This window comes from Ornithorhynchus anatinus, chromosome 18 (assembly GCF_004115215.2).
Source record: "Ornithorhynchus anatinus isolate Pmale09 chromosome 18, mOrnAna1.pri.v4, whole genome shotgun sequence".
NCBI lineage: Eukaryota > Metazoa > Chordata > Mammalia > Monotremata > Ornithorhynchidae > Ornithorhynchus > Ornithorhynchus anatinus.
In genome coordinates this window covers 28125413-28191650 of record NC_041745.1, presented here as the reverse complement: position 1 = coordinate 28191650, position 66238 = coordinate 28125413, and the positions used below count along the sequence as shown (strand labels likewise).

Here is a 66238-nt window from a genome sequence, read left to right as displayed (position 1 = left end):
TTAGGTTCTCTGACTCCCGGATCGATGCTCTTTCCACTAGACCATGCTGCTGAGAGGATGAGGAGGGGGAGATGTAAAATGTCTTGTGTTAAAGAAGACTTCTTATTCTTAAGGTATCTTGTGGCAAGTTAACACCAATCGCATTCGCTGGCAGTGTCTGGCTGGTGCAGTTAGCCCCCAGCCTGTAGAGTTGGCTCCCCCAGTGCCTTGGAAATGATATGAAAATCCAGAGGGGAATTTTTTAAAGTGGATTTAAGTTTATTCATATTTTGTTTCCAATTTTAGACTCTAGTGGGGACACTGTGCTGACCCAGAGTCAGGCTCCCTGTCTGTGCATCCAGGAGAGATGGTCATTATCCACTGCCGATCCAGTCAGAGGGTGAGATACAGTGATGGCGAAGCATACCTAAACTGGTTCCAACAGAAACCTGGGCAGAATGCCAAGCGTATCGTGTACCAAGTTTCCCACCTGGACTCCGGGGTTCCAACCCAGTTCAGCGGCAGCGGGTCTGAGGCAGAGTTCACACTCACCATCAATGGAGCGCAAGTGGAAGACAGTGCAAATTATTACTGTTTTCAGGGTTCTTGGTCGCCTCCCACAGTGCTCCAGCACCATACAAAAACCAGCTGGCCCAGCTGCTCTCCCTTCCCTTGCAGCTGCCTGGCCGCTACTCTGTCACTCACACCCAGTTTGGCTTTAGTTTCTTGAGGTTGAATTGTGCATCCCTGACTAGTGCTGCAGACTGGTGTGGGGATATGGATGGCCATGATGAATGACATAAAGGCTCATTTCATATCCCACCTTGGCCCACAAGAGTCACATGAGGGCTCAAGGATGTGGGAGGAGTAATGAAGGGAACACCTTCTCAAATCCCTTGTCTCCACCATCTCCCATGTATTCCCTCTCTGAGCCCAATAGCACCCTATAGCTATTGCCTCACCTCCTACCATTTATATATAAACTCCTTAAGTGAATTGTCTACACCTGCTGCTCCCATTTCCTCTCCTCCAATTCTGTCCTTAACCCCTTGCAATCTGGCTTTTGCTCCCTTCACACCACAGAAACTACCCTCTTTATGGTCCTCCTCCTTCTAGTCATACCCAATGACCTCTACTCCATCCTAAGTCTCTTTGACCTTTCTTCTGTGACCCTTTGGAGCACCCTTCTGGAAATATTATTGATTCATTTGTATTTATTGAGCATTTACTGTGTACAGAGTACACAGTACAATTCAGCAATAAAGAGACAATTATCTAAACTTGACTTCACTAACTCTGTCCTCTAATGATTCTCCTCTCTCTCTGCTCCTTCCAGTCTCTTTCATACTAAGCTCATTTTAATAACAACTTCATAACAAATTCATTTGTTAATGAATTGTACATCGCCTTGATTCTATTTATTTGCCATTGTTTTTACGAGATGTTCTTCCCCTTGACGCTGTTTAGTGCCATTGTTCTTGTCTGTCCGTCTCCCCCGATTAGACTGTAAGCCCGTCAAACGGCAGGGACTGTCTCTATCTGTTGCCGACTTGTCCATCCCAAGCACTTAGTACAGTGCTCTGCACATAGTAAGCGCTCAATAAATACTATTGAATGAACAACTGTGGTATTTACATGCTTACTCTGTGCCAGACACCACAGTAAGCACTGGGGTGGATATAAGCAAACAGGGTTGGACACAGTCCCTGCCCCATGTGGGGCTCACAGTCTCAATTCCCATTTTACAGATGAGGTAAGTGAGGCACAGAGAAGTGAAGTGTTAAACATGAGGTCACATGGCAGAAACAGTCAGTCAATCAGTCAGTCGTATTTATTGAGCATTTATTGTGTACAGAGCCCTGTGTGCAGAGTGCTTGGGACACATTCCCTGCCCACATGAACTGACAGTCAAGAGTGGACTGTAGACAGATAGACATTAATATAAATAAATAAAATTGCAAGATATGTTCATGAGTGTTTTGGGGCTGGGAACAGCAGCACACCACCAGAGAGCCTCCTCCATGTCCGCTCTATAATCTGGTGGGGTGGGAGGTTCAAGGGGCTGGGAGTTATGGTGGGAGACTCCCTCTCCCAGCCTTGCCTGGGAGGAGCCAGGATGCAGCATTCATCTATCTGCATCAGATTGTATCATATGATTGGCAGCTGTTTCAAACAAACCAGATCCCTTCTGCAGAAACCAATCAGCATTTGCAGCTTTTTAACAGGTCATAAATCAACCCCTTCAACTAGGTAGAGGGTGATTAAATAGGGACACCCCCAGGTACCCCAGTAATTTAATCAAATGCACCTTATGTAATTTGCACCCCATTTTTTGCCTCTGTGGAGCTAATTAGCCCAAAGTCCACCTTTCACCTTATCCATATCTAAAGGTGCACATGCCCCCAGTTCAAGCCTAAGATACCTCCTTGGGCCTCCCAATTATTTACTTATATTTAGGGAAACCTCTTTATTTACTTGAGAAGTTCACTCCAATTTCTCCTGAAGCTCGCCAATGACCATCCAATCCAGTACAGAGAACCAATCTTCCTCTCGTCAGCTCCCTTGGGACTCTTGAGTTTAGGTTTTCTCATTTCCAAGGGGATTTCTTGTCTTTTGGTCCAGTATGCAGCATTGCGCTCTCTGCCTGTTGCTTGTCATGTCATCCATCCGGGTGTAGTGGATAGAACACAGGCCTGGGAGTCAGAAGGTCATGAGTTCTAATCCTAGCTTCACCACTTGTCTGCTGTGTGACCTTGGGCAAGTCACTTAGCTTCTCACCTGTAAAACGGGGATTAAGTTTGAGCCCCTTATGGGACATGGACTGTGTCCAATCTTATTATCTTGTATCTACCCCAGCCGCTTAGTACAGTGCCTGGCACATAGAAAACGCTTAACAAATACCATCGTCATTTTTATTATCACAGACTTTCACTTCTATCCTTCTCTCTCTGTGTGCAGATGCTCCATTTAATAACAGATAATAATCCAAAATATTCAGCTAAGAACACCTTTCTCATTCTGAAGTTTTGTCAGCGACTTCCCATCTGGCCAGTTTATATGATGTGACCATTTTACATATTCACACCCGACTGTGTTCCTCAAGAGACCCCGAGAACCTATAAATATACCCACAGTTTTTACCCAGTTTACTGAGCAGCTAATCTCACCACTGCTGACAAGATGGCCTCGATGATTCTTCTCTGGGTCCTGGCTCTCTGCTTGCAGGGTAAGACACAGGACAAACACAGATATTAGCCATTAGAACAGATCGTGGAGTGCTTTGGTGGCTGATTCAAAACCTGTGTCTGCTAACGCAAATCATGGAAGAAATGTTACTCATCTGATCTGAAATCAAAATGTTTCGGTAAAACTACAGATCCCCATCATTCACCTGTTCCCTAAACTCTGTATTTGCTTTCCAGTCTCCACAGGACAGAAAGTGCTGACCCAGTCTCCAGACTCCCACTCTGTGTCTTTGGGAGAGGGAGTCACCGTCAACTGCAAAGCCACTGAGAGTATTGGTACATGTTTTAACTGGTACCAGCAGAAAGAAACCTGGACGAGCTCCCAAGCTCCTTATCTATTATGCTTCCAGTCTGCAGACCGGCGTCCTAGCCCGGTTTGGCAACAGTGGTTCTGGGACAGATTTCACTCTCAGGATCAGCAGTGTGGAAGCTGATGATGCTATAGACTATTACTGTCCGCAGTGTAATAGTGGCCTCTCACAGTGATACAAAAACCTCCCTCTGCTCCAAAGCGTGTACTGGAGAGGCAAAAATAATGCAACTGCATTTCTTGCTGGTGATAATAATAATCAGTCAATGGTATTAATTGAGTACTTACTATGTGCACTGTACAAAAGCACTGAAAAAATAGTCCATGGATGGAAATTAGACATAGACCCTGCCCCTCAAGGAGCTCACAATCCAAGAATAAGTTTGGGAGGGGTGGTGACAGGTAAGGAAAGGTGAAACAACAATGAATGACAAAGCAACATAAAAATTCACACAGTCATGTCCCACATGGGGCTCCCAATTTTAATCCTCATTTTGCAGATGAGGTCACTCAGGTACAGGGAAGTGAAGTGATGTGCCCAAGGTCACACAGCATACAAGCGGTGGAGCTGGAATTAGAAACTAGGTCCTTCTGACTCCTGGGCCCATCTTTTATCCATTAGGCCATACTGTTTAACAGTGTTTCTCTCTGGAGGGCAGGAAGGGGCTGGTCCTAATCCTTCATCCATCGCTGTGTAGAACTGTGACTGTGAACCCCACGATGCACAGGGGACCATGTTTAATTCCCACCTGTATATATACTCCCAGAGTTTATTCAGTGCTCTGCACCCAATATGTCCCTAATAAATTCTATTACTGTTGTTACTGCTACTAGAATACCAGGTATCCAATTTTGCAACAACCAAACATTTATTGAGCATCTACTGTGCAGAACACTACTAAGCACTTGGGAGAGTACAATATAACAATATAACAGAGACATTCCCTGCCCACAGTGAGTTTACAATCTAGAGGAGGAGACAGACATTCATATAAATAAATTATGGATACATTCTTCATGTCGCTATCTTTATTTCACTATGTGTGGGTACTAGATTAAAAGTTGAAGGCTCCCTGAAATAATCAGCAGACCCTGCTAGAGGCCCAAAAGGCACACTGATGGGCCTTGCTGCTCTGTGGGGATTCCAGCTCTGAGCCCCACTTGTTGTGGGCAGAGAATATGTCTGTTTATTCTTGTATTGTACTCTTCCAAGCACTCTGCACACAATAAGTGCTCAATAAATATGACTGACTGACTGATCGGACCATCAGTGGTGGGAGTTGAGTGGGCCAACAATGCTGCAACATCACCAGGGTCATTGTGGTCCTTTCCTGAGGCTCTGGATCATCTCCCAGACCTGCTGGACCAATCAATCAACCAATGGTATTTATTGAGCACTTACTATAAGCATAGCACTATATTAAGTAAGTGCTTGGAGAAGCAGCGTGGCTCAGTGGAAAGAGCATGGGCTTTGGAGTCAGGGCTCATGAGTTCGAATCCCAGCTCTGCCACTTGTCGGCTGTGTGACTGTGGGCAAGTCACTTAACTTCTCCATGCCTCAGTTCCCTCATCTGTAAAATGGGGATTAAGACTGTGAGCCCCACGTGGGACAACCTGATTCCCCTATGTCTACCCCAGCGCTTAGAACAGTGCTCGGCACATAGTAAGCGCTTAACAAATACCAACATTATTATTATTATTATTACAAAAGAACTAGCAGATGTGTTCCAAGCAGATAGACCACGGGCCTGGGAATCAGAGGGTCATAGGTTCTAATCCCGGTTCCACCACTTGTCTGCTGTGTGACCTTGGGCAAGTTACTTCACTTCTCTGTGCCTCAGTTACCTCATCTGCAAAATGGGGATTGAGACTGGGAGTCTCATATGGGACAGGGACTGCATCCAACACGATTTGTTTCTATCCACCCCAGTGCTTAGTACAGTGCCCGGCACACAGTAAGCATTTAACAAATACCATAATAATTATTATAAGGGCTTACAATCTGGATGGAGGGACAGAGAGTTGGGTCCTTCACGCAGACCTCCGGGGAAGCTGCTTTTGTCAATAGAGGGCAGCATGCACCCATATATCTGCCCCTCTGCCCTTTCCCAGAGACTGCACATTTCCTCCCACCTGCTGTTTTGAATAACATTACCCTAGGGACCTGCCCCATCTGCTCAGGGAAACAGAACTATTTCATTCTGTCATACTCTGGGCCTGAGTTCTGCACTTGTTCCAGCCGAAAAATCCAAGGGAGTTCACAAGTTCATCTGGACACCTCCTACCTCTCTGGATTCCGAATCTGAAAGAGCCCAGGAAGTGATATACAATCAATTAATAATACTTATCGAGTACTACTTCATGCAGAACACGGCTCTAAACACTTTGGAGAGTACAATAGAATCAATAGACACGATCCTGCCCTCAAGGAGCTTACCTTTGATTTACAAGACTCAGTCATATACACACCCAGTCAGAGGCTTGTAAGTGCTAGAAGCAGTTTCAGTGCAAGTAGAGACCTGGAAAATTTCACTGGCAAATATTTACTACCAACGTTATTCTATTTTTCCCACCTCCTTCTGCCCTTCCCCCCAAACCAAGAGAAGGTTCTCTTATTTATGAGGATCCCTCGCTCTCTGGTCCTTCAAAACTGGTGGCTGATGTGCCTCTCCACTACTCCCACCACCAGACCAGCTCTGGTCTCCAACTCTAGCCTTTCCCAGAGCAATTTGAAGCCCTAAATCTTTTCCCCAAGATGCTCCAGTAAGGGAACTCACATCCCTTTAGCTTAAATCTACAAAATATTAGCTTAAATCCACAAAAGATCACCATCTGCACTTTCTCCCCTCTCACCGGATTGGTAATAATAATGTTGGTATTTGTTAAGCGCTTACTATGTGCAGAGCACTGTTCTAAGCACTGGGTATATACAGGGTAATCAGGTTGTCCCACGTGGGGCTCACAGTCTTCATCCCAATTTCACAGATGAGGTAACTGAGGCCCAGAGAAGTGAAATGACTTGCCCACAGTCACACAGTTGACAAGTGGCAGAGTCTGGATTCGAACTCGTGACCTCCGACTCCCAAGATGACCTCCGACTCCCAAGCCTGGGCTCTTTCCACTGAGCCACGCTGCTTCCCAACATTGGTCTATGTCCCCTTTGGTTTTATGTTATTAGTTGTCTGTTTCCCAATCTGCTCACTCTGCTCTGACCACGGGCTTCAGGCTGCAGATGCTCAAATACCTTCCCTCCCTTCTTCCTGCTGCTCGCTGACAAAATGGAAGATGACTCCCTGGCAATCAATCAGTCATTGGTTGGTGAACACTTTTTGTGTGCACAGTACACTAAGTACTGTACACTTAGTACACTAAGCACTTGGGAGAGTACCATAGTGTGAGCAGAGACAGCCACTTAGATGGAATACGCACATAATAATGTTGGTTTTTGTTAAGCTCTTACAAGGTGCCGAGCACTGTTCTAAGCGCTGGGGGAGATACAGGGTAATCAGGTTGTCCCACGTGGGGCTCACACACTTTTAATCCCCATTTTACAGATGAGGGAACTGAGGCACAGAGAAGTGAAGTGACTCGCCCACAGTCACACAGCTGACAAGTGTCAGAGCCGGGAGTCGAACTCATGACCTCTGACTCCGAAGCTCAGGCTCTTTCCACTGAGCCACGCTGCTTCACTTATATACACAATCACTTATACAGGTATCCAGGAGTATCTTAAGGATTTAGCTTTGTGGATGTGAACATGGCCTGGGATCAATTTTCTGTTTGTGATGGGGCATTCTGAATGACTTTATAAGCTTAATACATATATACAGGCATATATTTGTATATATACATATACTTATATAGATACATATATTTACTCATGGATAGGGGATGTGTCTTCCAACTTCTGTATTGTTCTGTATTGTATTCTCCCAGTTGCTTAAGACAGTGCTCTGCACACAGTAAACTCTCAATAAATATCAGTTATTGACTAATCAATTGATAAGCTGCTCAGGTCAGGTAAAAATAGTTTGGATCCCCCTTGTTGATGTGCTGATAGTAGTCAGGCTGCCTACATGCTGTCACAGGCTCTGGTCAGCTGTTTTTTCCTGCTCTATATCACCAAACTAGCTAGAAAATTATTTGAACTTGATCAATATTGGGTTATCAATGATTGGTGCTTAAGAACCTGTTTGAAGGGAAATATGATCAGTGATATTAATGGAAAAACAACTACATAGTAGAAAAACATTGCATCTTTTCATTTTTTTGCCCCAAACCTGCATTATTTTATGTACAGATTCCAGGAGGAATTGTGGTGACTCAGACTCTGGAAAGCCTGCTGTCAAGCCAGTGAGAGCATTGACCAGTGGTTAGGCCGGAACCAGTGAGAAGCAGAGGCGCCGAGGGGAAAGAGTATGAGCCTGGGAGTCAGGGGACCTGGGTTCTAATCCCGGCTTTACCTATTGTCTGCTGTGCGACCTTGGAAAAGTCACTTTACTTCTCTGTGCCTCAGTTACTTCATATGTAAAATGGGGATTAAATGGGGACTGTGAGCCCTATGTGGGACATGAACTGCGTCCAAACTTGTGTCTAGCCAGTGCTTAGTACAGTGCCTGACTCACAGCAAATGCTTAACAAGTACCATTAAAAAAACACAAAAAACACAAAAACCAGGGCAAATCACAAGGTTCTTGATATTTGACTTCATCATCCCAATCTCCAGGGTCCCAACCAGCTTCAGTGGCTGCTGGTCCCAGTGTCTGCTTTCTCTGTCACCATTAGCAACATGGAAGCTGTTGAAATATGTTGACCAAGTTCTGCTTTCACCCAGAAGTTCTCAAGCAGAAATTCAATCTTCCAACCAAAACCTGCCAGCAGAGTGGTTGCCCATCCACCTCCACATCAAAGAGAAAGTCCTCACCATTGGCTTTAAAGCACTCAGTCGTCTTGACCCCTCCTACCTCACCTTGCTCCTCTCCTACTACAGCTCAGCCCACTTCACTCCTCTAATGTCAACCTTCTTGTACCTCGATCTAGTCTATCTCACCGCTATCTGCACATATCTAGCCTCTGGCCTGGAACACCCTCCCTCCTCATATCCAAAAGACAATTACTCTCCCCTCCTTCAAAGTCTTAATAAAAGCATATCTCCTCCAAGAAGCCTTGCCTCACTAAGCCCTCCTTTTATCTTCTCTCTCTTCTGTGTCTCCCTAACTTGCTCCACTTATTCATTCCCGCTCTCAGCCCCTCAGCACTAATGTATTTATTTATATTAATGTCTGTCTCCTCCTCTGGTCAATAAGCTTGTTGTAGGCAGGGAATGTGTTTAGTGTTATATTGTACTCTCCCAAGCACTGAGTACAGTGCGCTGCATGGTAAATGCTCAATATGATTGACTGTTTCTTGTTTTGCAGGTGGGACACAGTTCCTATCCCACATGAGTTTCACAGTCCAAGTAGGAGGGAAGACAGGTATTCAATCCCCATTTTACAGATGAGGCAACGTGGGCACTGAGACGTTAAGTGACTTGGCCAAGGCCACACAACAGGCCACTGCCAGCCCTGGGATTAGAACCCATTTCCCTCTGACTCCCAGGTCTGTGCTTTCTCTACTAGATCATGCTTCTTCTTTATTTCAGGAGTTTGGATAAGACTAGGAGTAGGGAGATGGGATAATGCCTTGGGGGTTGGGACAAGGTATCCTTCCTAGTTCCCCAGGTGGGGGAGAGTAATAAATACCTTTACCCTAGGAGGGAGGTGAGAATGGGGGAGGAAGAGGGCAGTGGTGGGTAGTGAAGGGGAGAGTATGAGTCAGTCAGAGCTCAGTGAGGCTGGACGCCATGGGTGCAGAGGCCCAATGAGGCATAGATGGGAGGTCTGTCCAGGATTGGAACCAGTGGGTTGGGTTACTGCTCCGTGCTCTGCCACAGGGCAGTGCATTTTGTTGATTTAATAATAATAGTTATGGTACTTGTTAAAGGCTTACTATGTGCCAAACACTGTTCTAAGTGCTGGGGTAGATACAAGCTAATCAGGTTGGACAGTCCCTGTCTCACATGGGGCTCACACTCTTAATCCCCTTTATAGCTGAGGTAACTGAGGGTCAGAGAAGTGAAGTGATTTGCCCAAGGTCACACAGCAGACATGTGGTGGAGCTGGGATTAGAACCCAGGACCTTCTACTCCCAGGCCCATGCTCTATCTACTAAATCATACTAGTTTTCACATGATGATATTGTACATCATCATCAGGTTATGTGGGTAGTGGGGGAATGACCTAGATTTTTTTCCTCAGGGGTCAAAACCAAGGTGGGACTGGCCTTGTCCAGGCCTGATCAGTCCTCCCCAAGGATCAGACACCGAAGTAGAGTTCTGGGCCCAGCTGAGCAGGACTCAGATTGAACGGAGTCAAGAAAATCAGGCTTCCCTTGGGGCTACTGGAAGTTCATTTCTCTCTCTCCTTCCAGCCATTGGCCCACCAGTTCATGAGGGGAAAACCTTAGTTCTAGGAATATGGTGGATAAGCAGCCCTGACCCCAAGGAATTATGGAGAGTGTCAACATCCACCGACCAGGTCCTGAACAGTTGCACTGAAGCTGCTTTTAAACCCACTACAAACCGATAAATGCTGCTTTGCATGTGTGTCCCAGGGGCCCAGAGCCGAGTCTCCACTCTCAGAGTCGCTATAAATGTTTGTTCAGTTTGCTCAGCCCCTTTACTCAGGGGCTTCTGATCTGCATCGGACAGATCTGTCTGACAATGTTGTCACCAGCTCAGCTCTTCTGCTTCCTCCTGCTCGGGGTCTCAGGTAGGAAATTATTTTACACAATGAAATATTTAAAATCTGGAGTGTGAATTAATGTCAATATGGTCATAAACATTGTCATTCTTTGTACGTAATGAAGGAATTTGATAGAACATGAATTTCCCCTTATCCGTTGAATGGATCATTAATTCGAACATTTGCATTTCATCATGAGAGTCCCCATTCATCTCTGATTTCCACCTGCAGGCTCCGCAGGGATTAAAGTGGTGACTCAATCTCCAGACTCCCTGTCCGCATCTCCTGGGGAGAAGGTAACCATCCACTGCAAAGCCAGCGAGAGTCTCACCTCTGCGGGAAAAGAGTTTTTACATTGGTATCAACAGAAATGGGGACAGGCCCCTAAACTGCTGATTCAGTTTGCTTCCACCCGGATCTCCGGGGTTCCGGAGCGGTTCAGCGGCAGTGGGTCTGGAATGGATTTCACTCTGACCATCAGTGGGGTGGAAGCTGACGACGCTGCAGACTATTATTGTCAGCAAGCTTATAGTACCCCTCTCCCACAGTGCCCCAGCCCCGAACAAAAACCTCCTCGGTGATACTTGGTCCCAGCTGCCTTCCTGCCTATGCAGTTGCTCTGAAGCAGCTCAGATGCAGCATCTCTGTGGAGGGCAAGTGTTGTTGGAAAGGGACCGGACTGGCAACTTTTGAGATTGAAACTTGGATTACACTTAGATTTACACCCTTTACTCACCCCTCCCTCTGCCCCATAGCATATCCATAATTTATTTATTTATATTAATGTCTGTGTCTCTCCCTAGACTGTAAGCTCTCTGGGTCTACCGACTGTTATATTGTACACTTCCAAGCACTAAGTATAGAACACTGCACACACATTAAGTGCTCAATAAATATAACTGATTAATTGATTGACTGGAACCCCCAATTCCTCCCTGGCCCCTGGCAGCCCAGATGGAGACTGAGAAGCCAGCCCTCCCAGCCCTGTCTCGTGGGGACCAGCTATGGTAGAAAGGAGCGAGCTCATTATCCAGGTGCCAAACAAGTCCCTCTCCTTCCTGTCTAGTTGCCTACCATGCAGTCTCCAGCCCCCATGGAAATGATGTCTGTTACAATCACCCTTCTTTGTCAATGTCCTGGAGTTTCTGTAATAGAACACCCCAAAAACCACAACGCACTCCCTCATCACTCTCTGTCCCAGCAGCCCAACATCATTACCCGAAGAATGATCCAGAGGTCTGAAGCGTTGTCTTTTACTGGAAAGATGCCACCATCTCCCATCTCTGTCAATCAACTGATAAATGGTATGTATTGAGCATTTACTAAATGCAGAGCACTGTATTAAGCACTTGAAGGAGTATAATATAGCAGAGTTGGCAGACACATTCCCTTCCCACCATGTGCAGGCACTGCACTAAGCACTGGAGTGGATATAAGTTAATTAGGTTGGAAACAGTCCATGTCCCACATGCAGCTCACAGTCTTATTCCCCATTTTACAAATGAGGGAACTGAGGCACAGACTAGCTAAGTGATTTGTCCAAGGTCCAACAGGCAAATGGTGGAGCAAGTCAATTAGAATCCAGATCCTCCTGACTCCCAGGCCCATGATCTACCCACTGTGCCAAACTGCTTCCCTGCCCTTCTCATTTTCTTCTCCCCTCTCTATCCCTTATCTATATCCACATGGAAGTTTCTGCTGATTCTCCCGCCTCCCACATCCTCTCCCCTCCCCACAGCAAACCTCCTTCTTCACCCCATCTCACCTGCTCTCAACTTGACCACATGCGTGATCTAAATAAACGACTGAAAAAGAGTAACCAGAGAAGAAGAAGAAGAACTCGAAGAGTACCAGCAAAAGCAAGATCTGATCTTTTTCCAAGAAGAAGGACAGGTCATGTGTGTTGCTGATGGCTGAGAGATTCAGGAGGATTACAATCCTTACCTTAGTTTTTCCAGACTGAGAATTCTGGGCCTTGGAGTTAGAGGATCTGGGTTTTAATCCTGGTTCTGTTAATTGCTTTCTGTGTGACTTTGGGCAAGTCACTTGACTTCTCTGTGCCTGAGTTTCCTCAACTGTAAGATGGACATTCAATACTGTTCTCCCGCCTACTTAGTCTGTGAACCCCATGTGGGACAGGGGCAATATCTGACTTAATTGACCTGTACCTACCTCAGCGCTTAGAATAGTGTTGGACACACAGTAAGCACTTTGACAAATATCATAAAAAATTCTGTCTTTGAAACTCCCACGTTCATGTGCTAAGATAGGGAGTGAAAGGGCACCGAAGGGAACAGGCAGGGACCAGGCCCAGGCACCAATTTCAGGGGAGTCAGAGCCAACCTGGATTTCACATATCCTTCACCCAAAGAATCCTAACCCTGTCACAGCTACAGGGGGAGGAAGAGAAGTTAGGACAGACAATGGTCACCCACCATCAAGCCGAGGGAGGTTTCTGTTCAGAGCCAGAGCACTGTGTGAGGGATATAGTCTTGCTGACAATAATAGTCTACAGCATCGTCAGCTTCCGCACCACTCATGGTGAGAGCAAAATCCGTCCCAGAACCGCTGCCCCTGAACCAAGCTGGAACCCCAGAGGCCATGTAGTAAACGACGTACATAAGAATTTAGGAATCTGTTGGTATCAGATGAAACTTTCAAAGTCCATGACTTCAATCACATAGATTGAATCCCCTGTGGTCACACTCTGCACTGTTTGGTCTGCAGCCTTTGACAGGGCGGTAGCAACATGGTCTCCAGGGCTCATTTCCTCTGCCTCTTGCTGCTCTGGACCCATTGTAAGACAGGATATAGGGAAAGTGGGTTAGGATTATTGAACTTCTGACTAGATTAAGTATTTTGTAAATATCTATATTAAATTCTAAATATCTCTTAGAACTCTGTATGATCTGGGCAGTCTAAAACCAGTTTGTGCAGCGTGGCTTAGTGGAAAGAGCCTGGGCTTTGGAGTCAGAGCTCATGAGTTCGAATCCCAGCTCTGCCACTTGTCAGCTGTGTGACTGTGGGCAAGTCACTTCACTTCTCTGTGCCTCAGTTACCTCATCTGTAAAATGGGGATTAAGACTGTGAGCCCAGTGTGGGACAACCTGATTCCCCTGTGTCTACCCCAGCGCTTAGAACAGTGCTCTGCACATAGTAAGCGCTTAACAAATACCAACATTATTATTATTATAATAATAAGTCTAATTATATAGATTTTACAGTTAGATTTTACAGTTACAGTAATTTTACAGTTACACAACTTGTATTCTCAATGTACTTGGATTTTTGCTGAAAATTGCCCTGAGTTTTGTGAGAAACTCTTTTTCTGATTTTTATCTAAATTTGGTATTAAACCAATTTTTACAGGCTATTTAACTTAGAAAATTAGATACATTAGATACATTAGTTCAGCGGTACTACACCAATCTATTTCTCTTCATTCCTATGAGATCTGACAGGCTAGAAAAATGACCAGGATACAGAATCAGACCCATTCAGACACTTCTTCATGCACCAATATCTGAATACGTGTTTGCATCACATTCCTACTGGGTTAAATTCTCAAGATGTGGTGTCAACAGCACAGAACTGTTTTAAAGTTCAAACTGTTACAAGGGAAATAAAGCAAAAACTTGGATGAATTACCTTTCCCAAATGTGGGCATTAGGATTTTATAAGTTGTTTCTAATACTACTACTACTAATAATAATTTTGGTATTTTTTAAGCACTAACCATGTAACAGGCAGTGTTAAGCGCTGGGGTGAATACGAGCAAATCGGGTTGGACACAGTCCCTGTCCCATGTGGGGCTCACAGTCTCAGTCTCCATTTTGGCATGCAGTCTCAATCTCCATTTTAAAGGTGAGGTAACAGAGGCCCAGAGAAGTGACTTGCCCAAGGACACACAGCAGATCAGTGGCAGGTTCTTCTCACTCCCAGTTCCAGGTTCCATCCACTAGGCACACTGTTTCCTTCACATTCCTTCTAATGCCTTCACACTCCCTTCACAATGCAGGAGAAAGATAAGGACAGGATGTTGGGGTTGGATGGCTGAGTGAGTGAGTCCCATCTTCTGGACTACAAGGACTTGACTCTCCTTACCCAGGTGGGATTAGTTGGCCCACCTAGACCCCATTTCCTCCCTTTCCAGTACCTTCTCTGGGGTCCCCTCAGAGGAAATGCAGCAGCAGCTGCAGAGTAGGTCAGTATTCGTTAATGCAGGTTTGACTCTCGCTCCAGTGGGAGACATTTACTTATGTGTTCTCCACTGGAGTCGCTTCCTGGACCACAACAATGGTCCGTGGGGTGGACAGGAGGAGGGCAGCCTGTCCTGACCCCTGGGACACATGGTGTGCTTGGGAAATACAACAGGAACTTAAGACACATCTACAAGGAGTTTGCACGGTAAAGGTGGTAGACAGACATAAAAATGTCAACTCACATACATATGAACAAGTCCTAAGGATGGGTATCTATAAATAAGGAGAAATGGTGGCTGAAGGGTTGATCAGTGATCAGGACAATTGGGGATGGGTTAGGATACCATAAGACAGAGTAGGGGACCACGGGCATTATATCCAGCCCGGTCTGTCTGCATAAACACCAGGTGGTCAACTTTTAAATAGCTCTGGCAGTAGGTGATCGGGTGGGTGATTGGGTTCTGCAGAGTTGAGGGTCCTTTATCCCCGCTCCTTAGGCTGCGGGCTTGAACAGGAAAATGTCAGCCTGTCACCTAGTTTCTCTATCGCTCCCCAGAGACCCAACCCAGCTGGGTTCCAAGGGAACTGTCTTCTCAAGTTCATTATTCCTGTGATCTCCCCTCAGGATTCACAGATGGAGCTGATTGCTGTCTCCTCTTCCTTTGATCATTTTACCTAGGCCAATGCTAAAATGCCTAGGGGACAGTTTTCCAGAGACTTAACCCCTTCTTTTCCCAAATCCTCCCCTGCAATTGGCTGAGGTTCAGCTGAAGTTATTAGTAAATAATAATAATGATGATTTTTGTTAAGCACTTACTATATGCCAGGCACTGTACTAAACACTGGGGTGGATATAAGCAAATCAAGTGGAAACAGTCTCTGTCCCAAGTGGGGCTCACAGTCTCAATCCCCATTTTACAGATAAGGTAACAGAGGCACAGAGAAGTGATGTGATGGACAACGTATGTAGCTAAGTCTTCTCTCCAGGAGAAGATTCTGGATGTGATTAACTGTTCTAGAAACATCTGGCTGCCTTTCCCCTCTCTTTAGATCTGAGGCTGGTCTAACCTTACCTCATAGAAACTGCACTAAGCACAGTCACTTTAGTGTCCTTCTGTCTCCCCTTCTTGACTGTAAGTTCATTATGGGCAGGGAACATGTCTCTGTAGTATTATAGTCTCCCAAGGGCTTCGTACAGTGCTCTGCACATAGTAAGTGCTCAATAAATACCATTGATTGATTTTTTTTGTTATGGGAGGTAGCATGGCCTCAGCACAAAATGGAGATTAGGTTCAAAAGCGGGGAGACTTTAGGTCTCAGTTCCTGCACAATCTTAACAGGGATACAGAGTGTGAGGTGGAAGGCCAAGTTGAAAAGAAAGGGCCAATTTAAAAACCAGGAATTCAGAAGTCACCTCTCTATTGTGTTTGCCAATTATCTACTGCAGGACATCACTTAACTTCTCTATGCCTCAGTTTCCTCATTTGTAAAATGGGGATTAAGAATGAGAGACCCAAGTGGGACAGGGTCTGTGTCCAACCCAATTATTTTGTATCACCCCTGGCATTTAGTACAGTGCCTGGCACACAGTAAGCACTTAAATATTACAGTCATTACTATTATCTCTGTTTCCTCCTCATTATTCAGGGTATCAAGGCCACGGAGGCAGTCATTTGGGTCTGGAAGGAAGGCCATCATCCTGCCTCCAGACCCTGTAGGAAAAAACCCACCTCAGGGACCTGGCCAGTTTACAGGGATTCCTGGGGGGAGATTATGTAACTTCCTGCAAAGTCTGTGTGAGTCTGTCCTGGAGTGATTGGATCCCATTTCCATTCAGGGAAGGTGGCAATATATCATTCAGTGAACCTTCACAGACTAGATTGTTGCCATTCCCAATTATCTGCTCTGCCTATCTCTTAAACTGGCAGACCTATATGGAACTTTGTCTGATCTGATTATCTTGCTTCTACCCCAGTGCCTTTTTCAGTGTTCGACATAGAAAAACTTGAAAAGCACCATAATTTTATTGATTATATCACTTTCCAAATCTCAAAGATAATGCTCTGCCCACAGTAAGTAGTGAATAGACTGGGTTGGTTGTAAGGAAAAGGGAAAGAGAGAAGGGAGTAAAATTATGATGTCTACCTGGCTTTGTGAAAATCACAGGATTTTTGTGTCTTTCTAGAAATCTAGTTATTAAATGATAATATTCTCTTTCACCAACAAAGGGAGCCAGACTTCACCCAATGCTGAATTTGCAGTCTTTTTTGATTGAGGACAAAGTGGTAGGAGCTATACATGTTCCGGGCCAGTGGAAACCAACCAGGAGGTCTACAGCTTTAAGCTCTGATGTTTTGCACTCACACCCCAGCTGCTTTGCATTTTCACTCTCCAAACCCTGGACTCTGCTACTCAGAGCTGGTATAAAGGCGGCTGTTGCTGGGGATGGGACTGCTCAGCTTCGATCAGGTCAGGCATATCGAGATGGTGACCCCGTCCCAGCTCCTCGGGCTTCTGCTCCTCTGGATCCCGGGTAGGTAACGTCTTTAGGGAAAAATGGGGAAGTGAATTCTCATTCACAGCCTACTGGAAACTGAAGCTTTTCCTGTGATATTCACAAACCTGTTGTTTGTTTGCAGTTCCCTTTCACTCATTATCTCAGCTTATGTGGGGTTGGATATACAACACTGTTACTATTTTACTCGTTTAACCTTACTTACAAAATCAAGTCTATATTTGCTTGCTTTCATTTCAGAGTCGAGAGGGCAGATTGTACTGACCCAAACTCCGGAATCTTTGGCCAAGGCTCCAGGAGAGTCAGCCACCATCAAATGTAAAGCCAGTTCCAGTGTTAGTAGTTATCTGCACTGGTACCAGCAGAAACCTGGACAAGCCCCTAAGCTGATCATTAAGCAGGTCACCACCCTGATGCCTGGGATCCCGGCCCGGTTCAGTGGCAGTGGTTCTGGGACAGATTTCACTCTCAGCATCAATAGTGTGGAAGCTGGTGATGCTGCAGACTATTACTGTCAGCAGAGTAACAGCTGGCCTCACACAGTACTCCATCCCCATACAAAAACCTCCCCAGGCAGTTCAGTCACTTCAGCTCAAATGAACAGCTGTTTCCTGCTAAGTCTCAGTTGCAGAACAGGGTCAGCTTGGTTCAAGGCTTTCTCTGTGATCGGTATTCCTGTGTCCCTTGTTCCCTGCCCCTCAGACCTCCCACCATTTCCCCTCTTTGCCTAAATGTGCCTCATGTAATAGTCACCCATTTCCTTGTCATGGCAGTGACTCAGCTGGGTGTCAATCATTCTAATGGAAAAGGGTCTTCCCCAGCCAGCAGTGTCCACAGCCTTTATTCTATGTTCCACAATCAATGGTATTTTGAGTGCTTGCTATATGCAAAGCACTGTACTAAGCACTTGGGAGAGTACACTACAACAGAATTAGAAGACACTTTCCTCCATTTATCTCCAATCGCCTCTTTCTGGTAAATGAAATGCTCTCATCTCTGCCCTGATCCTCACTGACCTTTTGGTAGCTTTGCTGCCATTGACGAAGATCTCCCTGCAAGTGCTTTCTGGCCTTTATTTCACTTATGATCCTTTCCTTAATATTTAGAAATAGTTATTTTAAGTGTACTTACTATTTTAGTGGAGGTAACATAATAAAAAAAATAAAAAACTCCTCATCCAGTGTCTTTATCCATCCTTTGCCTCTTTTGTGAGCTCTTCTTAATTCACCATTTTGCTGTGCTATCTCATGATGCTCTGTTTGGGCTCCTCCATTCACCTTGGTCTCCACTCACTCTCTCAAAGACTTCACCTGGCCACATGCTTTCAGCTGCTAAAGATGACTCCCAAATCTCCAGCCCCATCACCTGACCTGCTATAGCATCTTATATCTTCTCCTGCCTTTGGGGAAGCTGTTTGATGAGGTCTCTACTGAACCACAAAGGAGGGGTAATTAACTCATTGGCAGCTGTATCATTCATTTCTAAGTTCTTTGCATAGTTTAATAAACTTCTTTAGTTGACTGTGCAGGGATCTCTTTTCTACCTTGAAAATTTAAGTTTGTGCAGAGCAACTTGCAAGAACCATTCATTTTTGATCACGTAATCTTAGTTCAGGGAGGACAGATCAATGAGGGAATTTCTTACCTATAGCATTCAGAAGGAAGGCTTGAGCGGCCAGATATATGAGTAAAAATATCCAGTGCTGCAGATGGTAAGCCTAGAGTGCTTGTATCATGGGGATGGTGTTCCTCTCCACCCAAACGGCTATCTTACTGCTACAGGCTCTTGTAATATCCCGGCTAGATTACTGTGTCAGCCTACTCTCTGATCTCCCTTCCTCCTCTCTCTCCCAGCTCCAGTCTATTCTTCACTCTGCTGCCCAGCTCATCTTCCTGCAGAAACGCTCTGGGCATGTCACTCCCCTTCTTAAGAATCTCCAGTGGTTGCCTATCAACCTCCGCACAAAACAAAAACTTCTCACTCTAGGCTTCAAGGCTCTCCATCACCTTGCCCCTTCCTAACTCTCCTCCCTTCTCTCTACTGCCCACTCCGCTCCTCTGCCGCCCATCTCCTCACCGTCCCGTTCTCGCCTATCCCACCGCCAACCCCTGGGCCACGTCCTCCCGCAGTCCTGGAACGCTTTCCCTCCTCACCTCCGCCAAACTAATTCTCTTCCCCTCTTCAAAACCCTACTTAAAACTCACCTCCTCCAAGAGGCCTTCCCAGACTGAGCTCCCCTTCTCCCTCTACTCCCTCTACCCCACCTTCACCTCTCAGCAGCTAAACCCTCTTCTCCCCCCTTTCCCTCTGCTCCTCCCCCTCTTCCGTCCCATCCCCTCAGCACTGTACTCATCCGCTCAACTGTATATCTTCATTACCCTATTTATTTTGTTAATGAGATGTACATCACCTTGATTCTGTTTATTTGCTATTGTTTTAATGATATGTTCTTCCCCTTGATTCTATTTATTGCCATTGTTCTTGTCTGTCTGTCCCCCCCCCCCCCCCCCCCCCCCCCCCGATTAGACTGTAAGCCCATCAGAGGGCAGGGACTGTTTCTATCTGTTGCCAATTTGTACATTCCAAGTGCTTAGTACAGTGCTCTGCACATAGTAAGTGCTCAATAAATACTATTGAATGAATGAATGTTGGGAGAATCCCTGATTACAGCCAACCATTAATATGTGCAATTGGGAGGTAATTTCTGCACTAACATCTGTTGCCAAATTGTATTTTCCAAGTGCTTAGTACAGTGTTCTGCACACAGTAAGCACTCAAATATGATTGAATTAATATACCCCAGGGTCTGTAAACCTTCTAGTGGACCTTACATCCAATCACCTCAAGTAAGTCATCTCTCCCCCTGCCCACTTGTCTCCTTGACCAGTTTCCTGGTAGCTTTCCCCTAATCCAAGCGGTTTTCTCCCCATTTCTGTAACCCAAATTTAGCCCTTCTTTCCCCCACACCTCCCACATCCTCCAGAGTTGCTTTCTACTTTGCAGCAGTCACACAGACACACAGTGCCTCAGCTCAAGCGGAGCTTGCCTCCACAGCTGATGCTGCGATTAAGGAGGGAGGAGAGGTGGGCCCTAGTTCAGGGTATGCGGGAGGGAAGGCAAATGTTACTTGGGCCCTGTCTGGAACCCTGGGTCTTGGCCCCACCACCTTACCTCAGATAGGGAGGTGCCCCCTCCACCCTCCTCTTGGACAGGTCTCTGATGACTTCAACTTTCTCCTGGTGATCACACTCCTGGGTTCCAACGTCTTTTCAACTGCCCCAATTAGGGCTCCACATATGCTGCTTTAGCTGCTCCCGGTTCAGCCCCCGGAAGCTCCAGTGCTTCTCTCCCTCTCCCAACCCCTTCTACCCCCTCTAGACTGTAAGCTCTTTGTGTCTGCTTGTTGTTATATTCTACTCTCTCAAGTGCTTAGTACAGTGCTCTGCACATAGTAAGTGCTAAATGAATAGGATTGACTAAGAGCACATAGTAAGAGCTAAACAAGTACCAAAAGTACTTTTTCTCTGGAGCAACAATGCCAGAATTTCCACAATGAGAGGTTAAGCCACTCGGCTACAGACAGCAATGTCAATTGCTTCTGGAATTCAGTTTCAGAAGACCAAGTGAGAAAGAAAGATGGATGGCATGCTCCAGCTGAGATCCTGGTCATATTCTCCTGCCTGTCTCCCAAACCCCAAACTATATCCACGCTCCCTTATTACTCCATCAATTGCTCCTGTACTTATTGGCAGAACTACGAACCATTAGCCCCTTGCCCTAATTATTCAATTATGATTTACCTCTCCACCACCAGAGGGAAACACAGTTATGTAGGAAACTGATATTGCAGCCTTTTCTGATTGGAGACAAGCTGTCAGCAGCAGTCCAAAAGCTCAATCAAGCGTATTTACTGAGTGTTTACTGTGTGCAGAGCACTGTACTAAGTGGTAGGGAGAGTAAAATATAACAGAGTTGGTATACATGTTCCGTGCTAACAACTAGAAGCAGCATGGCCTCGTGACAAGAGTAGAGGCCTGGAGTCAGAAGACCTGGGTTCTAACCCAGTTCTACCAGTACCTTCCTGTTTGACCTTGGGCGCATCACTTAACTTCTCTATACCTCAATTTCCTCACCTGTAAAATGGGGATTCAATACCTGTCCTCTCTCCTACTTAGACTGTGAGCCCCATATGGGACAGGGACTGCATCTAACTTGATAAACATGTATCTATCCTAGTGCTTAGAATACCGCTTGGCACATAGTAAGCACTTTTATTTATTTTGTGGTATTTGTTAAGCTCTATGTGCCAGGCACTGTCAGTCAGTCAGTCAGTCCCCTCCCAGAATATTCCAAACAAACCTGGAGGAACCAACTTGTATCCTGGCTATCAGAGGAGGAAATAGGTAAGCCTTTCTTCCCTTCCTCCTCCCTATTGTTGAAACATAACCAGCACTATCACCACATCTGCTCTGAACCTTCCTGATGCTTTCCCTAAGGTGGGACAAAATGCAGAAAATGGTGAATGGACTGTCAGAACATATTACTCAATGCCCTCCCTGCTCAATCCATGGCTGCATCTGAATGGGCCACTATCCAGGCTTTCTATTGGCCATTCCCCACCATGACATTACAGTTCCTTAGCAGTTATGGCCAGAGGCCTCAGATACACTTCTAGCAAACTCCCCACTCCCTCTCTAGTGTCCTTGGCCCAGGCAGGAAGCTCCAAGTCTTTGGAAAGGGACAACCTAAATTTTGTCTCTTCTTCTGAGCCAGACAGAGGAGTCTTCTCATACCTGGGGGATGAGAAATGTACAAATGCTATCTAAATGTCTAATTCAGAGAGAGAGAGAGAGAGAGAGAGAGATGATAGAGGAGATAAAGATGAGGTTGGACACAGACCCTGTCTCATATGGGGCTCACAGTCTAAGTAGGAGAGGGTACAGGTATTGAAACCCCATTTTAATAGCACTATTACTACTAATAATAAAGATAAATTAGAGGTTGGTGGGAGTCATGGTGACAGATTGAGAGTGAGGATGGCTGAAAGAAATTTGGTTTTGAGAAGGAGTTGAGAGTGTGCAGGGGCCTTAAAGAGGAATCATCATAACCCTTCATGCACGGACCCCTTCTGTGGCTTAGAGCTACAGGCGCAGATTAGTTGGCCGAAATCAACTCGTCATTTAAATGTTGACACCACCACGTGACTGGCTGTTTTGCATCCTTTCTCCCTGGAGACCTACTCTGCCACAAGACGGTTATAAAAAAGCCACATCTCAGGGATAGAGACCGGTCAGCCTAGGCCAGGTCAGACGGATCGAGATGGTGTCTCCATCCCAGCTCTTTGGGCTCCTGATGCTCTGGGTCTCAGGTGAGAGAAGATTCAGAATTGGACAAAGAATCCACTGAGGAAATCACTTTTTAGATGCAGCTGACTGTGAATTTCATGAAATTCAGGCCAAATATGTTGTGAAATGGACAGGATCATGGATGTTCACTCCATCTTTGGAATGACACTGTGTCAGGAAATTAAATAGAAATTATTCAAAGTTAAAGGCACAGTTCTATATTCTTCCCTCATACAGAGATTGTGAGCCTCATGTGATATTGGGACTGCCTCCAAACTAATAACTTTGCATCTACCCCACTGCTTAGAACAGTGCTTGGCACATAGTAAGCGCTTACCAAATACCATAAGTACTATTAATTATTATTATTCATTTACCTCTCCCTTTTTCTTCTAGGTTCCAGTGGGCAGACAGTGCTGACTCAGTCTCCAGTCTTTCTAGCCACGTCTCCAGGTCAGAAGGTCACCTTGGAATGCCAAGCCAGTAAGACTATTACCCACAGTGATGGGATCAACTACTTACACTGGTACCAGCAGAAACCCGGACAGTCTCCCAAGCTGCTCATCTACAAAGCCTCCACCCGGCATACCGGGGTCCCGGCCCGGTTCAGCGGCAGCGGGTCTGGGAAGGATTTCACTCTTACAATCAGTGGTGTGGAAGCTGACGATGATGCAGACTATTACTGTCTATTTTGGCCTGGTACACAGTGCTCCGTCCCCATACAAAAACCTCCCCCGGCTAGCTGATCAGTGGCACTTGGCTGCCCCAGTTGCTCTCCCTCTTCCTGCAGCTGCTGTGGGGCTGCTCAGAGGCAGCATCTTTTGCTCTGTGGTGTTGAAGGGTTTGAAGGCTTGTGGGGAAATGGCTGGGCTGAGAGCTCTGGAGACTGACCCTTTCTGCTCTTCTCCAGCGCCAGAGTAGCTCAGACAGGGACAGCCCTGCCTTGGAGAGACCAGCTCCAGGTGCCATCCATGCTAGCACTGGACACGCAAAATCCCTAAAAGCACTTTTCCAGATGAGAATTCTATTTTCCCCAAATATTTTCAGGGTGAAGCAAACATTAAGGATCCCCCTACCTTTACCTTTGATTGTTACTGTGCCAAAGGGACAGACTTTGGAACATTGTTCAATTCCCAACTAGGCCAATCCACAAGGTCCCTGAACTTAGCATGTCCACCTGATTGGCTATCATTATTATTATTATATTTGTTAAACACTTACAAAATCTCAAGCACTGTTCTAAGTTCTGGGGTAGACACAAATTAATCAGATGGGGCACAGTCTCTGTCCCACATGGTGCTCAAAGACTAAGGAGGAGGAAAAATGGTATTTCTTCCACATTTTACAGTTGAGGAACCTGAGACACAGAGAAGTTAAGTGACTTCCCCAAAAAGCAAGCGGGGAGCTAGGATTAGGACTCAGGTCCTCTAACTCCCAGGCTGATGTTCTTTGCCCTAGGTCATTTCCTGTTCACGCAGTGAAACTCAGGTCTCTATCAAATCTCCTCTCTGTTTCCCCATAGCCTATGACCCTGTGGGGAACACTGTGTTCCAAGTCCAAGGATTAAAGGATCAGGGCTTGACCAAGTTCTCCAGTCCTCACCCTAATGGAAGGGGACAATTATGACATAGCAGTTGCTCTAGTATATTTGGTTATCTCCTCCCAGTGCCCCCAACACTGGTTTCCCTCTGTGAAGACACACATTTTCTACTATGGCTAGAGTCTACATATTTTCTATAGCTTCTATATACGTTGCTTTTGATTGTGCACACTTAAATAGTGCATTGTTGTCATCACCCTGCTGTCTCAACTAAAGAGTTGGGATCATTCTCTTTAGTAATTACTTCCTCCTGTAATTTCTTCCAGCTTCAACACAGTGGGCAGTCAGTTCAGTCTGCTCAGTGTTGCACGACTGAATTGTGAACCCAGGCAGGACCAGCATGTCTTGCTCACAGCCCCAACCTGAGACTGCCAGTTGGTTGGACAGACTGGGTAGGCAGAGCGAGGCCAAGCTTGGCTCCTTCTGATGGCATTTGGAGACTACTGAAGTCCCAGAGGAGGGATTTGGTGTCAGGTCTGTGGGTCAGGGTCCAGTTACAGCAGATGCTCCAGGCTGCCGGGGTCGCAGACCGTGAATCATAACCAAAGAGGAAGATATAACAGCTATTAAATCCTCATTGTGCAGAGGAGAAAAACGAAAGTCAGAGAGTGTGATATATCCAAGATCACACAGCTGGTCCATGAGCAGAGTCAAGACTGCAATCTGGGTATCATGACTCTCAAGTTCCACGCTCTTATCACTAAATCCTATTGCTTTCCACTTTACCATGCTCTTGTTACAACACAATGCATCTCTCTTTTTCCTTCTACCTGTAAATATTCCAGTGTCTGCTTGTCTCCTTTGTTACAATGTCAACTCTTTGTGAACAGGGAACATAGGTTTAGCTTCTGTTGAACTTTCCTGAACATTTAACATAGCATATTGTACTCAGTAGTCACTCAATGAACACTACTACTATTCTGAGTACTTCATTTGCTCCCTAATTAAAACTATTAGCTCACTCTGCCAAGTGCTCTGAACATGGCAGGCACTCAATAAATACTATCAGTTGACTGAAAGGAAAAGGAGCTGAAAGAGAGAGGAAGAGGGAATATAGTGTGGTGACTTGGCTTCATGCCAAAGAAGCAAACAGGGTGAGAGAAGCAGCGTGGCTTGGGTGGAAAGATCCCGGGCTTGGGAGTCAGGGGTTGTGGGTTCTAATACTGGCTCCGCCACTTGTCAGCTATGTGACTTTAGGTAAGTCACTTCACTTCTCGGTGCCTCAGTTCCCTCATCTGGAAAATGGGGATGAAGACGGTGAGCCCCACGTGGGACAACCTGATTACCTTGTGTCTTCCCCAGTGCTTAGAACAGTGCTTGGCACATAGTAAGCACTTAACAATACCATTATTATTTAAGTATTATCTTCCCTCTGAGGGGAACACAGGCTGTATGTATTGGAAGGAGATAATTAAGAAGTCTATTTGGCATAAAACCAATATATCCTTCTCTTTAAATACTCACTTACCTCTACGGAGAACACAGGCCATGAAGAGCTGAAGGAGAGAATTACACTGGATATTTGGCATGAAGCTGAGATACCCTTTTAAGTACTCTCTTCCCTCTAGGGAAAAAAAAGGCCATGAAGACTGGAAGGAGAAAATTACACGAGACAACTGGTATGAAGGCAATTGCCTTTAAATAGTCTCTGAACTCTACGAGGAACACAGGCTGGGAAAATCTGAAGGAGAGAATTAAACAGGGTATTTGGCATAAAACCAATATATCCTTTCCTTTAAATACCCTCCTCTCTGAAAGTAACATGGCCATGAAGACCTGAAAGAGAGAATTAAATGAGATATTTGGCATCAAGTTTTCTTTCTTAAATTTTTCCTGCACTCTAAAGAATAAAGGCCATAGACACCTGAAAGAGAGAATTAGGTTGGATTTTTGTCACGTAGCCAATATACCTTTTTCTTTAAATACTCTTTTTCCTCTAAGGGAAACACAAGCTATGAACACGTGAAGGGGAGAATTAAACTGGATATTTGGCATGAAGCCAATCTCTCTTTTCTTTAAGTACTCTCTTCCCTCTAAGGAGAACAAAGGCCATGGAGATCTGAAGGAGAGAAATAAACAATACAACTGGTATGAAGCCAATCTCCTTTCCTGTAGATATTCTTTGCACTCTAGGGGAACACAGGCTATGATGATCTGAAGGGGAGAATTTAACAGGGTTTTAGGCATAAAGTCAGTATATCCTTTTTATAAAAATATACTCTGCTCAAAGGGAAACATGGCTATGAGGACCAGAAAGAGAAATGAACAAGATATTTGGCATAAAGTTTTCTTCCTTAAATATTCCTTGCAAACTAGGGAACACAGGTCATAAAGACCTGAGAGAATTAAATTGGATATTTGGCATGAAGCCAATATACCCTTTTCTTTAACCACTCTTTTCCTTCTAATGAGAACACAGGCCACAAAGACCTGAAGGAGAGAATTAAACTGGATATTTGACATGAAGCTGATATATCCGTTTCTTTAAGTACTCTCTTCCCTCTAAGGAGAACACAGGCCATTAAGACCTGAAGGAGACAAATAAACTATATACATGGTATGAAACCAATCTCTTTTTCAGTAAATATTCTCTATACTCTAAGGGGAATATAGGCTGTGAAGATCTGAAGGAGAGAAATAAACAGGGAATTTGCCATAAAGCTAATATATCCTTTTATTAAAATATAGTCCTCTCAAAGAGAAACAAGGCTATGAGGACCAGAAAAAAGAAATTAAGATATTTGGCATGAAGTTTTCTTCATTAAATATTCCCCATGCTCTCAGGAACAAAGTAATAAAGACCTGAAGGAGACAATTAAATTAGATATTTGGCATTAAGCCAATATATCCTTTTCTTTAAACACTCTCTTCCTTCTAAGGGTAACACAAGCTATGAACATGTGAAGGAGAGAATTAAACTGGGTATGTGGCGTGAAGCCAATATACCCTTTGCTTTAAACACTCTCTTCCCTCAAAAGAGAACACAGGTCTTAAAGACATGAAAGAGAGAATGAAATTGGATATTGGGCATGAAGCTGCTTTATCCTTTTCTCTAAATACTATCCTCCCTCAGGCAAACACAAGGCTATGAAGACCTGAAGGAAACTAACACTGTAACTGGTATGAAGCCATTGTCCTGTTTTTTAAATATTCTCTACACTCTAAGAGGAACACAGGCCATGAAGATCTGAAGGAGAAAACTAAACAGGGAACTTTCCATAAGACAAATACATCATTTAAAAAAAAATATATACTACTCTCAAAGGGAAATGTGGCCATGAGAAACTGAAAAAGAGAATTAAATGAGATGTTTCTCATGATGTTTCCTTCCTTAAATATTCCCTGTATTCTAAGGACACAGACAGTGAACACCTGAGAGAATTAAACTGGACATTTGGCATAAAACCAATATACCCATTCCTTAAAATCTCTCTTCCCACTGTAGGGAACACAGGCCATGAGGACATGAAAATGAGATTTAAACCTATTTGACATGATGCTGATATATCCTTTTATTGAAGTACTCTCTTTCCTCTAAGGAGAACACAGGCCAGGAAAACCTGAAGGAGAGAATTAAATTGTATTTTTGGCATGAAGCCGATATACTTTTTCTTTACATACTCTGTTCCCTCGAAGGAGAACATAGGCCATGAAGACCTAAAGGAGAGTCTCCTCTATTATCTGCACTCCAGGGTAACACAGGCCATGAAATGCTGAAGGAGGGTATTTGTCATAAAGCCAATGTATCCTTTTTAAAATAATACACTCTTCTCAAAGGGAAACATGATCATAAATACCAGAAAGAGGGAATTAAAAGAGATAGATGGCATGAAGCTTTCTTCCTTCAATATTCCCTGCACTCTAAGCAACACAGTTCACACAGTCCTGAAAGAGAGAATTGGACATTTGGCATAAGCCGATATACCCTATTCTTCAATATTATCTTCCCTAAGGAAAACACAGGCCATGAAGACCTGAGAGAATTAAAGTGAATATTTGGTATGAAGCCAAAATACCCTTTTCTTCCAATATTCACTTCCCTCAAAGGAGAACAGAACAGATATGAAGGAGATCAGAGAATATTTAGGGAAGAAAAAAGATTGGCTTCATGCCAAATATCTGGATAAATACTCTCCTTCAGTTCTTCGTGGATATGTTTTCCTTAGAGAAGTACATTGAAAGTAAAGGAGATATTAACTAGATATTTGTCATAAAGCCAATATCTCCTTTTCTTTAAATATACTCCTCTAAGGAAAACATGTCCTTGAAGACTTGAAGGGGAGACTTTTTCCAGATATTTAGCATGAAGCCAATCTTTTCTTCTCCTTTAAATATTCTCTGCTCTCTAAAACAAACACAGGACATGAAGATCAGAATGACAGAATTAAACTGGGTATCTAGCATGAAGCCAATATACCCTTTTCTTTAAGTACTCTCCTCCCTCTAAGGGGAACAAAGGCCATGAAGACAAGGAGATAATTAAACTGGATATTTGGCATGAAGCCAATATCTCCTTTACTTTCAATGTACTCCTCTAAGGAAAACATATCCATGAAGAGCCAAAGAAGAGTATTTATCCAGATATTTGGCATGAAGCAAGTCTTTTTTCTTCCTGAAGTGTTCTCTGCTCTCTAAAGGTCATGAAGAGCTGAAGGACCTGCCTTCCCTCCTCATATCCTCCTCCGATTCCATCTCACTTTGGCTTACTTCTAAAAAAATTCAGTGTCTGTCTTTCTCCCTATCAGATTTTAAACTCCCAATCAAATTGGAGCATGGGTTCAGCTTCTGTTACACTTTCTTATTAACACTTTGTGTGTGCTAGATAGTTGCCCTGTAAATATCATTACTACTTCTGAGAGCTTAACAAATAGCATAATTACAATTACTCTGGCACACAGTTTAGAGCTTAAAATATTTCTCTGTGCATGGTAGTGAATAATATTACTCTTCTGAAAGGACAAGATATAAAAAGAGGGAGGACAATGAAATACAGTGTTCAGCTAACTTGGATGAAATTGGGTATTGTTTCTGTATCTCTAGATTGTAGGTAATTAAATAATTTTGCTGCTCATCATTAGAGGGGGGATGAAAACCCCCTTATGGGGACTGTCCTGGTTGGGACATGTTGTCAGGGTGGCTCATGATCTGGGCCAGTAGAGACCCGACAATTAGCGCTGCAGCTTTAAGCTCTGATCACACCCACACACCCATGCAACCCCCACCCCACCTCTTCTCCTGATGCTTTGCATTTACCCTCCCCAAACCACTGGCCCTGCTGTAAAGAATAGGTATAAATGAGATTGTTGCTGGGAAATGGATGGGTCAGCCTAGGGCAGGTCAGACAGATGGAGATGGTGTCCCTGTCTCAGCTCAGAGACATGGGCTCTATTCATTGGGTCATGCTGCTTCTCCTCATCATGATGATTATAATAACTATTAATTGAGATATTTCCTTATTCTCAGCTTCTTAGGCTCCTGCTTTCCTGGTTTAAGGTGAGAGAACCTAGTGAGATTGTTTATGGAAACAATCCTTTATTTTGGGGTGAAGTCAAATCAAATACAATCAGAAATGGTCACTCTGGTAAGACAATTCAATGGTTCATTCCATTATGCAGAAATGTAGTCAAATTTCCATTGAATTAAAAGTTTATCTTTCATTTCCAAATTTATCTGGCCTTGGACCACTTATGCTTAATCCAGTTCCAGTGTTCCTTTATGGACATCATGGCCTAGTGGATAGAGCATGGGCCTGGGAGTCAGAAGAAAATGGGTTCTAATCCCTGCTCTGCCACATGTCTGCTGTGTGACCTCGGGCAAGTCACTTAACTTCTCTGGGCCACAGTTACGTCACCTGTAAAGTGGATATTAAGCGTTTGAGCACCGTGACTCTGTCCAACCTGCTTAACTTGTCTCTACTCCAGGAAACAGTGCTTGGCACATAGTAAGTGCTTAACAAGTGCCAAAATCCTCATTTTTATTATTATTAACAACCTAAGTGGAAGAGTGAGGAGGTCTTTTCCCCCCATTTTGTAGTTGAGGAAACTCAAGTTCAGACAAGATAAGTGACTTGCCCAGGGTCAAATAGAGGGTCAGGGATCAGTGCTGGGATTAGAATTTGGGCATTCTGACTCCCAATCTTGTGCTCTTATCATTAGGGAATTCTGCCTCCCACTTTTCAGTCTTTTTATTAAACCTGTTGCATTTCACTTTTTCCCTGATCTTTTTCCTTCTCTGTAGTCTTGTATTTCCTGCTGCCTTCAGGACATATCTACTAGGATGTCCCACCGACACCTCAAACAACATGTCCAAAACAGAACCCCTCATCCTCCCACCAAAATCCTGTACTGCACTTGATTTTCCCATCACTCTAGGCAGCACCACCATCCTCCCTGTCCCACAAGCCCTCAACCTTGGCATTATCTTTGAATCATCTCTCTCATTCAATCTGCATATTCACTCGGTCACCAAATCCTGTCAGTTCAATCTGTACAATATCAATAAAATCTGTCTTTTCCTCTCCATCCAAACTGCTCTCATCATTAATCCAAGCAGCATTTATCCTATCCTGCCTCGATTCCTGTTTCAACCTCCTTGCTGCCCTCCCTGTCTCCTGTCTCTCCCCAAATTAATCTGTACTTCACGCTTCAGCCCAGATGATTTTTCTTCAAACCCATTTATTTCATGTTTCCCTACTCCTCAAGGACCTCTAGTGTTTGCCCATCCGCTTAGGCATCAAACAAACTTCTTTCCATTGACGTATAAGCACTCTATCAGTTTCCCCCTCCTACCTTGCCAACCTACTAAATGTACTTGGATCATGCCTATCTCATCACCAACGTTTCGCTCATGTCCTGTCTCTGGCCTGGAACTCCTTCCACCCACATATTGGACAGATCAACACTTCCCCTCTGTTCAAAGCCTAAATAAAGTCACATCTCCTCCAGGAAGTCTTCCCCAACTAAGTTCTCATATCCTCTTCAACCACTCCATTGCACTTGGATTTGCATACTTCATTTACCGCACCCTCAGCTCCACAGCACTTCCATACATATCTGTAATTTATCTGTCTCCCTCTCTAGACTTCAAGTTCCTTGTGGGCAGGGAATGTGTCTACCAATTCTGTTATACCGTACTCTCCCAAGCACTAAGAACAGTGTTCTGCATGCAGTAAGCACTCAATAAATATGATTGATTCTTAATTTCTTGTAAAGAAATACCTGTCTGCCTTTCTCCCTTATCAGATGGTAAACTCGTTGTTGAATGGGTGCATGGTGCATGGGTGCAGCTTCTGTTATACTTTCTTAATAACTTAAAGTGTGATATCCTTAGTGATTGCCCCATAAATACCATTACTACTTATGAGGGCTTAATTAATACCATAATTATAATTATCAGAGCACATGACAGAGTGCCTAATATGACATTTTATGCATTATAGCCATTTAAGAAATTATGAATTGACTGAAAGGAAAGAGGACAAGAAGAGGGAGGAGGAGGAGAGGATACCTTGTCTAGCTAACCTGGCTGAAGATTGGATACTGTTTGTCTCTATGTAGCAGATGATTCAGTGATGGTTTTGCTGCTCATCACTAGAGCGGGCTGAACTCCACCTGATACGGACTGCCCAGGTTGGGGCAGGCTGTCAGGCAATGCCCATGTTCTGGCCCAGTGGAGACCAGCCAACTAGAGCAGCAGCTTTAAGTTCCCAACTTCGACCCATACACAACCGGGCTACTTTGCATGTACACCCTCCAAACCCCGGGCCCAGCTGCTCGAAGTTGATATAAATGTGGCTGTTCCTTGGGACAGGAACCATCAGCCTCAAGCTCTTCAGGCAGAACGAGATGGTGTCCCCATTCCAGTTTCTCGGGCTCCTGCTTCTCTGGATCCCAGGTAAGAATTGTCATTAGATGAAATCGGGAAAGGGAGCCCTCCTTTATGGGTTTTGAGAATTTCTTAGTAATTGTTCTGTGAATGTATATTTGTATCTCCTGTGTAATTTCAGTAGTCTGTCTCTATTCAAATGCTTTTTCATACCCGCACTCTTTTTCAATCATTTCCTTATCATTTCTGGCACTTTGAAAAGGTTACAACTCTTCACCATTCATTTATTTCCCATTGCAGATGTCAGTGGAGAGAAAGTGCTGACTCAGACTCCAGAATTCCTGTCCAAGCCTCCAGGAGAGAAAGCCACCATCAACTGCAAAGCCAGTGAGAGCGTTAGTAACTACTTATACTGATACCAGCAGAAACCTGGACAAGCTCCTAAGCTGATCATTAAGCAGGCCACCACCCTGTTGCCTGGGGTCCCAACCCGGTTCAGTGGCAGCGGGTCTGGGACGGATTTCACTCTGACCATCAATGGTGTGGAAGCCGATGATGTTGCAGACTATTACTGTGGCCAGAGCTATACACCTCACACAGTGCTCCAGCCCAGTACAAAAATCTCCCCGGTTGGCTGATCGGTGACACTCGGCTCTCCCAGCTGGCCCCCTTCCCCCTGCAGCTGCTCTGAACTATCTACAACGCAGCACCACTTAGTAGAGTGCAGTGTTTAGCCCACAGTAAGTGCTCAGTGAATATGACCAATCAATTGACTGTCTGGTCTAGAGTGATGCTATAGGAAATTATTCCATGCAGCAAGGTTAGAATATTGACTGAAGAGGGGAGAGGCTGGAGGCAGAGAGGCCACCACCAAAGCTAAGCCCTCACTTCCTCTTCTCCCACACCCGTTTTGCCCTTGCACCTGGATTTGCACCCCATGTTTACCCCATCCTCAGCCCTTCAGCATTTCTGTACATATGCATAACAATTATATAAAATACCTATCTCCCCCTTTAGACTGTAAGCTCGTTGTGAGCAGGGAGCAGGTAGCAGGGTGTCTACCATTGTTTTGTATTCTTCCAAGAGCAAAAAAAAAGGAGTATTCTACACACAGTAAGTGCTCAATAAATAGGATTGACTGATCGACTCATGAAGCCAGTCTGATGTCTCAAGATGGCAGTCCACACCAAGCTCCTAGGGGACACAGACTCCTGATCCTGATGAAAGAAAGAATCGAAGATTAATTTGCACCAGAATAAATGGTTAAAAGACTCCCACAATTCCACTGGGGATCTTATTTTCTCTAATGAATTCTAAATTAGCAAAACTTGATTTGAATATTTGAAAGAAAATGTTTATTGCTTGGTTTCCTTGGCTCTTTCTGATCCTATGCAATCTATAAAAACATAGAAAAGAGTCTCTAACCCCAAAATACTAAGTCTTTGTCCCTGTTTTCTATTCCCTCAGAATCCAAGGAATGAACAGTCTTAATCCAGACTACTTTTTAATGGTATTCATTAAGCACATACTATGTGCCAGACACTGTACTAAGTGTTGGGGTAGATCAAGATAATCAGGTTGGACACAGTCCCTCACAGTCAATGGGGCTCACAATCTATGCATCTAGACAATCCTACAATAGGGGTTTAGCATCAGACTAGGCAGTGAAGAGGTTCAGTGGATTAGATAAGAGTAGAGTGTTAAATTTGTTAGAAAAGAGGTCATTGGTGACCTTGGAATTAGTGGTCTCGGAGTGAAGACAGAATTGATTGACTGACTGGAGCTGTGGTGGGGAGAATATCAAATGTCCAAAAGTCACAGATCATATTGCCCAGACAATGCAGGAGGGAGAGAGAGCTGGGGAAAAGAGGGCTTATTGGGGAAGGTCTCTTGGAGAAGATATAACATTAATAATTCTTTGAAGGTGGAAAGAGTGGTGATGTGGGGTATTTGGAGGGGGAGGGAATTCCAGGCTAAGGGGAAGACATGGAAAAGGGGTCTCTAGAATTCTAAGAAAAAGGAGTAACCTCTTCTATAGCGGCAGTGATCCAGGCTGAGAAAACAAGGCCAGTGGTTAGATATTAAGGAGCAGCCTGGTTCTCTTAGAAGGATCATTCAAGGTCTTTTAATCCCCAACCACGTAGCCCACCCCACCTCCTTCTTTGCATATCTACCGGCCCAGATGGGTCCTGCTGCTCAGAGTGGTTATAAACACTCCATTTCATTGACTTCAGCTGTCTGTCAGAGACAGAAGGTCAGACTGATCGAGATGGAGACGCTGACTCAGTTCCTCTGGCTCCTGATGCTCTAGATCACCGGTGAGAGAATTTGGGAAATACATTAAAAATCCTCAGATTCTAATGGAACCAATTCCCAGTCTCTTCATCTAGTAGTTAAATAACTAAGTGATCTTTTTCTGCTGAACATTAATAGCCTTCTGATTTATAAGGAAATGTGGATCTTCTAGATCTTGGAGAATCTCTTTTATCCTGATCACAGGATCTATTCACTTAACTGACATGCTTATTGTTTTTATCTTGCTTTTGTGATTTCAGGTTCTAAGGGAGACACTGCAGTCACTCAGACTCCAAAGTCCCTACCTGCATCTGCAGGAGGGAGAATCACCATCAATTGCAAAACCAGTGCTTCTGCTACCAGTAGTAATGGGAACAGGTTAAATTGGTACCAGCAGAAACCTGGTCACCACCCCCCCCCAAGCTTCTCATCTACAAAGCCTCCACCCTCGTCTCTGGGGTCCCGGCTTGGTTTAGTGGCAGTGGGTCTGGGACAGATTTCACTCTGCCCATCAACGGTGTGGAAGCTGATGATGCTGCAGACTACTGCTGTCAGCATACATATAATACCCCTCACACAATGCTCCAACCCCGTACAAAAGCCTTCTCCGGGTGGCTGAAAGTGATGCTTGGCTTTCCCAGCTGCTCCCCTACCCCCTGCAGTTGCTGTGGGGCTGCTCAGATGCAGTGTCTCGGACTGTGGAGATGAAGGGTTTGCAGGCTAATGGGGAAGGAAGGGGCCAGATAGGCAGCTCTGGGGACTGAAACCCTCTGCTACTCCCCCTCCCATGGAAAGTGCAGACATGATAACTACAACTTCCCCAGAGCTGTCCAGGAGGGACCATCCTGGTGAAGAAAGGGGCAGTTTAATGTCCAGGCTTACAATACCCTCCCCCATCCACTCCACACACTCAAACTCTTCTTTCTGCCCTTTCTGTCTAATGGATTCTGCACCCTGAACACCCTCCAATGCCAGGTGCACGTTATTTTCATCCCAAGTTACTGTCGGCGCTGCTACCTGGACAGAAGAACTAGGATCCTAATCAATCGATCAATTATTGAGTGCTTTCTGTCTGCAAATCACTGTACTAACTGCTTGGGAGAGTACAATATAACAGAGTTGTAAGACACATTCCCTGCCCAAACAAGCTTACAGGCAAGAGAGGGAAACAGATATTAGCATAAATAGACAATTACAGATATGTAACTAAGTGCTTTGGGGCCCTGGGAAGGGTGAATAAAGTGAGAAAATCTGGGTGACTTAGAAAGGAGTGGGAGAAAAGGAAATGAGGACCTAATCAGGGAAAATCTTTTGGACATGTGCCTATAATAATAATAATTATGGTATGTTAAGCACTTACTATGTGCCAAGCACTGGGGTAGATACAAAGTAATCAGGTTGTGCCAAGTGGGACTTATTTCACACGAGGTAACTGAGGCACAGAGAAGTGAAGAGGCTTGCCCAAGGTGACTCAGCAGACAAATAGCGGAGTTGGGATTAGAACCCATGTCCTCTGACTCCCAAGCCCATGCTTTTTCCACAAAGCCATGCTGCTTAGAGGTAGGGGGAGTAATTATCTGTGAGATGTGTAGAGGGAAGGTGTTCCTGGCCAAAAGCAGAACACTGACAAGAGGTCAGTGGCGAGATAGAGGAGATCCACTTTCACTGAAGAGGTTGGCATTAGAGGCACAAAGTTTGTGGGCTCAGTTGTAATAGGAAAGCAGTGAGGTGAGGTAGGAAAGAGCAAAGTGATTGAGTGCTTTAAAGCCGATGTTAAAGAATGTCTGTTGTGCTGGTATGGACAACCACTCTCTGGAGGTTCCTGAGGAGTGGGAAAACATGAACTGAATGTTTTTGTCGAAAAATGATCAGGGCAGCAGAGTGAAGTATGGATTTGAGTAAGGAGGCAGGGAGGTCAGCTGTCCCAGCGGCTCTCCCTCCCCACTCAGTCTGTGGAGATGAAGGGTGTGCATCCTTGAGGGGAATCCTCCACATCACAGGATAGCACCCTCAGACCTGCCCTGGAGGGACCAGCCATGGCAGGGAAGGGAAAGTTTAATGTTCAGGGTTCTGCCCTCTATCAAAGTGTATTTCTCAAGTGCTTACTATATGCCAGGCACTGTACTAAGCACTAGGGTAAACAAGAGCTAATCAGGTTGAACACAGTCCACGTTCCACATGAGGCTCACAGTCTTAATATCTCATTTGTCTTATGCTGTTGAGTCGTCTCTGACCCATAGCGATGCCATGGACACATCTGTCCCAGTATGCCCCACCTCCATCTGTAACTGTTCTAGTAGTGTATTGAAAGAGTTTCCTTAAGTAAAAATATGGAAGTGATTTACCATTGCCTTCTTCCACTCAGGAAACTTGAGTCTCCATCCTCAACTCTCTCCCGTGCCACTGTTGCCCAGCATAGGGAAGCCTTGACTTGTAGCTGATTGCCTTCCACTTGCTAGCCACTGCCCAAGCTAGGAATTAAATGGACATGCTTTTGCTCAGCTCTCCCTCCCATAGTCTAGACTGGTAAAGTACTGGAACTTCTCCAGTTGTGACTCAGAGAGAAATATCTTATTTTACAAATGAGGCAACTGAGACACAGAGAAGTTAAGTGAATTGTCCAAGGTTACACAGCAGACAAGCGGAGGAGCTTGGATTAGAATTCAAGTCCCTCTGACTCCCAGGTCCATGCACTATCCACTAGACCACATTGCTCTGTTCTAGTTTATCATATGTCTCACAACCTGGCCAGCAACTTTCCTAAGCAGTGCCTGGAGCTGTGAGGTTTTATGGGTTCTTGGGGATTATTCCACTGGGTAGGATAAGTACATACTGCCATTGCCCACATCCCTTTCCTCATTTCTTCATGTCCCTCTTTCTCATTGCTCTCCAGACAAGCTCTCGCCACATTTTCCCAGTTCCTTCTTACTTCTCTGGCTTCTTTGAACTTTTAGTCTGTTTCATTCACCTGAACTTCACCTTTCTCTCCTTTGTTAAGGGAAGACTGTCTTCATCACTTGGCTGGAGATGGGCTGTTTGAGACTGCCCATGTTCTGAACTGATGGAGCCCGACAAACCAGTTCTGCAATTTTGAGATCTGGCCAAACCCCCTCCCTGGGCTGCTTTGCATGTTGGCCCCCAGTCAGAGTCCTGCTGCCCAGACCTGCTATAAATGTGTCCTTTCACTGGGCACTGGAGCTGACAGCCTCAGGCAGGACAGAACACAGAGATGGCATCTCCAGCTCAACACCCCTGGCTTATGCTGCTCTGGATCCCAGGTGAAACTTTGGTTTGAAAATACACCTTCCCAGTGTAAGATATAAGTAAACCAATCTTGGCCATTTAAAAATGTATACACTGATGGACAATAGTGTCTAGAAAATGTAGTATTTAGAACCATTTTTATTTTTTCTCTAACTCAGACTTCAGTGGGGACACTGATTACTCAGACTCCAGAGTCCCTGGCCATGTCTCCAGGAGAGAAAGTCACCATCCGGGGAAAAGCCAGTCAGAGTGTTAACACCAGCTACTTCCAATGGACACCAACAGAAGCCAAGGCAGCCGCCTAAACTCCTGATCTACAGCACATCCAGCCTGGCCAGAGATCATACCTAATTTATCCTCCACTGTATTTTTCTAAAGCACTCAGTACAGAGCTCTGCTCTTAGATGATCAATAATTGAACAAATGAATGAAGCAATGCCTTCTTCCATGGGCCTCTGAACAGGGGAGGGAGAATGAAAAGCAGAAACGCCTTTATGTCTGGGGGACAGAGTCTGGGCCAGTGCAGCTGTAAGTTCTAGAACTTGAAGCATTCCCTTTCCCCAACCTGAAAGACTGGGGAAGATGAGAAGAAACCAACTGGCTTTCCTTCCTCATTCAGAATTGTTTTGATGACTGATCCAAAAGTCGTGATACCCATTTTATTCGTCCTTGTGATTTACCTGTATTCGGAAGCTCTGCCCCTCAGCAAACTCAGTCCAGTAATTGCACCCCACTGAGGAAACCTCATCCAGGGTCCTGGAATGCGGCTCTTCCCATCCTGCCCCAGGGAGAAGGACCTGTCAGTCTACCCTGACCTGGCATGATCGATACTATTTCTACAGAACCTAGAGAGGCCACAACACTACACGAAGTGTTTCAGGTAGAGGGGTTCACGGAAAAATGTTGTTAGGGTCTGAAGGTGTAGGATGGAAAAAGGACCCGAGGCCCAGACACAGGTCTTTTTTTAGTTGCATTAGCTATAACCCCAGTGGCATTGTTTAAGACCAAACAGAACCAGCACACTCCTGGGAAGACCAGGTGCAGAGTGACCCAACTTTAGGAATGTAGCTTTTATTTCACAAAGAGGTGGGTTAGACATCAAAGCAAGGACAAACCCAAGCATCTGGACTGTGCAGAAATACTAGACTTGGCTGGGAAGTGGCTTGACTTTACAAGGCAACGACGAACCAGTAGTCCTCTCCCACTATTGTTGGGCACTTGGGAGAGTACAGTACAACAAAGTCAGTAGACACAATCTCTGTTCACAGAGAGCTTACAGTCTGGAGAGGGAGACAGAAATTACCAATGACCTATTCCCACATACTTTCCACTATGGAAATGTTTGGGTTGTGAGTGGAGACATGTCTGACTGATAAAACAGACAGAAGGGAAAACGGACAACTATCTCTTGGTTCCTCTAAAAAATACCCTGCTGCCCTAATTAGAGGGAGCATTCAGGACTTTGATCTGATCCAGTGAAGATGTCTTGAGCTCACACTATACTGTTTATCTCCTTGTGGGTGGAGAATGTGTCTACCAGCTCTGTTTTATTGTACTCTCATTCAATCGTACTTATTGAGTGCTTAGTGCAAAGCACTGTACTAAGTGTTTGGAAAGCACAATATGACAACAAAGAGACAATCCCTACTCAACAATAGGGATCACAGTCTAGAAGAGGGAGGCAGGCAACGAACAAGTAGACAGGCATCAATAGCATCAATATAAATAGATCACTTAGTGCAACACTCTGCACACAGTAAGTACTCAAATACGATTGATGGATTAATTAGCTCCAATTCAAGTTTTAAAATAATAGTTAGGAAAATACAGTTTTCATATTAACCACGAGAGGGAGAGAGAGTTTACTTATTCTCAGTCTGCTGAGGCTGGGTAACAACTCCTTTTCAGTCAATGGAGAGAGACAAAAATCGATCTACAGTTTTAAGCTTCGTCCTAACCACGACCCTTGGCTGCTTTGCATGTTGCCTCTCTCAAACTTAGGGACTTGTTCCTCAGACATGCTATAATTATGTCCCCAAACAGGGAACTGGGACTAAGAGGACTCAGTCAGAAAAGAATAGGGAGATGGCACCTCCAGCTCAACTCCTCTGGCTCATGCTGCTCTGGATCCCCGGTAAGAACTTAGAGAACATGGACCTAACGTGAGATAGTTTAAACTTTTAGCCCTGATTTTGTATATTTCTTACTGGTTTGGTTCAAAAAACATTAAATTCTTTCAACTCTAAAATATCAATGACCCAGTCATGCTGGTTCTATATTATTTACATTGCTGGCCAATAATATTTAGTGTAATTACTATTTCTGAACATTTTTATTATGTCTCTACACTCAGGCACCAGTGGGGACATTATGATGATCCAGACTCCAAGCTCCCTGACTGTGTCCCCAGGAGAGAGTGTCATCATCCAGTGCAAATCCAATCAGAGTATTAGCACCAGCTACCTACACTGGTACCAACAGAAGCCAGGACAGGGTCCTAAACTCCTAATCTACAGTAGATCTACCCTCGCCTCCGGAGTCCCGAACCGTTTCAGTGGCAGTGGGTCTGGGACGGATTTCACTCTCACCATCAGTGGTGCCGAAGCCGATGATGCTGCAAACTATTACTGTCAGCAGAGTAGCAGCTTGCCTCTCACAGTGCTTTAGCCCCAAACAAAAACCTCCCCTGGGATGTTTAGTCATTTTAGCTCAAATGAGCAGCTGCTTCCTGTGATCTTTCATGGACAGAGCAGGCCCCGACTTCAGATCCCATCTTTGTTCCTCTCAGCTCCACCTTCTCAAGCCTCCTCTGTTCGTCTCACCACCTTTGCATCCCCTGTGTTGTGCCTGGACATATGAATAGGGAATTTTGTTACACACACACATATACACACACAGGGTGGCCCCCGCAAATCTGGTTTGCCCAATGCAAGTGTGAGGCCTTAAGCCCCAAATCATTCAGTCTCCAACCTGGAGACTTTTGATGTAGGGTGGTCCTCATGAAAGAGCTGGTATACACAGCAGGATCCACGTGAATCAACAACTGAGGGTCTACCTTAGGCCCTGTCCAGGGCAGGATTGGGTAGCCTACAAAAAGGAGGATGTGTATGTTTTTGCATGCATACATTCATAGACAACAGCTTCTGGCACTACTCTCTTCCCCAGCTGGCACCTTATGCCTCTCCCACATGAACAGAACCACAAGCATTAACAAAATATTTTAGAGCACTACAGAGACAGGTAGCTATTCAAATGTACAAACACATTCTTGTGTTAAATAGCCAAGACTTCCACTTCTGTTCAGCCAGCAGACATCAGATATCTTTAGAGCCAAATTGTAACAAAGGGAGCACTAGGCTAGTTCACAGTCCAATAAGTCAGGGTTAACAGAACAGACACTCACCATGAACAAGTAGGCATAGCTCACAGACAACTCCATCACTACCACGTAGATAATAGGGTCTTCACAGTCACTGGGGAAGTTCTGGCTCATCTAAGCAGCTATGCCGAGGGTGCAGAAGACTGGAAGAAAAAGAAGCAACTTAAAATTGGGCAACCACTCCAAGCCAGCATTAATGCTCCTCCCTCCACTGGAAAAAAAAAGGTCAGATTGGCAGCTATGGTCACCAATCGCCAACCACTTCCAGCCCCCAAGTCTCCAATCAACATGATGGTTGGGGATTGGAAATGATTTCCAGCTGAGGATGGGTATTATTAACTCACTTGAATGGCAACAGCTACAGGAAGGATCCTGGGCCTTGGAGGACGAAAAGGGAAAGATGCAACCAGGTGCTGCATATATTTCTAATTCTACTTTAACTACATATGCTCTTTCTGGAATCATTGGATCTGCATCTCACAATCTCTGGAGAAGCAGTAGATGTATATCTTTCCTTCATATTTTAAGAGGACACCACTAATTGTGGCCTGTGAGTGACTGTAAAGGCTAATGTGGGTCCCATAGTTCCAGCAACATTGTGTGAACAAAAATGATTGCACTTTGTTGTGTTGACATGTTCAATATTAGCAATGCCTGGCACCGTTTCATCTTTCACTTCCTTGCCCCTCAATCCTTACAAAGATTTTGCTCAAAGAGAGACTCTCCTTTCTTGATAGCAGTGTGTCTATGTTAAGCAATTGACTCCCAGTTATCAGCTAGAGTGCAACATTTCCCAAAGTTTGTTTTTCTTTGTCCTTCAAACTTTTCTTCTGTCCTCCTTGCTTTCCTTTCCCCAAATTCAACTCTCCATACAGCAGCTGTTTGGGAATCATTCATTCATTCATTCAATAGTATTTATTGAGCACTTACTATGTGCAGAGCACTGTACTAAGCGTTTGGGATGAACAAGTCGGCAACAGATAGAGACAGTCCCTGCCGTTTGACGGGCTTACAGTCTAATCGGGGGAGACGGACAGATGAGAACAATGGCAATAAACAGCGTCAAGGGGAAGAACATCTCGTAAAAACAATGGCAACTGAATAGAATCAAGGCGATGTACAATTCATTAACAAAATAAATAGGGTAACGAAAATATATACAGTTGAGCGGACGAGTACAGTGCTGTGGGGATGGGAAGGGAGAGGTGGAGGAGCAGAGGGAAAAGGGGAATCCTGCTCTCAGTCATTCTTCCAATGTTTCCCATCCTGCATAGCTGGTAGCCTCAATGCTAGGAGATGGACTGGGTTCCAGAAATCACTTGTGATCTGTCTTGCCATCTGATAGAGAGAACAGCCTGTAAAATGTGCTAATAGAACTGCTGAAGTTGCTGGATGTTGACTGTATGTGGGGTCCAGATCTCTCAGGTGTAGAGAAGAATGGACAAGAGCATGGTGGAAGCAGCATGGTGTAGTACACAGAGCACAGGCCTGTGAGTCAGAAGGACCTGGGTTCTAGTCTTGACTCTACCAAATAATGATAATAATAATAGTATTTGTTAATCACTAATTATAAGCAAAGCATTGTTCTAAGCACCGGTAGATACAAGGTAAGCAGGTTGTCCCAATTGGAGCTCAGAGTCTTAATCTCTGAGAAGCAGCATGGGTCAGTGGAAAGAGCATGGGCTTTGGAGTCAGAGGTCATGGGTTCGAATCCCGGCTCGGCCACTTGTCAGCTGTGTGACTGTGGGCAAGTCACTTAACTTCTCTGGGCCTCAGTTACCTCATCTGTAAAATGGGGATTAAGACTATGAGCCCCACGTGGGACAACCTGATTCCCCTGTCTACCCCAGTGCTTAGAACAGTGCTCTGCACATAGTAAGTGCTTAACAAATACCAACATCATTAACATTATTAATCCCCATTTTACAGATGAGGTAACTGAGGCACAGAGAAGTTAAGTGGCTTGCCCAAAGTCACAAAGCAGACAAGTGGCGGAGCTGGGATGAGAACCCTCATCTTCTGACTCCCAGGCCTGCGCTCTTTCCACTAAGCTACACTGCTCATCACTTGTCTGCTGTGTGACCTTGGACCAGTCACTTCACTTCTCTGTGCCTCAGTTACCTCATCTGTCAAATGGGGATTAAAACTGTGAATCCCATGGGGGACATGGACCTTGTCCAACCCAATTACCTTGTATATATCCCAGCGCTTAGTCCAGAGCTTGGCATATAGTAAGCATTTAACAAATACCATTTCAAAAGAAATGTTTTTAAGAGTCAGTATAACAAAGCCTCAGACAGTGCTGTTTTACCAAATAGTATTTATTGTACACTTCAACTGTACAGAAGGCTGTATTAAGTGCTGCATTTAAAATCAAAACTGGGAGTTTATGGTCCCAGATAGGCCAGTTTGACTTACTACAATCATGAATGGAGCAGTTTCTATTGAGCAGAAACTGTGAAAAGATCATGGCCCAAGGAGGCAAAAGTGAAAACACTGTCAGCAGCACCAGCAAACATGACAGTGGGTCAATTGTATTTACTGAGCACTTACTGTGTGTAGAGCACTGTACTAAACGTGTAGGAGAATGCAACACAAAAATATAACAGACCCAATCCCTGACTACAAGGAGCTTACATTGCAGAGTGATTTTGCAAAACAAGGGACAGAGTGTGTAGGAGCCCGATGTGTTTGAGATTGAGTCTGGCATTGGCTTTTTCCATGACTCGTTCTTATAACTGTAAGTTAATTTTACAATTATGGGTGTCTTCTTGAACCATGGAGGACACATATATCCCAGCAGCATATTTTAATGACATGCTGTACCAATCAATCAATCGATCAATCCGTGGTATTTTTTGAGGGCTTACTATGTGCAGAGCAGTGTACTAAGTTACTGTGTGGATACAGTGCAACAGAGTTAGCCGTCAGGTTCCCTGCCCATGCACTTTCAGTCCAGAGAATCACCATAAGGATACCAAAGCATTCATTCTAGAGCAGAGCAGTGGCCCTACTATTTTTTAAGGAAGGAGGGAGGGCAAAGAGGATTTCAAAAGAACAGTCAGGTTGTATACTTGAAAGGGCTGGCAGAGTCCCCGCCAATCGGTCAGCAACATCTGTTGAGACTCCAGCATTACTGAGCAGCCGCTGTGGGCAAAGCAGGTACCAAATAATTGGGAGACACAATCATCCTCGCTTTCCCATGTTCCTGGTAACCCCTTTATCTAAACAAATCAGTGATACCATATCTGAGCAGCCCCCAAAGCAGCTGCAGAGGAAGAGAGAGCAGCTGGGACAGCCGAGGGTCACCGATCAGCCAGCTATGGGAGGTTTTTGTATGGGGCCGGAGCACTGTGGGAGAGGGTTGCCATAACTCTGCTGACAGTAATAATCTGCAGCATCGTCAGTTTCCACATCTCTGATGGTCAGAGTGAAGTCCGTCCCAGACCCGCTGCCGCTGAACCGGGCTGAGACCCCGGGCAGCAAGGTGGATGCAAACTTAATGATAGGCTTAGGTCCTTGTCCACGCTTCTGCTGGTACCACTGTAAGTAGACCCTGCCAGAGCCAGAAACAGATGAGCTGGTTTTGCAGTAGATGGTGACTGTCTCTCCTAGATTCGCGGACCGCATGTTTGGTGTCTGAGTGACCGTAATCTGCCCACTGGATTCTGGAATCACATGTGAAAGATATATTCATCAAAGACAGTAATTGTGAAGGGAAGGGACCAATCCAAAGTGCCCTGTCTTGTCTTATGCTGTTGAGCCATTTCCGACCCGTAGTGACGCCCTGGGGGAAAAATCAGGACAATCAGGATCACATTCCCTCTGTGCTTCTCCTCAGTGTTCTCTCACCTGAGACGCAAAGTAGCAGGAACCCAAGGAACTGGGCCGGGGACACCATCTTGAGCCGTCTGACCTGCCCTAGGCTGATCAATCTCGTCCCCAGAGACCATCACACTTATACCAGCTCTGAGAAACAGAACAAATCCCTGGGGAATAAATATGCAAAAAATCAGGGGGGTTGGGCTTTTAATAGTGAAAATCATCTCTTTGGCCTGGTGTGTTATTGTTCTGATCTGCCTAAAGAATGTTCATTTGTGACAGGTGCCTTCTAATGGCCAAGGAGTAAGGGAGGAAGTGGGATTTATGAATTTAATTATAGCCATACCCAAGTCAGAGAGATAAAAACAGTGCATCTACAAATGAGGATCAATAGATTGGAAGTCACTCCGTTAGAACCTTATTTAAAACTAGAATAGTTCTGTTACCATACACACAATGTGTACAGACCCAGAGTCCAGATTAGTGGGGACTGGGCTGGAGGTAATAATGGTTGGTACCTGAGAGGATGACACTCTCTCACCCCTAAATTCTGTCAAGAAGGACTATTTCTTGCTGAAGCAGAGCTAAAATATGAATTTCCACGGTAGAGACTAGGCATCAAGTCCATCCCAAGGGAACCTGGACTAAATGCTGGCTAGCACATGGGACATCATGTATACGAGGGGGTGGGCAGGATTAGTGTCAAGGCTTTAGAGGCTACAGCTCAGAGCCTCAGGCTAGGAGGAATCCCAAAAATATAAATATATAAGCATCCCACAAGAGTACCAATCCCATTCTGCCTTCCCCTTCTCCGCTGATCCCCTTATTTCTTTATTCATGACATATCGGGGGTTAGGAGAGAGAGCAACAGCTACCCTTGAAATGAGGATTAAATACTCCTCCCTCCAATTTAGATTATGAGCCCCATGTGGGACAGGGACTGTGTCCAACCTGATTATACTGTATCTACCCCAGTGCTTAGAACCTGACACACTGCAAGTGTTAACGACCATAAAAAAGTGATAATATCAGCCAAATGAAAATTTGAGGAATTCTTCTGCATTCCACCCAAAATTTACCAAAGTCGTTTCACTTACACGGCCTGACCTCTGTGACAATTATCAAGGCATCTTATTGTTCTCGGTTGCCAGCGTAAGATCTCCTAGATCAACTAATATGGAACATTGTTAAGTAAACACTACTGGAATCACACAAAGAGTAGCTTCAACGTACACCATGGTACAGAAGACAATCTTTGCGGCATGTTTCATACAGGAAAAGTACAGGGAACGGCTCCAAGACTTCTGCAGTTATCATAGACTTTACAAAATACATTTCAGAGTGCTAGGCCTGGACTCTCAGAGTTGCTTAGAAAATAAAATCAGCCCAAAATAGAGACTAATTCATGACATCATGGATGGTTATGGTAGAGCTGAGGATGTGCTAAAATAATTGTGGTAGCCAAGCACTCTACTAAGCGCTGAGGTAGATACGAAATCATCAGGTCCCACATGGAGCTCAGATTCTAAATAGGAGATAAAAGAAGTATTGTTCCCCATTTTGCAGATGAAAGAACTGCGGCATAGAAAGGTTAAATGACTTGTCCAAGGTCACACAGCCGAAGAGTGGAAGAACCGGGATTAGAACCCAGGGCCTCTGACCCCCAAGCCTGTGCTTTTTCCACTAGGCAGTGCTAGTTCCCTTCTCTATCTGATCTATTCCTCATTTCCAATCAGATAAAAGAGGAAGAAGTAGTGGTCCTGGTCTTGATTAATTTTCTCTACACAGCCAGGCAGGAAAACTCGAGGAAAGATCTGACTGTAGGTTTGTTTGTTTTTTAATGGTATATGTTAAGTGCTTACTATGTGTCAAGCACTGTTCTAAGCATTGGGGTAGACACAGGTTTATCAGCTTGGACACAGTCCCTGTCCCACATGAGTCTCACAGTCAAAGTTGGAGGGAGAAAAGGTATTTCATCCCCACTTTACAAATAAGGTAGCTGAGGCACAGAGAAGTTAATAGACTCGCCCAACGTCACACAGCAAGCAGCTGGCAGAGTCGGGATAGAACCTAAGCAGTTGGACACCTTCAGACAGAGAAGAGACTGGTGATTGGGATTCCGAGTTGAGCAGCCACCGTGGGAGGAGCTGGGACCAAGGAAATGTGGGACACTGTCACTCCTTCTTTCAAGGGGTCAGCTACCCCTTCAGCTAAACCAATCAGTCAGTCAGTCAATCGTATTTATTGAGCACTTGGTTCAGTGTCTAGGAGAGTACAATATAACAGTATAACAGTTACAGTCCCTGACCACAATGAGCTTAGAGTCTAGAGCCAAAAGTTGATAGTGTCTGAGCAGCCCCACAGCAGCTGCGGTGGGAGGGAGAGCAGCTGGTACAGCCGAGCATCGCCAGTCAGCCAGCCAGGGAGGTTTTTGTATGGGGCTGGAACATTGTGGGAGAGGTAGTCATTATCCTGAGCACAGTAATAGTCTGCAACATCGTCAACTTCCATACCTCTGATGGTCAGAGTGAAATCCTTCCCAGATCCACTGCCGCTGAAATGGGCCGGAACCCCGGGGATCAGGGTAGTGGCATCCTTAATGATTAGCTTAGGGACTTGTCCGGTTATCTGTTGGTACCAGTACATCCTAGTGTTAATGCTCTGACCGGTTTTGCAGTTGATAGTGACTGTCTCTCCTGGGGACCCAGACAGGGAGTCTGGAGACTGAGTAACTGCCATCTGCCCACTGGAATCTGAAATCACATGTGAAATAAAATAACCAAGTAAGACCGTGGTTACCTAGTGATGGGACCAATCCACAAAACCCTGTGCCCTAGGGAGAGATCAGGACAATCTTGATCACGTTCCCTCTCAGATTCTGCCTGATGTTCTCTCACCAGAGACCCAGAGGAACAGGACCCCGAGAAGCAGAGACAAGGACACCAACTTGATCCGTCCTACCTTCTCAAGGCTGATGGGTCCCAATCCCAAAGACAGTCACATTTATAGCATCTATGGGCACCAGACTGAGGTCTCCCGTGGATGAATATGTAAATTATCAGGAGTGTTAACCTTTTAATCTGCAGAAATCATTCCTCTAACCTGTCATGTTAATTTTTGTTCTGCTCATTGAGGATCACAGTGTCCTGTTGTGGCCATCCATCTGAGGGAGATTTATGAACTTAACTATAGCCATACCTATGTCAGAGGGTCAAAAGCCCTTTAGCTACAAATGTGGATCAATAGTCTGTGCATCTCTGCATTAGGCCAAAATTTGTAGCTGGAATGGTTTCTGTGACACATAGTCACAAAACAGATCCAGAATCCAGGTTAGGGAACCTGAAATGAGACCTGGTTTAAGAGTCTCTGCCTTTGATGGATTGATTACAGGAATGTGCATCATCAGATTGGAGAAGTGGAAAGAGAAAGGGCATGGGTGTCCAAGGATTTGGGTTCTAATCCTGTCTCTGCCACTCTTCTTCTGTGTGACGTTGGTAAGTCATTTAATTCTCTGTGCCTCAGTTACCTCATCCCTAAAATGGAATTAAGATCGTGAGCCCTAGGTGGGACAGGTACTGTGTCCAACCTGATTATTTTGTATCTACCCAAGCATTTAGTACAGTGCCTGGCATATAGTAAGCCCTTAACAAATACTACTATTATTATTATTGGACATCACCATTTCAGCTTCCTCCTCGCCTCTGAGTATCAAGTACAGAGAAAATAAATAGATTAATTTACAGGAGCCTGAAGAAAATCAAAATTCAACATTTCTGGCTCCCATCTATCTGGATGGGCCCATTAAACAGGCAGGATTGATGCTATGCCATAAGAAGCAGTATGGCCTAGTGGATATTCCTAGAAGTCAGAAGTACCTGGATTCTGGTTCCAGCTCCGCCACTTGCCTGCTGTGTGACCTTGAGCAAGTCACCTCACTTCTCTGTGCCTCAGTTACCTAATCTGTGAAAATTGGGGATTAACACTAGCAGCGAGACTGGAATGGATTTCACTCTGACCATCAGCAGTGTGGAAGCTGATCATGCTGCAGACTATTAATGTCTGCAGTTCTCAAAGTGCTACAGCTCCACAGGGAAACCTCCCCTGGCTGGCTGATCAGTGACTCTCTGCTGTCCCAGCTGCTCTCCCTCCCCCTGTGATTGGACAACAAGCTCTCTGGTTGTCAAGATGAAGGATTTGTGGGGCTCCTAGAAAGGCAGGTCATCTCTGTTTCCTCTGATATTAGTGTCTTTGAGCCTGATCCTTGCCCTTTCCCTCCTGCCCTGATGTGGGCATCAATCAATCAACCATATTTATTGAGTGCTTATTGTTTGCAGAGCACTGTACTAAGCACTTGGGAGAGTACAATATAACAGAGCTGGTAGACATGTTACTCCCCAAAACACTCTTCCAGTCTAGAGGGGCGTGACAGAATCTCAGCAGTGCTTCCTGAGACACTGTGTGGCCTAGTGGAAAGAGCAAGGGCCTGGCAGTCAGAGGACCGGGCTCTTAATCCCAGCTCTCCTACTTGTCTAATATGTGCCCTTGGGCAAGTCAATTAACTTCTCTGTGCTTCAGTTTCCTCATCTGTGAACATCTGTAAAATGAGCCCCATGTGGGACAGGGACTGTGTTCAACTTGATTCACTTATATCTTTAGCATCACTTAGAATAGTGCTTGGCACAAAACAATTGTTTAACAAGTACCATCATTCTGACTATTTTATTATTATTGCTATTATTCAGAAATTTGGGTGCCCGGAGGCAAGAAAAGCCTTTCCACTTCCTCAGGCTGCACTTACAAGCAGTATAACATGATGATGTCAGACATTACAAGTTGGAATCAGTCTTATTACACCCTCAAATCAGACCACTGAGGCTTGGCACTGTCCCTACTGTTCATACTGTTGCCAAGGCAATACCCATCATCCAAACTGCAACAGGTTAAACCAAGATAGCTTCGCTCACTGCGGGATGTTTTGGCAACTCATTTCCCAATTCTGATGCCAATGGAAAGCAGAAGTTGTGGCCACTATCTAGGGAATCTCATTCCTCTCCATTCCCAGCATGATCCTACCTAGGGTTCTCCTAGATCAAATACTCCAAATATTGTTGAACAAACACTACTGGAATCACACACAATGTGCCTTGTAGTACACCATGATACAGGAGACATAACCTCTGCAGCACAAGAGACAGAAGTGCAAAAAGCAGGCCTAAAATTTCTACAGTTGTCATGGATCTTACAAAACCGTTTCACATAATTAGTAGGTCTGGACAATCAAAGACCAGCAGCATAATAAGCAGTGTGGCCTAATGGAAAGGGCATGGACCTGGGAGTCAGAGGACCCGAGTTAATAATAATAATTGTGGTACTTCTACTATGTACCAGGTACTGTACTAAGCGCTGGCATAGATGCAAGATAATTGGGTTAGACACAATCCCTGTCCCACATGGGGCTCACAGTCTTCATCCCCATTTTAATAATAATAATAATAATGTTGGTATTTATTAAGTGCTTACTATGTGCAGAACACTGTTCTAAGCACTGGGGTAGATACAGGGTAATCGGGTTGTTCCACGTGAGGCTCACAGTTAATCCCCATTTTACAGATGAGGTAACTGAGGCACAGAGAAGTTAAGTGACTTGCCCACAGTCACACAGCCGACAAGTGGCAGAGCTGGGAGTCGAACCCATGACCTTTGACTCTGAAGCCCAGGCTCTTTCCACTGAGCTACGCTGCTTCCCAAATGAGGAAACTGAGGAACAGAGAAATTAAGTGACTTGCCCAAGGTCACACGGCAGAAAAATAGCAGAACCGGGATTAGAACCCAGGTCTTCTGACTCTCAGGCCCATGTTCTTTCCACTAGGCCATGCTCAGCTCCCTTATTTGGCTGCTGTGTGACCTTGAGTTGGTCATAGGCTTCTCGGTGACATTCCCAACCGGTAAGTCAATTTCACCAGTGGTGACATATTATTTAGCTATGTAAGACATATCCCAAAAGTGTGGATATCCCAAATGCATGTCTTCATAGCTGGATGCCCGAATATAAAAATATTATTATTAGATCAAACCAGTAGGTCTATAACTACCCAGAGAAGGAGGGAATACTCGGGAGGGCTGGTAGAATCCCTGCCAGTCAGTAGATTGTAAGCTCGTATGTGCAGGGAATGTGTCTGTTATATTATACTCTCCCAAGTGCTTAGTACAGTGCTCTGCACCCGGGAATTGCTCAAAAAATATAGCTGAATATGATTGACTGTCATTTCCCGGAATTACTGAGCAGCCACTGTGGGCGAAGTAGGGACTAGCCACTGAAAATCCACTTTTCAGCCTTGCCTCTGCCTTGCTGAAAGTCCAGGGTTCACATTGAGAATAAAATGTCTCATCCTTCTGGGAGTGATGAGGGGTGACACGCGAGAGAGATCTGTCTCTTTGGATTGCTGGTTCTTCATTCATGTTAATGTAGCACCACCAGAGGGCAGGGACAGTTTATTCATTTGCTTCCGCTAGTTATTGCTCCCTATCTAGCCTGGAACGCCTGAGGTTTTGATTATTACTATTAGTATTAGTAGTATTAATACTATAATACTACTACTAATACTAATAATAACTGGTATTTGTTAAGGCTTTACCATGTTCCAGGCTCTGTTCTAATCACTGGGCCGGATTCGAGCAAATCGGGTTGGACACAGTCCCTGCCCAAGATGGTGCTCATAGTCTCAATCCCCATTTTACAGATAAGGCAACTGGGACACAGAGAATCTAAGTGACTTGCCCAAGGTCAGACAGCAGAAACGTGGCGGCGCCCAAGATTAGATGAAGAGCTGGGGCTGTGAGAATAAGGGCCATCTGTGTCCCTTAACAGAAAGTCTTCTCAGTTACCAGAATCATCAATAATACTTATCGAGTCGCCTCTAGACTATAAACTCATTGTGGTCAGGGAATGTGTCTACCAACTCTGTTGTACTGTACTCTTAATACCAGTAAGCGCTCAATAAATACCATTGATTGATGGATTGATTGTGTATCTACTGTGTAGAGCATGAAACAAAGTGTTTGACATAGTATAACAGGAGCAAAACACACGGTTCCTGTCCTCCAGACAGAGTGACCAAGTTGACTGATTGACTGACCTAGTGGAAAGAACATGGGAATAGGAATCAATAAACCCAGATCCTAGTACCTGGTCCACAACTATCGAGTCATTTTACTTCTCTGTGCCTCAGTTTTCTCAATTACAAATGGAGATAAAAAACACCCATTCTCCCTCCCTCTTATACCGTGATCCTGCTTTTAGACGGGGATTGTGTCTGATTTAAGAATCTCGATCATATAGCGTTTGTCACATAGCAAGCACTTAATAAATATCATTGTTATTATAATGATATTTATTCTATATAAATAGATTAGTACAATTGAATGGGGAGGCAGGCAGACAAAGTATTTATAAGTAGAGAGAAGGGAAAGAAGAACAAAGATATAAAAACACTGAATGGGTGAAAATGCATCATGTTTTCGTTTCCAAGTGCTTATAGTAAAATAAAAACAGCAAACTCTCCCAGTAGTCCAGGCTACTATTTAGGCAATACAGCAAATTCCCTTGCAGGAGGAAACCTAGCTCTTTCTGACCCCCAGACCCATGCTTTATCCACTAGGCCTCGCTGCTGGGTGGGCAGTGTAATGGGATTTAAAGGTCCTCGCCCTTCCCCGACACCTCATGCTCTCCCTTTCAACCATTACCCTTCAACCCCTCCTTTCTTTCCTGGCTGAAAGGGCTGCTTCCGCTGCTGCCATCACCATCACTGGAAAAACAATTTTCATAATCAAAATGTTGGTTCTTAGACTTTTCTTTATATTGGAATAGAGTTCCAAGCTCTTCCACCTAACTTCCAGCATCACTTCTCCCCCAGCCCACCTCCAGTGTACTTGGAAACTCTTCCTTGATCATCAGCTCTTGGGAACGATGGGAATTTTCCTGTTAAAGATGGTAAAGAATTGGGTAACAGAGGTTAACCAGTCAGCCCATACCGGTATTTCAATTAGAAGACAGATCCAATCAATCTATCAACCCATCCCCAGACCGAGTGCAACAGTGCTGCACAGGATCTTAGGAGCGATGTTCTAAGCTAGCATGAATGAGCCAGTGCGCACCAAGAAATGACATTTCTAGGGCTGAGCTTCAATAAGTCCCAGGACAAATTTAGCCTTAGTCTTTTAAATGACCCAAGATGGGAGAGTCAGGGAGTCACGTGATTCTCTGGGATTATTTTTAGTCTCCTGCTGCTGCCCATTATGGGCTGCAGAGTACGTGGGAGTGGGTGGGGCAGGAAGTGAGAGAGAGGAAAGGGTTGACATTAATAGCATCTTGCACTGTTCACCCAAGCAGTTCTTTGGGCATTTCTCAGTCCACCTGCTTGGCAGTGTGCTCAACCGCGGAGAAAAGGGTGGAGGAAGAGGGGTGCTGATGAGTGTGGTTACCTACAGCCTTTACAGTGGCCATTTTGAATACTGGACAAGGAGACACACGTGATGTTACATGCATTAACCAATACCTACGGCTAAATAGGATGATATCGCAGATACCATTTTGCAGAAGTACACCGATTCCATACAACCCTAGAGCATTTTTCTAAGGGGAAGGACCTCTTGAATTTACCACTTGTTCCAGAGCCCTGGTGTTCTCTTCTCAGGTATGTATGGACTCTGGCACTCTGAGGGAGTAAAGGAAGGCTCAGCACTGAAAAATTTTAAACATATGAAACTATCCAGTTCTAAATCAGAGGCTATTTGGATGGAGAGGAAGGGATGGATTTGGAGATGTTGTGGAGGAAGAACCGCTTGTGGAAGCTTTGTAGGAAAAGAGGCTGGAGCTGCTGGGAGAACTAGACTATCCTTATTAATTCAGTCAGCCTAGTTAATAATAATTATAATAATTATTATTATGGTATTTGTTAAGCACTTACTATGTTTGAAACACTCTTCTAGTTGCTAGGGTAGATAAAGTTAATCAGGTTGGACAAAGTCCCTATCCTACAAGATGCTCACACTCTTAATTTCCATTAAACAAATGAGGTAACTGAGGCCCAGAGAAGTTAAGTGATTTGCTCAAGGTCACACAGCTGACATGTGGCTGAGTCAGGATTAGAATTCAGGTCCTTCTGACTCCCAGGTCTGTGCTCTATTCACTCAACCACTCTGCTTCTCAGTTATAGCACAGCATAAACAAAATTTGCTATGCTGGGCTCAGGCTGAGTGGGCCCATGCTTTAGTCAAGTCTTATAAATGTTCAGAAGCTGAGGAAGACTTTTTTTTTCTTGTATAGGGGAAGCGAGAGAGACAGACAGAAACAGAGAAAGAGAGAGAGTTCTGGGGTGGATGCCAAATAAAGGATGTGGGTAGTAAAGTGATCACAGGATGTTAGTAACTAGAAAATTATGCCTGACCCTCCTTCCACTCATTCCCTAACTGTGGGTGTCTTTCAAGGTTCAACTTTGGGCCGCCTTCTATGCTCAGTCTATACTCCTTTGGGGATCCCGTTCACTCCCACAGTTTCAACTACCACTTCTCTATGGATGAATCCCAAATCTACCTCACCAGCACTGACCTGTCTCCTGTTTTGCAGTCTCTCATCTCCTCCTGCCTCCAGGATATCTTTACATGGATGTCCCACAGGCACCTCAAAATTAACTTTTCCAAAACTGAACTCAACTTCCCTCTCAGATCCTCTTCTCCACCTAACTTTCCATATGTACTCGACAACACCTTTGCTTCCCGAGGGAGAGTGTGTTTATGTGTGTGTTTGTGTGTGCTTGTAAGAGTGGAAGTGTGTTATATGCATTACCCAAGACATGCAGCTTAATGTGGTGACATTCACTCAGTGCTGAGCCAAGGGGCTTGCCTCCAAACTCTCCCATTTCCAGTCCAGATTTAACTCCACTGCCCAGGTCATTTTTCTAAAATATCTTTCTGCACTCGTCTCTCCATTCCTCTATTGCTTGTCTATTCCTTTCTGCACTAAACAGAAACTCCTGACCATTGTCTTTAATTACTCAATCAATCCTCTCCTCTCTATTTATCCTTGCTCTTTTCCCTCTTCAATCCAGCTCACAAGCTTCATTCTTTTCAAGTCAACCTCCTCCTCGTGCCTTGTTCTCATTCTCCCACTGCCAACTTCTTGCTCAAAGCTCTCCTTCTGCCTGGAATTCCTTCCCTCTTCACATTCAGCAGACCACAGCCTATTCCATCTTAAGCATCCATTTGAAATCACATCTGCTTCAGGAAATCTTTCCTGATTCAACTCTCATGTCCCTACCCTGTAGTTCCTCAGCTGGACTTGGGTACTCACCCCCACCCCCATATACCACACCTGAACTTCCTCTTAATTTATTTGGGGGTCTGTCTCCTCTATTAAACTGCAAGCTCCTTGAGAGCAGGGATCATGTCTACTAACTCTACTGTACTCTCCCAAGCTCTGTACATAGAAGATGCTCTCAATTAGGGCAATTGATTGATTGGCTGATTTTGTCTGGGGGGGCCTAATACCTTTAGCTGTGATGGTGCACCTTCTTCAGCCAGTTTCCCTGCTGACTCAGGTGAAGCATGACTCTGTGCTTATGTCATTTAGATAATGAAGGAAGCCACATTTCCTGGACCCACTAGTGCTTGCCCTTGGCATACCATGACGTGGGAAATGGCTGGGCGTGGCCCCAGGACAGAATGTGAAATAAGAATGTACATTGCTGCCCCTTCTTTACCAGACCCAACACCCACTTCACTGAATATTTACTCAGGATCCTAAAGGACCCTTTAGATGAAACTCAAAACATCCGAGAAACCCAACCCCCTTGCTCTTCTTCTGTACTGCCTTGGGAGGATGAGTGATGAATGACAAAGAGGTTGGAGTGCCTTCTGCCTAGGTTTGCTGTGGATTCCGCCTAGGGATTACCCTTTTGGAAACAACAAATGAGGCTGAATGGCCCAGAGAGGAAGTTCAGGATCTACAGATATTGTGGAATTGATTCAGCCACTCTGATCAGCAGTTTGAAGAACTGGCTGCCCCATGTTTCTCCACTCAGCTATGCCTCTAAAGGGGAGGAAAGGGCCCAGAAACACAAGGCAAATGGAGAAGAGAAGACCCTACCTATTTCCTACCTCTCATCCTGCCAGTATACATCACAAGGCTTCAGTGGGTGGATATTACAAGCATTGAGTCTCTGAGAACTAAGCATCTCATTTGCTAGTTCTGGATGGCTTTTCCCTTCGGGTGTCTGACATCATCAGGCTCCGCTTCAGTTTCCCCATCGTAGAACGGACTGCTTAGGAGTCATTGTTGGATACACAAGAAACTTGGAGCGAAAGGGCAAAAGAATCCTTCATGACTGGACTTCATCAGTGAAACGGAGCTGACAGAAGGGAAAAAATGAATTTTGGGATGGATTTCCAGCAGTTCAGAATCCCTGAAGAAATGAGCCACAGTTTATGGCCTTTCCACAGGCCTTTCATGGTAGTTTCACACAGAGTGTGGAGCTTAGCGTTTGTGAGAGAGATTCTGGAGTCAGAATGTTACCCCATATAGATGAACACAGCAGTATTTTTGCTTCATGATAAGAAGCGTCATGATCATCTTTCTCTAGACCTAGTCCAATCCTCCTTCAGCTTAAAACTCAGGCCTTCTCTAGTATCACCAGCCCACAAATGACAATAAGAAACTTCAAATCAGAAGCCAGGCAAAATCACATAGGCCTGCAATGCTCATGGATGGGAAGTTTTCTCATGACAGTTTGACATCAATCAATGAATGGTATTTATCGAGTACTTACTATGTGCAGAGCACTGTACTAAGCACTTAGGAGAGTATGATACAACAGAATTAGTGGACACGTTCCCTGCCCATAATGAGCTTACAGTCTAGAGAAGAGCTTACAGTCTAGAATTTTGACATGGGTCAGATTCTTAGTATGGAGGTCTAGATGGGCACAGGTCTAGATGGGCAGAGCTTTGGCCAACATCCATATCCATTTACTGAGCCCCACACAAGGCCAGGAAGAGAGAGAGAGAGTATATCCAGGCCCCTTGCCCTATGAGTAATTGTAACTATGGGAGAGTGAAGAGATGAGGGTTCGGGGGAGAGGTTAGGAAGGTACATGTGGAGGAGATAGTAAGGTCTTAAACCTCAACACAATCCATGCATTTTAGGTGTCACCTGCTAAGGAACCATTTATCTCTCAGTGAAGTAGGGAGCCAAGAAGGAGGGGTTCCCTCCACCTGTTTGACTGGGGAGACAAGCTTCAGCTGTTGAATCAAGGCTCCCTTCCCCTTTCGCAAGCTAGGTTTTTGTGTAGCAAGACAACAGAGATCTATCACTGTGGTTGGACGTTCGGCAAGGGGACCAAGCTGGAAATCAAGCGTAAGTAGATCCCAACCTTTCTCCTCTTCTTATCTGTGTCTGTGGGCTTCAAGCTTTCTTTTTTCAACCTTTCCAAGGCAATGTACAGCCAAAGTAAAATGGAGGGGATGACTTGAGAAATGACTATGCTTTTGTCCTTAACTGGAATAATTAAGGATAAGAGGGTGAATTGTAGGAAAGATGCATTTGGAATTTATTGGGAGACTTAATGCTGATATCTGGGTACAACAAAGCAGTGTGGTGGGAGAGGAAGTTAGGTTTTGGCATAGGGGCACAATTAAGGGGAACCACTGTGGTACACTTTTGGCAAGGGGACCAGGCTGGAAATCAAACGTAAGTGCCTTTTTCAAATGCCTTTTGATCGCCGTTGTTGTATTTGTGCTATTTTCTCCTTTTTGGTGCGTTTGGGTTCTTTGTGTGTTGGGGACTGGTAACAAAATCATTCCCAGGGCAGATGTGTGGTTGCAAAGGAGGTCCATCTTCGCTGAAAGATGACAGTTATCCCCTACTGCTGGTTTGATAGAATTTTGATCTTAGATTTTTCTGTAAACTGGGGGCTCCTTCCCTCCAGCCATGGAGGTTTTTGTAGAGGGGAAGAATTAAGGGGAAACACTGTGGTTCACTTTCGGCAAAGGCACCAAGCTGGAGATCAAACGTAAGTGCATTATTTCACCTGTCTTCCTGTTCTTTTGCAAAATTGCCTTTTCTCCCCCTTTTGGTGAGAGCTTGTGCCATTTCCGGGGGAGTCCCATCAGAATCGGCTTCCCGCACCAAGTAGCCTAAAATCCTTTAGACCTGAAGGTAGTGACAAGTGTGTTTTAAGATTTGGAGATTTTTATCTGAAATGGGCCTGCTCAGTCTGATTAGCCATAAGGGAAGGATTTTGTTGAGGGGGAAGTCAGTAGAGTGACACTGTGGGCTACTTTCGGCAAAGGGACCAAGCTGGAGATCAAACGTAAGTGCACCAATTCATAACTCTTTCTGATCGTTCTCTGTGAAATTGCTCTTTTTTTCACCCTTTTTTTGTGTGTGTTTGTGCTATTTCTGAGAAGAACTTTATCAGTGTGAGCCCAGCTTCGGATTAGTAGATACCAAAAATTTCAACTGTCCTAAGGGGCAGTGAATAGTTAGTTGCTTGTGAGATTTAGCAATCACATGGCTAGATTTTCACCAAATCAGTTTGACTGTCCTGATAACAGTAAAAGGGAGGTTTTTGTTGAGGGGGAAATCAGCAGGACATCACTGTGGCTTACTTTCGGCAAAGGGACCAAACTGGAGATCAAACGTAAGTGTACCATTTCATAACCGTTTTCTGATCCTTCTCTGTGAAATTGCTCTTTTTTTGCTCTTTTTTGTGTGTTTGTGCCATTTCTGAGAAAAGCTTTATGTGTGAGCCCAGCCTCAGACTAGTAAAAGGCAAAAATTCCAACTGCCCTGAGGGTTAGCAAATAGTTGCTTGTGAGATTTAGCGATCATATGGCTAGATATTTTCACTAAATCAGTTTGCCTGGCCTGAAAAACAGTAAAAGGCATGTTTTTGTTGAGGGGAAAAACAGTAGGCTATCATTGCGACTCACTTTCGGCAAAAGGACCAAGCTGGAGATCAAACGTAAGTGCATTTTCCTCCGCTGTTTTCTCAACCTTTTGGTCCAGTTTGTATTTTATCTGTTTGGGACACCCTGAGAGGATATATTAAGGTTTTGTGATCTGCACAAAATCAATCCTATTTCAAAGACAATATGTAGCTAAATCTTCACAATCTGCCCTTGAGGCCAAAATGTTAGACTTTTCCTTTAAACTAATCAAAGAGCACCAGAATGATCAAAGGAAAGGGTAATTGTTTGAGAAGGGAATTGGTGGTGAATAACTGAGCTACTTTTGGCCAAGGGACCAAGATGGAGATAAAACGTGAGTGTCTTTTGTCTAAAACTGAATATTTCATCTATTTTACTCAGTTTGCCTCTAAAATGTGAAAAATGCTTTTTGACCCCATCTCCTTATCTTTCTCACCCCTTTTCTTCTGTTAATCAGTAATCTGTAGTTTAGCCCTCAAACTCCATAGCAATATCAGAGAGGAAAAGAGTAAAATATTTCCCTAGGTACAGTGAAATCCATTAATTTCAGGCTTTAGACCAGGTCATTCGTAGAATTTAAGATTGTCAAAAATTACTTAGAAAATAAGAAGTGTCTTAGAAATGTTGAAAAATGAGAACTTCTCTTGTCTTGTTAGAATTCTAATTTAGACTGAACTTGAAATCTCTCATCAGTAAATTCAAAAAGTAAAGTTGTCCTGAAAGTTCATTTTAGTAGAAATTTTAGAGAAGGCAAGAAAATAGAAACATCTATAAAAATGCAACAATTTTGAAAAATACCCTACGTTATGCTTTACACTTATTTTAAATTGACTCCCTGAAGTAACTTAGGAAGGGAGGATAGAAATTTGGCAAAAATGAGGCTAAAGAGGGGAAAAATGACTAAGTTATTTTAAAAATTACAATTTAACCTTCATGCAGTTCTTTAACTTCCATAGTTTGAGATTCTTTTCAGTAGAAATTCAAAGAAAGGAGGCAAAATGCTTTCTACAAGAATTAAAAATAATTTCCTTAAAGTAGTTATAAAAAACAATTTTTACATTACCAAAGTTGAAGAAAATGGGGGTGCCCCAGAGGATAGAAAAGGTTTTGCATTGTTACCCCCATGAGCGCAACTAGAATTTAGTGCTAATGATCCCATTACCCTGAGCAGCCTAATTCAAATAATAATCATAAACCATAATGTAGAGAAATAAGATGGAAACAATTTTCACGACAATAATTATTAATTTTCCAGTTTATCATAAATAATCACCTGAATAAGATGGCTTAATTGTTTTGAATTGATACCTATTTTGAACATATAGTTTTTACAATCATCTGATTGATTACGGACAGAAACAATTTAATCTAGCCAGAAATACTTATCACAGTAGTAGCTAAGTGCTTTGATTCTTTTTCATTTTGTAATTTAAAAGTTTACTTAGTCAAATAATCTAATCAGTCAATAGCATTTATTGAGCACCTGCTGTGTGCAGAGCACTGAACTAAGCACTTGAGAGAGTACAGTTAAAGTAAGAAACACAGTGCCTGCCCTCAAGTAGCTTGCAGCCTAATGGAAGATACAGCACAATATCTTAATGACCTACTTGAGTCCAAAAATGAAGTTAAAAATTATTGGGACTGATAAAATATTCTATATTTTTCTGCGTTATTTTGGTCCTTCTTTAAAATTTCTGCCACAAAGTATATTGTACTGTAGATAATTAATTATGTAGCACTATTGGTTTGTGACAGCAACTGTATTAAATGTAATTCACTAAGGAAAATAACAAACCTATGAATAATCATTCACATAAACACATATTGTACTGCTACAGTGTTTCATAAGTTGATGAACAAACATGTTTGACAAACAGAAGGTGTTTGTTCAGAAAATTAAATTATAAAATGGTATAAAAATGATCTTAAATAGCCCTTGTCATTTATGTAAGACTCTTTTTATGTGGTTTAAGATACTTCCAATATTCATGTTTCATTTCTTCTAGGGAGATTTAATCCCATCTTGTTTCAGATTAGCTCCTGTAGATCGACTAGTCTGCTTGTAGACCTCTTTTATATAATTTTAGAAAATCAAAATTGAAACAGACAATGAAAATATAGTAAAACTGTGATAGTATTAAACACTAAAGTTCAAGATAGAAGTGTTCTGTTAGGTTCTAATTTTGTATATTCTGCTCATCTTGAGTCAGGCTGTTGAGCTGAGTGAAACCTAACTTCACAGGAATTTCCCAGGAAGCCAAACTGAGTCTTCTGAACTTGTTTTTCCATTCTTGGGTGATTATTTCAGGGTAATTTCTATGTAGAACTAACAGTCCAGGTGGTTCAAGGGAATACTAACAAGAGGCTAGGTTTTCGCTCTAAGTCATTGGTTCGAATCAACCCAATGTGGTTTTCATAATGCCATCTGCCAGCTGTTTAGGAGGCAATCTGATGCAACCTAGCACAATCAGAATGGTTCCTCCCTGACAGGTGTCCAGTGACGGTTGGTTTTGTCTTACTAAAGACTAAAATGCTCAACCTTTCAGTTTTAGACCAACAAACCAGTGCTGTCTCTTTTCATGCCACTCCATGTTGAGTTGGGAGGGATGCATGGAGAATTTCACAGCTAAAGGGCAGAGCTTGCAGGTTCAGAAGAGGAGTTGGAAAAGGTCTCAGGAGATTTTGTGACATCTCTGGCCTTCTGAACCTAGGGAAGTGGTAATTAGGTTAACCTTAGTTATCAAGTTAGCCAGATCCAGGAGAGAAAACTGAACATTTAGTCATGGGAGAGGATTGGCAAGAAGTTAAAATGGCCAGAGTTTGCTCTCTAATGGCTTCCTGCCCTTTCTACTTCCTCTGCCATTCACTTCCTCATCTGCCACTGGTGCCCCATTAGGACAGAAATGAGATAGGTTACCAGGTGGCCCATAAGGTCAGACTCATCATTTATTTCATTCATTTGCCTTGTTTTCCCTGACTTAACCCCTACCTCTCCACAGAGGTTGAGGATGGATGCAGGCAGTGTCTTGCACACCCCAAACTGAAATCTGCCATGGCTAGGCCTAAAGGCGGTTGTTTTTCTGTGAGGGGAAGTCTGGTTGAAAACTATGGGAGGAATGACTCAGAGCTACAGATAATGTATGTGAATTTTGAGCTTTAGGGATCATCTTGAAAAACTCTGTTACCTAAGAACAGTTGGTTTTTAGATCAGTTTTCTATGGAAAGAAGGTTTAGAAAATTTGAGCTCACTCCTCCAATGTTATCTCTTCTCCCTCCCTCTTAGTCTGTGAGCCCCATGTGGGACAAGGGCTATGTCTGATTTGATTGTGTTGTATCTATCCCAGCACCTAACACACTGCTTTACAAGGATTATTATTATTACTATTATCATCATCATTACTATTATACCCTGCACCCCCATATTATGTCTGATTTCCAAAGTGGACTTTGTCTGATCTGTTTATTTCTCTACTACGCACTATGGACAGATATTTTCCTACTATAAAAAAAAGTCTTCCTTTGCTTCTTTTTCTCTGCAGGTAGAGAAAATGCCAGGCCATCTGTTTTCATCTTCCACCCATCTGAGGAGCAGCTGACCCAGGGCTCAGCCTCCATCGTATGCTTGGTGAACAACTTCTACCCACAAAATGCCAAAGTCCAGTGGAAGTTAGACAACAAGCCCACTGAATCGGGGGTCCTGACCAGCACCACGGCCCAGGATTCCAAAGACAGCACGTACAGCCTAAGCAGCACGCTGTCTCTTAGCAAGGCCGAATACGAGAAGCACAACCAGTATTCCTGTGAGATCACTCATGAAACTCTGACGTCACCCCTCGTCAAGTCCTTCCAAAGGAATGAGTGTTAAAGTCAGGGGCCTCCAGGGGATGTGCCAGCTCCCCACTCTTTGCCCTTTCCTCCCCATTTCAATGCCTCCTCTTTCTCCCTATTGAGAAAACTATTGTTCTCCTGTTCAGGAGTGTGTGCTCCAGTCGGGAGCGGGGATCTTTCCTGGTCTTCAGGTTGCTCAGTACCCTGTGGAAGAGCCACCCTGTGGCCTAGCCATTCTTCTCCTTCATCCTTTTCTGCTTTTATCATGTCAATATTGGAAAACTTTAATAAAGTGAATGAAAAGGCTTCTGTGTTCTCAGTCTCTCTCCTTTGCTCATAAATTGGTCAATATTTTTCTGGTCATCATGGCTTTTTGTCAAGGTATCCAGTTCCCAAAGTCCCACCTAGGTCAGTTCAAACCACTAGGCAACAAGCTCCGTCTCCCTTTTGGGGCCTCCAGGCTATCACAAGAAACTGGTGGTTCCTGGACCCCTTTACAGGATAAATGCTGCAGTTACTCCCCCATCACCTCACTAAAGAGTTCAACCTTCAGGTCATCCTTGGTTCCTGGGAAGCTGATTAACATCTCCCTGTTCTATCTGTGGTTGCAATAATTTTGGTGCGAGTATTTTTGAGGAAATCCAGCTTTTATCACACTTTGACTAAAAACTAGAAAAAAGTGCACACAAGCTTCTTTTCGGAATCTAGCTTACATCTATCTAGCTTTCAACTGTTCAGTCCGCATCTCCCCATTCCTCAGGAACCTCCAGCGATTGCCCACCCACCTCCACATCAAACAGAAACTCCTCATCATCATCTTTAAGGCACTCAATCAGCTCACTCCCTCCTATCTTACCATACAATCCACTTCTCTAACACCATCCTACACTCTGAACCTCAACCTCAGCAGTCTCATCGCTGACCTCTTGCCCACCTCCTCCCTCAGACCTGGAACTCCCTCCTCATTCATTTTCAAAAGACTACCACTCTCTCCATCTTCAAAACCCCCCTAAAATCACATCCCCTCAAGAGGTCTTCCCTGACAAAGCCCTCATTTTCCCTACTTGCCTTTCCCTCTGTGTCGACTTGCACTTGGATTCCTTAAGCACTCTGATACCCATCCATCCCCACATCATTTAAGTACATATACTTATACTCTTAATTCCTCTGTGTATAATGCATTTAAATGTCTGTCTTCCCTTGTAGACTTTGGGCAGGGATCATGTCTAACAACTCTTTTATTTTGCTTTCCCAAGTGTTTAGTACAGTGCTCTGCATACAGTAAGTGCTCAATAAATACCACTGATTGATTGATCCATGGAAGAGCAACAGTTGCACTCACCAAGGAGATGTAAGTTCCTCGGGAAGGGACTGACACTTTTATCTCAAATGTTCATCCATTCCAATGATTTTAGCATTTTCTTGCAAGAGGCTAATGACATGAGTGACCTTGGCCTACCGCAAAGAGCACAGACTTTGGAGTCAGAAGGACCTGGGTTCTAATCCTGGCTCCATCACTTGTCTGTTGTGAGACCTTGGGCAAGTCACAGCTTCTCTGTGCCTCAGTTACCACATTTGTAAAATGGAGATTAAGACTGTGGGAAAGAGACGGTATCCAACCTAATTAATGTGTATGTATCCCATTATCTATCTAGTACAGTGCCTGGCACATTGTAAATGCATACCATGTACCATAATTTAAAAATGAGCCCCAAATCTCATGAAAAAGTGATCGTTCATATAGCACCTCTGGCAACCAACAGTATGTTAAGAGCTGTCCAGACATGGTTAGCGTTATGGTTCCTACCTTATATGCTATTATGAGGGAAAGACTCTAATATGGGGGAAAAATAGGACTGGATTCTAGGAATGGATGATTATAGACAGGGGTCAGAGGTCAAGGTCATTAATTCTCTGCTGTTGAGTCAGATCTCTTTGAGGATCCTAGTCTTTTAGACCCTGAGCCTGTTGTTGGGCAGGAATTGTCTCTATCTGTTGCCGAATTATACATACCAAGCACTTAGTACAGTGCTCTGCACACAGTAAGCACTCAAAAAATGTGATTGAATTGAACTGGTTCAGAATGGGCTTCCCTGAACTGACCATTTTAAAAGAAATAACTCGGATCCTCCCCTGAAAAAAAGCATTTTACAGAGGCCAACTTACATTACCCCTCCTACCTTATCTCACTAATCTTCTACTACAACCCAAGCTGCACACTCCACTCCTCTAATACCAACCTACTCTCTATACCTCAATCTCATCTATCCTGCCACTGACTCCTTGCCCAAATCCTCTCTCAACCCTAGACCTCCCCAGTTCCTCAGATAAAATGAACTGAGCATCCAAATTTTCTAGGAGTTTATGCAAGTAGGAAAGCCCTTGTCTTATAGAGGATAGCTGGGATTTAAGCCTAAAGGAAAAGAGACTCTTCAAAGCCAACCTCAGCTTACCCATTCCTATACAGAAATACTGGATTCGTTCATAAGAGTTAGTGAGCAATACCAAAATTGAATAAATCCACCCTGTCCAATTCAATAAACTGGGAGGGTTTGTCTTGAGAGTTCAGGGCACCGTGGGTTAATATTAAATGCTTGATCTTCCATCCTACAGACCTCAGACTTTTTTCACTCTTAAGTCCATTTTTCATTGTCAAGCACTTAGAACAAGTGTTCAGTAGTAGACTTAGTGGTTGTGATGTTGTTAGTAATAGTAGTATTGGTGATATTTGTTATGCGCTCACCATGTGTCAAGCACCGTACTAAGCACTGGGGCAGATAAAAGGTAATCAGGTCGGACACAGTCCCTCTGTCAGTATAGGGGACAGGAGAACAGATAACAAATATCCATTTTGCAGACGAGGAAACTGAGGCCTAGAGAAGTTAAGTGTCTTGCCACCACACAACGGACCAGTGGTGGAGCTGGCATTAGAACTCAGGTCCTCTGACTCTCAGGCCCATGCCCTGTCCATTAGGCAGCAGTAGTAGTATTTATTAAGCATCTACTTAGTCCAAAGAACTTGCTGTACTAAATTCTAGGGGGAAAAAAGCACATTAATGAGAATGATTCGTGGCTCCCAAAGGGGTTCACAGTCTAAGAAGTAAGGAGAGAAGAAGAGGTTGGCTACAGACATATGAGGAAAGATGAAACACTATACAATGAAACAACAATGCACAAAAATGGTATGAGGAAACCTACATCAAAACAAATATCACAAAGACTTTATAAAGACAAGATAAATACAATAAGAGCAGCGGGGAAAAGCATGGCTTAGTGGATAGAGTATGGGCCTGGGAGTCAGAAGGACTTGGGTTCTAGCCCAGCTCTGCCACTTGTGTACCTATGACCTTGGACAAGTCACTTTACTTCTCTGTGCCTCAGTTACTTCATTTGTAAAATGGGAATTATGACCGTAAGCCCCCATGTGGGACATGGAGTGTGGACAACCTGGTAACCTTGTGTCTACCCCAGTGCTTAGAACAGTGCCTGACACATAGTAAGTGCTTAATAAAAACCATAATAAATAAATTAAAATTTAGCTTTCTTCAGGCATAACCACAAAGTAGATACCATTCAGTATTTCCTGATCATTGACATGTAATAAATATTTTGGTGAATTCAGTCTGGCCTACGACCTTAACATGGAACTGGGTTTGCTGGGGAAGAGATGGTGGGGGAAGACATTTGGCTGTGAAAGAGGCGTGTTCTGAAAAGGTGAACACAGCTCTCTGGGCATTAAAGAGATGATGTGGCTATTTTCTGAAATGAGACTCTTGGTTACTGTCTTCATTGGAGTTTGCCCAGCATAACTCATTAAGGAACCATGTGCAATGTGGCTCATAATAAATGATCCATAAATGGTAAA

The 66238-nt window shown here is 44.2% G+C and overlaps 1 gene segment (V, D, J or C); it reads left to right on the top strand.

Annotated features, from left to right (window-relative positions):
- Positions 1 to 16956: 16956 nt before the first annotated feature.
- Positions 16957 to 62679, top strand: LOC103171165. The segment is given in 4 exon segments: positions 16957 to 17051; positions 17274 to 17569; positions 58220 to 58256; positions 62085 to 62679. Coding segments are annotated over 4 exon segments (747 nt in total).
- The last annotated feature ends 3559 nt before the right edge of the window (positions 62680 to 66238 follow it).